At 43.6% G+C, this 65,153-nt stretch overlaps 1 protein-coding gene across 5 annotated transcripts; it reads left to right on the top strand.

The window, feature by feature from the left end:
• The first annotated feature begins 29,388 nt into the window (after nt 1–29,388).
• LOC133884614 (probable calcium-binding protein CML18) lies at nt 29,389–60,429 on the top strand. 5 transcript variants are annotated; one of them, XM_062324083.1, is made up of 3 exons: nt 29,389–30,411; nt 44,120–44,241; nt 44,321–44,888. In XM_062324083.1, the coding sequence occupies exons 1-2, from the start codon at nt 29,882–29,884 to the stop codon at nt 44,220–44,222; spliced, it is 633 nt and encodes a 210-aa protein (XP_062180067.1). In that variant the 5' UTR covers nt 29,389–29,881; the 3' UTR covers nt 44,223–44,241; nt 44,321–44,888. The 5 variants fall into 5 exon arrangements, with proteins under 5 accessions (XP_062180067.1, XP_062180068.1, XP_062180069.1 ...); XM_062324084.1 differs by having other exon boundaries at nt 29,397–30,411; nt 44,141–44,241; XM_062324085.1 differs by lacking the exons at nt 44,120–44,241; nt 44,321–44,888 and adding an exon at nt 32,022–32,688 and having other exon boundaries at nt 29,400–30,411.
• Nucleotides 60,430–65,153: the final 4,724 nt, after the last annotated feature.

Below are 65,153 nucleotides of genomic sequence, written 5' to 3'. Positions count from 1 at the left end.
GGCTTGCTTATAATGCCAAAGTCTCTAAAAAAATTTTGGTAGTAGCCTACAAGACCCTAGAAGCTTCGGAGCTCTTTGACATTATTAGGTTGGGGCCAACTTAACACATCCTTGATCTTCTCCCGAGGAGATATTCCTTCTATTGAGATCGTATGCCCTAAATAAGATATTTTTTACGGGGAAGAAGTGCACTTGGCCAAGTTAATCTTCAATCCATGGTTCTTTAGAAGTGTGAACACTTGCTATAATACTTGTGTGTGATCTTCCAAGGTGTTGTTGTAGATGAGAATGTCATATATGAAAACCAAAACCCCTTTTTCATAACAAAGGTGCCAAAATCTCATTCATTGGATTTTCAAAAGTAGATGGAGCATTGCAAAGGCCATAAGGCATAACCATTAATTTAAAGTGCCCATGATGGGTCTGAAATGATGATTTGGCATTGTCTTTTTCACACAATTTGAATTGATGATAGATGGTTCTTAAATCCAATTTGGAAAACCAAGAAGCCCCACTCAATTCATCAAGTAACTCATCGATGGCTGGTAACAAATACTTATTTTTTACTGTTATGGTATTTAGATGTCAAAAATCAATGCAAATATGCCATATTCCCTCTTTCTTTCTGACCAGTAAGACAGTGAAGAAAAAGGACTAGTGGTTGGTTGTATTAGGCCAGCCTTCAGCAACTCAAACACTTGGCATTCTATGTCAACTTTTTGCTCTAGTGTATATCTATAGATCCTTATGCTTACTGGGCTAGTGCCAGGCATGAGATGAATATGGTGATCCCAAGGTCAGTCAGGGGGTAGTGTCTTAGGTTCTTCAAAGATGTCTTGAAAGTGCTAAAGCATGTCTTGCATTGTAGGTGGTATGGAAAGTTTCTCACAACTAGAGACTATTTTTGATAAGAAGACTTGTCGATGATTTGTGAACCACCAATCTAACAAACTTATTTAAGAAATAAGGGATGTTTTTAGTAGACAAATTGCAAGGGAATACACATGGGTTTTTATACAGGTTCGGGCTTCGAGAGGACAATAACCTTACATCCTATTTGACTTGTATTGATTGAGCTTGTTACAAGAGGGTATGTGGCTACCCTAGATGAATCTAAACCTAGTCAGTGACTTCCTTGCTTAGCTTTTGTTGGCTTTATTAGGCTTCTAATGACTTGTGTCTCCTTCTCCTCCGCAGCCCCCTGGCTCCGTATTTATATGGCGGTGTCGTACCTTCTCTGGAGTCCTCCTTTCTAAGTTGGAGATAAACCTTCCCGATTACGGGATGCTTTGGGTACCTACGGGTAGTTTTCTTTCATCCAGAGATCCCCTTCTTGGAGATAAAGACATGCTCCAAGAGTTGCAGGAAACCTTAGGGTGCCTGAATATGGTAACTATTTACTATTCATCATCAAGCCCCCCATCAGTATGTGAAATAAGGCTTTGATGGATTAAGTATATGGCCACAAAAAATAAGCTTTTTGTCTGATCACATCATCGAGTAGGACCCAGGTCCCCGATTAGGGTGAAGCATCTAATAGTCCTCTAGAGAGTCTTTGAGAATGTGCTCCATGGCTTTTGGTTTGTTTCACCTTTTTGAAGGAAAAAAGTTTGTCATTGGTTGATTTTGAAAGTTGAAACATTGCAGCAAAGATTTCAGGTAGTGGTGAGAATCTTTTCATGCCAGAGTATCATGATTACGGTAGCAGCGTGAGGAGCTGAACTCCTCGGGGAATGGCACCAACTGCCCTGCATGCACCAAGAATTAAATGCGATTTGACAATAAAGCGAGAGATCTTGGCCTGGAGTCATGTCACATCATCAACCGGAACGCTATTTTCGGGAGCCTCCGCTCTGCATAAAGGCACAGGGAGTGCCCACTTAAATGTCCATTCTTCCATCATTGATTGCTTTCCGTCACACTGGTCGTTCTCCTTACGCCCTTGCCCCCAAAACCCCCCAAAAATCCTCTTGCCTTAATGTCTCCATCGCTGTGGGAAAGAAGAAGATAGAGAAAGAGAGTTCCTCTGCCGATGAGATGACGAGCGCGATCCTGGGGTGGCAAGAATCCGATATCACGGAGGAGGCTCTGGAGAAGGCCAAGATCGAAGAGGTGATTCCTCCTCAGGTTCTGATCCCCTGCACTCTGGCAATGGGGCAGACGATACTGAGCCTGGATACTCACAGCGCGGTGGTTTTCCTTGACTTCTTCTGTTGCGGCTTCGACTTCCCTCCTTCAAGTTTCTTCCTCGAGGTGCTGGCTTTCTATGGCATGGAACTCATCCACCTCAATCCCAACTCTATCACCATGCTGATCATCTTCGTACATTTGGACAAGGCCTTTGTTGGTTTTCGCCCGTCCCTCGGCCTCTTCCGATACTTCTATGTCTTGAAGAGGCTTCAGAACAAGGTTGCTGGCGGCGCTAAATTTCGGCTCCGGGAAGGCTAGTTAGCGGAGTACATCGACTTTGTCATCAAGTCTTCCTAGTCAGGTTGGCACAACAAGTGGTTCTACTACCAACCCGATCCGTAAGGGCTTCCTTACTGGGGCTTGCCACCATTGTTGAGGCTCGCCTGGGCGGAAGAGCTGATGATGACCATCCTTCATCAGGTGCCGCCTTAGTCCTTTGAAGTCGAGGATTACCGGCGCTTGGCAATTTCTAGCCGGATTGGATCCGACCTGAGAAGGTGAGATAGTTACTTCTCGATCCCGAGCAGCCATATTAAGGGATTTGCAAGATAAATTCTCATGGTCTGTTGCTTCTTCTCGTAGTGTTTCCACCAGAGGCTGCTGACAAGAGGATCAAGGCTCTTTTCAAGGTTATCCCCTCTCTCGTCCGCAAGAATGTCCTAATTCCAATCATGGAGATGGACTCTGAAGCTCGGACGAGAATCATGTTGATAAGTGCCTCAGACCTTCTCGGTTTTTGTTTTCTTTTCGAGTAGTCGTACCTGTTGTGATGGCTATGATGGGCTTGGACAGCTTCCCAGAGACAGGGGGCCCGATCCAGAGGTTGAGAATATGAGGCCCCTAGCTGCAGACTTGGATGATGTTCTTATCACGAGCAGTGCTGGCCCAAGCGAGACCAGAGGCGACGGCGCATCAACGTGAGCCCCATCCTCTACTAGTGGAGTAGAACTGGAGGGGGTGACAATGCAGGAGCCGATTCATTGATGGGCGGTCCTAGGCCACCGATTCCAACAGCTCTAGCTCCCCTTGCCCTTGCTGACTCGGTGCCAGCTCCGCCAGTTGGGGGCCCAATTGCAACACAAGCACTAAGAGGGGCGGCCTTGACTTTGGTATGGTTAGCATTTACTTAGAACCTCTACAGCTGACTTACTCTTGACTTTGGATGTGTCTTAGCCTTCTACGCAGGAGCACAGGAAGGTGGTCATCCCGGTGAGTTTGTCGGACGACGCTCCCTTAGCCCTGATAGTGTTGGGGAGCAAAGGAGGCGCCCTCGAGAGGACATTCAAGAGAGCAACGCCCCTCCTAATCCCGGTGAAGCCTTTGCTGACCAAGAAATGACTCATGTATGCTGAGGATTATTTCATATGCATTTTGGAATGTGTTGTTTGAATTCGTCTTTCCCGTAGGTTAACCGGAATGGTGCCGACAGCCCCCAAGCACCAACATCCCCAACCTCCAACCCCTACTGTAGCAAGCATGGCCCTTTTAGGGCACGTATGTGATTTTGGTGATTAATGACAACATAATCAATGGAACTAACATGTTTCTCAAGTATATACTTTAGTAGGTCTCATGGATGCAACATGTGAAGAAACCACTGAAGTGGGACAAAGATTGGATTGAATTGGACAAGTCCCAGGAAAAATATACACGTCAAATAGTCTAGCGCTGAAGGGCTTGTACACGCCGGAGTGTTTTGTCACAAGTGGGAATTTGAAGTTGTACACACCGAATGATCTGGCGATGAAATGTTGAACATGCCGGAGTGTTTCTCAAAGGAAGATTTATAGTTGTATACATCGAATGGTCCAGCGTATACACCAGAGGCTTCGCCGGAGCAATGTCCAGAGGGATTTCCTTCGGTTCAGTGAAAGAATGGGGTATACATGTTGGATGGTCCAATGCTTGCATCGGAGGAATAGCCAGAGAATTCATAGAGCTGCAATGGCTAGTTAACAGCTAGTGACAGCTGGCAACGGAGGCTGTGAGTAGAGGATACACACCGGATGGTCCAGTGTCTAGAAGTGGTGCATGCTGGAACATTCGATGTTCACAAAAAATGACCGTTGGGGCAACATCTACTTCGCAGGTTTGAGACACTAAATACCCCCCTACGTGAGGCCTAAGTGGCTCAAGGCTCGTGACTGGGTGACGTCCGGGAGCAATAACCTAGATGGTTGCTCCAACGTGGACTAGGGGTGGTGTTTGTGCCATCGGTACCACAGGTTAAAACCCTTTATGTCGAGTTTACTCTCCCTACCTTATTTATGTTTTTCGCATTTACATACTTGCAAGTTACCTTTGCATGTTTACTTTCCTAGAGTAGTTTGCTAGAATTGACTATATGTTGCAAACCCTTTTGAGTGGTAGAGTAGACACACTAGATAAACCTAGAGCACATTTAGATAGAAATTGATATAGGTTTATTTTGTGAAGTTTTTGGAGCCGATAAGTTTTAAGTTCACCCCTAACATCATCGATCTCTTTCAATTGGTATCAGAGTCAGGGCTCACCTTTCACAAGGATACGTCAATCCAAGTGGCATTTGAGACCATGGCTAGGCTTTTAATTGGTTAATCACATCTGTTTTTGATCGGTTAGGCTTCACCGCCTATTGAGTTGTGACATCCGGGGTAGGGATAGATATTGGTAGTGCTCCATATTTTGACGACACTCACTTTCCCCAGTGAAAAATTCTAATGACTTTTTTCTTCAAGAAAAAGTTTTAGATGTTTGGAGAGTCACCGAGAAAGGGATGGAGGAACATCCCACAAACAAGGAGATGCCATTTGATGCCTTGGCGAAGAGTATCATTTTATCTTCTCTATCCATCAATGCATTCAATCAAGTATATTCTCCCATTAATGCACATGATATTTAGAATAACCTCATTAAAATACATGAAGGCACAAATGATGCGCGCAATAAGAAATACCATGTGCTAGTCTCTAAGCTCATTAGCATTAAACAACTTGCCCATGAAAGTGCTAATGACATGTACTCATATTTGAATATTTGAGATCAATGTGCTAGGTTTGACATCAATTGGAGATGATCAAGTGGTGAGAAGAATATTTCAAACTCTCTTTCCAAAATACAAATTAATTGTCTCCATTATCTACAACAGTAATGACATTGGCAAGATGACTCCAAGCTAAGTACTCAGTAAGATTACCGTCCATGATATGACCCTGAACATGGGGGTTGAAGCTTCTTCCTCATCCGACACAAAGAACCTTACCCACACAAGCAATCAAGCTCATTGCCCACACATGAAAGAGAAGATGAGAAGGCAAGAGCAAGAGTCAAGCTCACGCAAAGATGATGGTGATGAAGATGAAGAAAGCGATAAAGAAGATGAGAAAAACAACTCAAGTGATGAAGAAATTGATCCTAAGATCACCAAGATTGGAGAAGGACATCAAGAGGATCAATGCCAAGATTGATCATCTAATCTCCATTAAAGACTTGGTCAATACAATTGATCATACCAAGAAGGGGAAGAAGACCAAGAACAAGATGGAGGCAAGGGGAAGAGCCAAAGCATTTGCAAGCATAGAAAGTTGGGTGTGAAAAGATGATTGAAGCTCAAGTGATGAGAGCTTCACCATCCACTCCTCAAACACAAGTTCCTTATCAAGGTCATCATCACGCAAGTCATCATCACGCAAGTGCCTTATGGCCAAAGGTACGAAAAACGATGTAAGTGATGATGAATCCGACGATGATTCACCCTCTCAAGAAAAACTTCTTGAATTGATCAATGAGCAATAAAGGGCCTTAAAAAACAAGTTAAAGAACTTAAAAAATTCAATACCCTTAATGACATTCATGCTACCTTTGTTTCTAATTATAAACAATTATTAAACGAATTTGAATTGCTAAATAAGGAGCGTGAAGAGATTACGGTAAAACTTGAAGAAATTGAATCTCAACCTAAGACCCCTTTGAAACAATATACCTCTCTCTCTCTCTAATTTAATTCCTCAGTTAGATGCTTATACTCCTTGTGATGATTTGATTGATTTATCCAGCTCATCCCTTTGTAATAAGATATATGTTAAGAATGTTGTTGTAGAATTATGTAATAATCTCATTGCACAAGAGAATAATGAACTCAAGAAAGAAATTGAGAAGCTAATGAAGGACTTAGCAAGATTGAAGGGTAAGAATTTTGTCCAACCTCCTTAAGATAACCATGACAACATGGTGAATATGCTTGCGGAGGGGTACACTGTGACATGCTTCTAGTGTCATTAAAAAGGCCACATGTCCTTCCAATGCAAGCAAGTCAATTAGGAGACTAAGGAGTAGAAGAAGACAATGAACCTCTCAAACAAGACATCCAATATCTACACCAAGCCCAATTACAAGATTAAGACTAAAAGTAACCACTACAAGCTCAAGAAGAAGGGCAATGATAAAGTGATTGCACACATGGTTGGACGAAAGGACCGGAGGTAGAACCAACCTATTTGGGTGCCCAAGAAAGTCATCATCAATATAAAGGGGCCCCAATCGGTCTGGGTTCCAAAGAAGACTTGAAGTTCACGGGTCATCTCGTGAATTTGGAGACTTGACGTACAAGATTGGGCGTATTGATGAAGATCTTGATCATCATATACTCAAATCCTCCATCCAAAAGTAAAAGAGATCATGGTAGTTAGATTTTTGTTTATGCATTTTGTTTTGTATCTAGTGCATTTGCATTGTCTAGGATTGCATGTGCATAGTTCATTTCCTTGTAATGCCTAGTATAGGTTTTTCATATGGTAGGTTGTTTGTGTTTCTCTCTAACCCATGAGCAACCTACATGGTTTATTAGTTGTAGGTTCTTTTTCATGGCACTTATTTTCAAGTTGTTTTCTTTATGTGCCATGAGTTAATCTATAGGATAATTTCTCTATTGTTATCAATAATAAGTTCATGTCTCACAAATATTCGATACTTGTATGCACATATTTAGGGGAGCATATCCTATGGGTTGTGATTTTGAGACTAAAATGTGTTGCAAGTGGTATCTTTTATAATCTCATGAAGTAATCTACAAGTCCCTTGAGGTATGTAATGCTTATTCATCAATTGATATTATTGTCAATTTATTTGTTCATTTAAGCTACCTCCATGCATAATATGCCTTTAACTTTCTATCTCTACATATTATTTAGTTGTGTATATATTGTTACACACCTACAAGTGGTTCATCACAAATGGGTCTCAACAAATGTATGCACACATATAGGGAAGTTTAGACCATATTATGTAATTTTCATAAATTGTGATCCATGTTTTTATTTCAAATGGTATCCACATAAACCTTTCGTTTGGATTCCTACAAGTGGTATTATCTTATTAGATCAAGGTTCATGAAGATCTATCCGTGTGTTCTAAAGTTTTCATCAGAGGAATCGCTAGAGGATTCATAGAGTTGAAATGGCTAGTTAACGCCTAGTGACAGCTGGCAATGGATGCTGTGAGTGGAGGATACACACCGGATGGTCCAGTGTCTAGAAGTGGTGCACGCCAAAAATTCCATCGTTCATGAAAAATGTGACCGTTGTGGCAATAGCTAGTTCGTGAGTTTGATGCTATAAATACCCCCACTTGGTCATTTGAGTATGCTGGAGTCCAGAGAAGCTCACATATACTTGAGAAGACATTCAAGCCACTAAAGTGCTAAAAGTTATCATCCAAAACAATTAGCATAAGATTAGAGAGTGATTACTGCAATTAGGCCTAGAGAGAGTTGTTGCAAGGTATTGCTGCCTAGAGAGGAGATCAAGGAGTGATCCTATCTTGTACCAAGTAGTACATCGGTGCCTTGGAGTCTTGGTGACTCATCGGCGTCATGAGCGTTGATGGTTCAAGCTTGTCAACCTCCCAACTTGGTGTGGAGCAGCAGCAAGAGGCTTATACAGGGACGCGTAGACCCTTACCTTGGTGGCTCAAGCTCCGAAGTGAAAACGGCGATAAGTGACCGGAAGAGAGGCTTGTGGTGAGCCTTGCCTTAGTGGCTTGGTGGCTCAACCTACTTAAGGCCTAGGTGGCTCAAGGGCCGTGATCAGGTGCTGTCTGGGAGTAATAGCCTAGGTGGTTGCTCCAACGTGCATTAGGGTTAACGTTTATGCTATCAATACACATGATAAAAATCCTTTGTGTCATGTTTGTTCTCTCTACCTTATTTGCGTTTCCGCATTTACATATTTGCAAGTTATCTTTGCACGTTTACCTTCCTGGAGTACTTTGCTAGGATTGGTTATAGGTTACAAACCCTATTGAGTGGTAGAGTAGACCCACTAGATAAACATACAGCATATTTAGATAGAAATTGATATATGCTTATCTTGTGAAGTTTTTGGATATGATAAATTTTAAGTGTCTTAATTCACCTCCCTCTTAAGACGTCACTGATCCCTTTCACCTACCTCCTCTAATGGAGATGGAAGCAAGCTTGGTGAGCCCCCAACATCTAGTGGCCACTAGTCAGGAATTGGAGGTAACCAGCCCTGTTGGTCACCACAACCCCTCCACAGCAGAGCTATTGGATCTCATTGAATGCAACATGGGGGGAAATGTTTGAAGGGAGGGTAGGCCATCAACTGGACTCGGTATTCAATGTCTTCTTCATGTTTAAAGTCTACTTGCAAGTTAGCAATCTAATCAGTGGAATAAGTGGTACTGACCTTGATGTTCTTTGTAGTTTGTCGTGCATCGCTTGAATAAGACCCGATGCGATGCCGAGAAGGCCACCATCTGAGTAGCTGAGCTCGAGGAGCAGGCTATTGAGATACACCACCAGCTCTCTCAAGTGACGGCTAAGAAGGAGGAGGCGGACACCGTGTTAGAGGACTAGATCAAGGGTAAGATTCTAGTATCTTGACAGGCTGCTCATTCATGTTGTCTTCTGAACATGTTGCCCTACAGAACTCCTCGCGTCCCGAGAAGCTATTGCCTAGGAAGGGGCCCAGATATCAGCCTCTCGCCAACAACTTGTCACAGGGCTCAATGTCTTCTAGGAGGTGCTTGTCGGGGTTGGGATCCATGCAGAGGCTCCCGGCGGAGAGGATGCTCTAGGGCTCGCTATCCAAGCCACCAAGCTTGTCGAGACGTTCGGTGGGTTTTGAAGGACGGTCACCGAATACCTTTCAAGTCGGTCCTAGTGGAGTACAGATATGGCACTCACCTTTGTGCTAGCCGTCCTGAAGACCCACCAACCGGAGCTCAATACAAGGGTCCTCCTGGAAGGCTTTGGGAATGAGCCGAAAGAGTCATCGACAAAGAAGGTTGAGGAGGCGATTGGGATAGCCAAGGCCTTCATGGACGAGATGGAATTCTTGCCCTCATCGTAGTTTTTCCTTTTTACCCTGTAGTTTGTAAAAAACACTTGGTAGATTTTGTTAGTTTTAGTTGGGAACTTAAATGTTTTTCATGCTTGATGAGAGTACTTCGTGCTGGACTCTTTTGATAGCATATCGTGGTTTTTTATTGCCTTTTTCCTTCGATTAATTTAGGACATGTTGATCACTAGTCGAAGTACTTATTATGACCAGCCTTCGGTCCGCTTGAGTTGGAAGCGTCGTAACCCACAGTCACCCGTGGAATGCGATAAGAAGCCTTTTGGCAACCCCGAGTTCACAACACAATCGTCCTTCTCTTCTCGTTGGAATATTCTTCCAGAGGGTACACCATATGTTGATTTCGCTTTTTAGCACCTAGTACTTATTATGCCCCTGACTGTCTACTCAAAAATAGGGGTTCCGAGTAGGCAGTCTAAATAGTAAAAATATAATAAAGTAAAGGAAACTCATATTGCCCTTGGGTAGATACAAGCTTTTTGCCTCCCCGCGTGCACGTTTGGGATGAAGGACCCGAGAAGCGACTTACCCTGTTTGTTGGGCATGAGGATGTGCGAAAAGACAAGTAAGAAAAAAAGAGAAAATCGATTGATTTCCTAGGTAATATGATCTTTATTATTACAAGAAAGTAATCTTAGGACTTACACTTAGAACTTGCAGAAACTCTTGACGAACCAAGAGCTATTTTATACCTATTATCTTAAACCTAAACGACACGACTAGATTAAGCCAATAAGCAGTGACCACTATTGCCTCCGGGGTTGCGTGAGTGCTATTTCATGGGCTCTGAACTAGTCGTGAAGTCGAGCCCCTGGGTTTCTAGGTTTGCGTCTTGAGGCACTGTGATGGCGGTCACGATTGAGGCCTCTTATCCACCTTGATCCTTGAATTCTTGGGTTCCTCGCTTTGTTGGTGTTGAACTGTCATGTTGAGACTCCGCTTGTCATAACGGAGACCTACCTTAAGACAACCCCGGACGGTGATGACCCCCTTGGGTCCCAGGATCTTCACGCATTGATAAGCATAATGCGTGGCTACCATGAATTTGGCGAGAGTAGGTCTTCCCAAGATGACATTATATGTCGTCTCAAAGTTGACCAAGTCAAATAGAATTTTTTTTGTTCGGATGTTGTCGTGCTTCCCAAATGTAACGGGTAGCGATATTTGGCCAATGGGAGTGATCGAAGATCTATGTACTATACCGTGTAAAGCTTGAGTAACTGGCTTGATACCAGATCAGGAAATCTACATCCCTTCGAGTGCATTTGCATAAAGGATGTTTAGGGAACTCCCTCCATCGATAAGAACTAGGGTAACCCCACAGTTATTTATCGTAGGCTCGACCACTATTAGGAAGCGGCCTAGCCATACAAAGTTATCAGGGAAATCTTCTTGGTCGAAGGAGATACCATTTGACCACTTAACGACCTGATGACCCTTGGGGATGGTAGCTAGGACTTCTCGGGCCACCGTTTTGTACTATTGTTTGGATTCATAGGATGCGAAACCACCAAACATGTGGTTGATCGTCCTCTCATCTGGCTGGAAAGATATCGGGTCCATATCGTCTTCACTGCCATCGAAGTCGGAGTCTCTGCTTTGGGCTGCAACCTATGTCTTCTTTCCCTTGGCCACTTTCTTGACCTTCGCTTTGACCATCTTTTTCTAGAGGTGGGACTCGTGGAGGCTGTGATTATTAGTCTAGTGGAGGTCGCACCAAGGTTTCTCGTCGCGTTCGCTAGAGCCTGGTGTAGATTTCTTGCCCCAGGAGGAATTGGGACGCTTGTCGGGATGGGTGTCAGGTAGATCTACAAAAACTTCATCATAATTATTTTTCTTGCCCTTGGTTCCCTTGGCATTCTTCTTGCACTTAGCCTTTGCCTTATCGCCCCCATGCTGGGGATGAGGGCGGTTGATGCTTTGAGTCTTCTCCGTGATGAAGAGAATTGTGTCTTTTGCCTTAGTGGACTTATCAACAATCTTCATGAGCTCCTTAACCGTCTCGGGCTCTTAGATGAAGATATCTTCAATGCATCTCCGGCTCCTAACCCCCCGGGTGAATGCTTGTATGACGTCATAGTCGCTAACCTTAGGGATGTTGTTCCAGATATTGCTAAAACGACACACAAACTCATGCAAGGTTTCACTCCCCGTTTTCTTGCAATGGTAGAGATTGTTTTTTGCGCCAGGGCGAACATATATACCCTGGAAGTTGGCTTGGAATACATCACAAAGATGCTCCCATGTGTAGATTGTTCTTGACGGTAAATTAGTGAACCATGTCCTAGCTACCCCTTCATGGGCGTTAAGGAGGTAAGTAGCCATTACCTTCATGTCCCCACCAGCCGCTTGTATGGTCGTGGTATAGATCTGGAGAAACTCAATAGGATTTGTACCTCCATTGTATTTCTCGATCGTCCCGGGATGAAACCTTGCTGGCTAGCTTACATTCCGCAGATCTAGAGATAAGGACAGACATCCGTTGATGGTTCCTTTCTTGGTTCCAGCATCCCCGAGAGTCTTTCCCACAGAGATCGGAGATTGGTCACGATTTGATTGATGTTGGGATGTTTCCTGATTAGATCGATGAGGGGGTAGATGAAGCCTCTTCAGAAGCTCCCGGTGCTTTCGTCGGTCATTGATGACCTCACACAAGTCATTGATAGGATGACCTTTGGTTGGTGAGGTCCGGCGGCGGTTGTTCGCCCGATTGTCATCCCAGAAAGCTTTGTTCTTGGGGTTGCACCTCTTCGAGTCCGATGTGTCTTGCGATGGGGGATTGCCTGGTCTGTCCCAATTAGCACTGCTTTCAGCTAGGGCCAGATGAGAGTTCTTGGCTTGAATGATGATCTCCTTTATCAAGTTGACCACTGAGTTCATCTAATCCGTACCAGTTGGGGTAGCCAGATCTATGGTCGGAGGGCGGATGAGGGCATCTTGTAGAAGAAGGATCCTCTTAGCAATTGCAAATTTAAAGCGGTCAGCCCCCTTTGATGTTCGGGAAATGATAAGATCGAGGCTCTATTAAGGACCGGGTGTAGTGTGCTCATCTGTAGCTGACCATTGCCTACATCTAGAGCTGAAGGACACTGTCTTTGTAGGATTGTCATCATGATTACCTAGATCATCACCCCTATCTCCGATAGCGAAAACTTATCGGGGGTAACCTCCGTTGGAGGAGGTGTCCAGGTCCATCATGGATACTTCATCGGATTGCTCCGGGTTGGTGTCTTGATAATCCATGTTGTTAGAAGCTGCGGAGATTGATCCCAACTTGCTGTGAATCAGACATTCACAGTTGTCTTGGCAGCCGAGTGATTTGAACTTGATGCCATAAATCTTAGCTCATTGATTCATAAATCAACTTACCTCAACAATTGAATCATCGCCAGAAAGTTTGTTGTCGAAATTCACCCGATCGATCATCGGCTCGCTAGGAAGAGGGATAAAGTTGTCGTAGAAACCCTCATCTGAAAAACCGGTTCTCGGCAAAGCTTTAGGCGATGTCGATGGCATCTTCTGCGTAGTTTCTTCAACACCTTTTGTCATGATCCCCACGGATGGTGCCAGCTGTCGACGATTGTAAACCGCCGATCTAACAAAATTATTGAAGAAATAGGGAATACTTTGAGTAGACGGATCGCGAGGGAATACACAAAGGGTTTTATACATGTTTAGGCCTCTGATTAGATAATAACCCTATATCATATTTGATTTGTATTGATTGAGCTTGTTATAAGGGGCTATGTGGCTAGCCTAGGTGAATCTAAACCTAGTCGGTGACTTCCTTGCTCGGCTTTTATTGGATTGATTGGGCTTATAATGACTTGTGTCTCCTTCTCCACCGCAGGGCCCCCAGCTCCGTATTTATATGGGGTTATCGTACATCCTCTGAAGTTCTCCTTCCTATTCTTGGATATAATCCTTCCCAGTTACAGGACGCTTGGGTACCTATGGGTATGTTCCTTTCATCTAAGGATTCCCTTCCTAGAGATAAAGATATGTCTCGAGAATTGCAAGAAACCCTACGGATGCCTTGATATGGTAACTATCCATTATTCATCGTCAAGACTATATGTTTCATCAAATTACTTTGTAGTAATCGATCTAATTGAATGGATGATAAAGGTCTGCAGTAGTCTAATTGGGGCATAATTCCTTGCAGGATCACCCTCTTTCCCTTATGTTGAAATGTCCATTCATTTTAGATCACACTGATTTACCATAGCACTATGTGTTTCGAGTCAATCCATGTTCAATATGATGTCATAACAAACGAGTGGAAGAATTCTTAGGTTAGTGTTGAAAGAATGCCTTTGAACCCATCATTCACACTGAGATAGCCCACTGTTATAGTACATATATCCTCCGTCAGCTATTTTCACCTTCAGTTTAGGTATGTGTGTAATGGGCTTGTGATGCTTGGCTACTATGTTGGAGTTGATGAAGTTGTTGGAGCTACTGAATCAACCAATATAAGTATCTCTTGGTCATCGATCATTCCCACTAACCTAGCAATGTGAGCTCCATTGATTCCTGTCACTGCTACTTTCGAGATGGTCATGAGAATCTCATTGTCGGAATTGTCACCTTGTTTAGGAATGTCAGTCACTTCACCCACTTGGAGCAGGCTCAGCAGTTCTTCAACCACATGGAGTTGTATAGTTGGTGCGCATTGGTGTTGGTGACTCCACTTTTCTCCACACTTAAAACAAAGACCACACTCCGGGCGATAAGCCCTTAATGCAGTGAGGTGATCTTCATTTGGGCGACGGTCACTCGCTCGAGCACTGTCCATTCCCCGGTGATTAGTTGTTGGCCCATCGATCATCACTTGATTCTATGGGACTGATACTATAGGTGGTCAGACATTCCCGCGAGCACTTGATCTGCCATCACCCCCTCTATCAACACGGTGCTGAGATGATGTTCAAATGCTTTCCTGCAATGAAGCCAAAGCATGTGCAATATCCAAGTCTTTGGGGCGATGTAAGATGATCATGGCTCGAATATCTTCACGAAGGCCATCGACTAACCTGTTGGTGAAGAAGACCAGATCGAAGGCCAGGTTATGCGCAAGGATCTGATGCATGACAGATTCAAATATGGTCTTGTATTCTTCCACAGTTGTGAGTTGCTTCATATCGAATAACTGTTGAATTAGTTCCTGACACTGCTCGCGGCCGAACCGGTCACATAACTTGGAAAAGAAACCTTCCCAATTGCCGATGAACTTCTAAGCCTGCAACCACACCATCGCATTGCCTGTGAAATGGTAGGACGCTACGCGCACCCACATGTCCGAGGGCACCGCGTAAACCTCAAAGTAGTCTTTGCCTCTCTTCTTCCCCAATTGAGGCTTCCCGCCGTCAAAGGAAGGAAACTCAAGCTTAAAGTGAGCGTCGATATGAGACATAGAGCTTTCATACGAGCAGGAACGGTGGAATCGCTCTGGAGGAAGAGGGTGTAGAGAATAGTGTGGGGAGCGTGTTGTGCACCTGTGACCGGGGTTAGCGTGAGAGCAGTGGCACTCCCAAACACCAATTCCCAGTAATCACGAGACTCGCCATGGCCTTGTTGCCCGGGACGTGCTTCAAGTGGGAAGGCTCCTAGTACTGAATCTGAGTGCTGATGCATAGTGTTGCCAGCCTCAAGGGATGTCAGAGAAGATGTGATCGCTGGATGCTTCTTGATCAGCTCGACATGAAAACGTAAGTCATCGAGTGCATGATGTAGATTTGCCACCTTCATCTCCAATCCCAGCCGCCAATCGTCAAAAGACTTTTGCAGTGCTTCCATGCACTCTTCAGTGTAGGATTTGAGGAATGCGATGAACTGCTGTTCCATAACGTGTGTCTGTTGTTGCTGACACAAATGATACCGATGTTTTAGATAGGCGTTCTCTACGGCGATGAACTGGGTGGGCGGGTGGGTGAAATGGTGATTTGGTGTTGGCTCTTGTAACCAATGTCCAACATTGGTACCGACACTACTGTAACCATCGGCGCCCTCATCCACAACACCATCAATGGTGTACCAAGCCCCATCAAAGAGATCTACTACTATGCTGCCTACAAGAGGTAATATCCTGTGTCGGTAGAGGTCGATACAAATGACATCGAGTTGTCCATACATGGTGACACGGGGTGGCACATAATGTCAGTGGATAAAAGGAAAAACGAGAAAGATAACCACGATGTGATTTATCTACTGCCCTGAGCCCCTGGCCACCTCCAAGAACAAGTATTACCTGTGGGTACACTCGGTTCAGAAATAGATGGAGTTGAAACCATGGCCTGATCCACAGCCGAGTCAGTGCAGCGGAGGTGTGATGGTGGAGTGTTTGCAACAATCGCCATCACCACCAGAACATGCAGTTGAGTTTTTGCTACTCTATAAACAGCCAAAGGCCCCATGGGCACGACCTCTAGCGTTGTTTGCAGTGAGAACAGAATTCTTTCTGTCAATTGATGCTGTGTTATGGTGCTTTTCTGGTGAGTTCATTGCTAATGGAAAATCCTGTAATCAGTTGCAATCTATACGGTTTATTGGCCACCATCACAAGAAAGTTTGTGTAATCCAAGGCATTCTTATGCTGCAATAGTAGTCAAAATACTGCCATCTGATCAAAGAATTTATGCAACAACTATGCTAGTAGACTGGGAATATTGGCCTAAAAGTTGCAGGAAAAGTGCAGTCGAATTGCTACCGCCATGGCCACCACCTGCACAAGGGCATCTCATCAAGAGCTAGTAGTCGAGAGTTCTATTTCCTTGCAAAGGCTGCGCTGGCGGTAGCAAATCCAGGTACACTGACTGAAGATTTGTCCTACACATTCTCAATTCAGGCCATGTTGAAACTTATCTACAAGAAAAATGAGAACATGGAGCTCCAGTTGGTGGATTCAATACAAAATAATTTGTGTGCTGTACATCATGTACATCGTGAGTTAATACTAGTTGTTGTTATGTATACGGATGAATAATCACCGAGTGTGAACATGGAGACAAGTCATTTCTTGTGCAAGCATTCTCATATAATGGTCATAGTTTGTCACGGCAAATGCAAGCTATTTGTGCCTGGTAAGGAAGCTGATGTACCATGTTTCATGATGGCAAGGGCTTGTGTACAGAGAGTGAAAAGACCATGGGATCCTGGCGGTTCTATGGATACTATATATTGTTTCATGTCATCAGACGGAAACACTGACTGCAAGCTCCAAGGCATCGGCTTGCGAACAAGCCAAATTTCAACGGGGAGGAAATGTCATGGATGTTGGTCGCTTTTAGTGGGCTGCCAGACTGGATTTGTGCCCATGCAGCTGTGAAGGTCGGACTACAAAGAAGCTATGCATCAGCTGCACAAGCCGTCAAAGAACTACAAACACAACGCCACAACGTCAGCTCTCCTCCTCCCATGTGCCACCTCTCCTACAAACCCGATCCTCTGATCCCGGTCTCTTGCTTCTTCCCAGTCTCGTTGCTATTCTCAGTCCATGATTCATTTTCTCTACCAATTGTATCCCTGAAACACTTGTATCCCGTGTAGTTTCGGTAATACATTTTTTCTTGTTGGGTATGAATAGGTGTTTGATTGATCGAGTTCATGACGCTATACAAGCTAGTATTCATAAGTAGTTGTGGCTACCGCATGACACATTTCTATAGCTGTATTTCAATAGACAATCCTTTAACCGATATTTCATTTGCATTCCATTTGAACACATGCACCCTATATGGTGGGGAATCAACTTTTAGTGTTCGTTTGTTTGAGCTTCTGTTTTTGAGTTTTTTTTGAAAAAGATATGCTTTTGGCTTATCTGAAAAGCTGTTTTTGGCTTCTACAATAAATATTTGGCTCAGCACATAGCTTCTCAGAAAAGCGTATCTCAGCGAGTTTCTCAGCTTTAGTTTATTTTCCTCAGAACCAGGCTTCTGGCTTCTCCAGAAGCCACTTCTCCAGAACCCCGTTTATTCTGACTTCTAACTTCTGACTTCTGCCAGTAGCAGAAGTAGAACCAGAAGCAGAAAACAAACATGACCTTAGTGTGGTGGTAGAAGCGTGAGGTTACCACTTTATTCACCAAGGTTCAATCCTAGTATCTAGGATTTACACACATACAAGTATTTTTAGCGGTTTTATTTATAGGCTTGTAATAGGAGATATACTTATGGGTGTGTGAGTGATACTTGCAAGAGCATAAGATCACTTGTATCAAGTCATCCTCTGGAGTATTGAGGTTATCAAATCCCAAATAAGTGAAAGGGAAGATGGTCATTTCGGGAAACAACTATGCCATTATCACTAGTATAGCTGCGAGTTTTTTTGAAAGCAAATAAACTTCATTAGTTCATGGCTCTAAACAAATCACTAGCCACCAAAGTTTGAACAAAAGCCGGAACCTCATCATCGATGAAATCCGAACTAGCACAACCAAACGCTGCGAGAGCGTGAGCAACAGCATTACAATCCCTAGGGCAGTAAGACATCTTACATGAGGAGAAATTTAATGATAATATAACCTTGAGCTCACACACAATATTACTAGCAGCCGAAAGATTGTACGCATTGGTCCCCAATGCATGCTTAACATTAATAGCGTCAGTCTCTAGGATAATGTTTGTCATACCCTTCACAATGGCCTCTTATGCAGCTCTTTTCATAGTTATCAGCTCAGCATGAAAGGCATTCATAGCCACATCAATCCTCCCAAATCCAACCAACACCACATGGCTGTGATGGTCTCTTGCACAGAAACCCCAACCACCCGATTTGTTTAATTCAACAAAGGATGCATCTGTGTTTATTTTGATCACATCAGTCTCTGATCTCATCCAATGTTGTCACAGATGATTAGTCTTCTCCTTGTGCTTCAGAAAAGCGTGGGTGTAGTCATTTGTTATCTTCCGCACTATATAGCAAAGTGTTGCTGAATCCTTACTCAGCTCTCCTTCTCTGATGTCGTTCGTTTCATTCCACCATGTCCAGAGAAGCATCACAACCTGTAGCCTTCTCTGGCTTTAGTCCAATAATGAGCTTTAGGACATCAAGAGCTGATTGACACGATACAAATTTCATTCTTTCTTCTTCCATAAGAAGTCCCTACCATAAAGCCTTTACATACTTACACTTGAAGAATAGATGACCTCCATCTTCATCAACCCAGCGGCAAACTAAGCACCTCAAGTCGACATCCATTCCTCTCCTTATTAGGTTTGTACACAGGGCAAGAGTATTATGAGCTAACCTCCAAAGGAAATTCTTGATTTTCCTTGGACATTGCAACTTTCACAGCTTGTGCCAATGATCATCAAGAGCTCGCACAGCATAATTGGAACCTGAACTCAAACCCCTAGCTCGGTTAGTTGCATCATCACAAAAAACATGGTAAGCTGATTTCACTGTGAATATCCCACGGCTGTCAAAGTGCCATGCTGGCCAATCATCAATCTCTATATTCACAGGGATGCAAAGTATTCTTTCGACATCTTGGGCCCAGAAAGTGTCTCTTACCAATTGATGATCCCATATTTCTATGATTGGGTTGATAAGATCATAAACTTTTGATATAAGGCTATTTCTTCTTGGTGTAGCTGGTTTCCTTAACCCTCCATCGGGTAACCAAGGATCAGTCCAAACATTCACTGAGCTTCCATCACCAATGCGCCAAACAATACCTTTCTTTAAAAGGTTGACTCCTTTTAGGATGCTTCTCCACATATATGACATGCCCTGCATCGAAACCGCTTTTAGGGAGAGATATCCCATTGAAGTATTTTGCCTTTAGAACTTGTGCACACAAGGAGTTTGGTTGCTGTAAAAGGCGCCACCCTTGTTTGCCAACATAGCAATGTTAAAGGCATGGATGTCCCGGAAGCCCAAACCACCATTTTTCTTCAATTTCATCAGTTTTTCCCAACTCAACCAACGCACTTTGTTCTCCTTTTCTTGTTGACTCCACCAGTATCTACAGATCATGCGGTTGATTTGGTCACATAGCTCTTTAGTAAGATCAAAACATGCCATAGCATGGTGGGTATCGCCTGGGCGACCGCCTTGATTAAAATTTCTTTACCCGTCCTTGATCAGAGTTTCTCCTTCCATCCTTGGATCCATTGCCAAATTCTATCCTTTATATATGCAGAAGTTTTAACCTTCAATTTATCCACATGTGCTGTCAAACCAAGATATTTTTCATTGAGGGTATCCTTTGCAATCCGTGGAAGATGTTTTCACCCATTGACGACTAGGTTCATTCACATTAGTGTTGAACATGATAGCTGACTTATCCTTATTTATCGTTTGACCCGAGCACTCCTTATAAATATTTAAGATCCGATGTAGTTGTTGTGCATCCCCCTTGTTTGCACGAATCAGAATTAATGAATCATCGGCAAACAACAAATGAGACACACTCAGAGCACTCTGGCAAACCTTGATCCATGTAATTAATCCTTCTGATTCAGCTTTCATCAAAAGGGATGAGAACCCCTCTGCACATATCAAGAATAAATATGGTGAAAGAGGATCCGCTTAACATAAACCCCTCTCCAAGATGATGGTTTTAGTGTACTCTCCATTGACTTTAATTATATACGCCACCGTTGACACACATTTCATGATAAGCTGAACCCATACCTTATGAAAACCTAGCTTTAACATGATCTCCCTTAGAAAACTCCACTCGACTCAATCATAAGCCTTGCTCATGTCTAATTTTATTGCAACATAGCCTATAGCTCCTCTTCTCTTGTTTCTCATGAAATGGGTCATCTCATAGGCCAACGGAATGTTATCCGAAATAAATCTTTCAGGGACAAAAGCACTTTGTGATGGAGAGATAATATCCGGCAAAATTTTCTTTAACCGATTAGCTAGCACCTTGGACATAATTTTATACACCACATTGCATAAATCGATAGGGCACAAGTCTTTGATAGCCTCTAGAGATCTAACCTTCGGTATAAGGACTATAGTTGTGTCATTCCATCCCTGCGGTATGTTGCCACTATTCAGTACTTCTAATACTTCTTCAATCACTTTGCTCCCAACAATATCCCAGCATTGTTTGTAGAACACTGAGGGCGTACCATCTGGTCCCGGTGCCTTTAGATCACCAATGGCTTGGAGGGCGTCCTTTACTTCATCTGTTGTGAACTTCGCAAGAAGCTATTCATTCATGTGCGACATCACTTTGGGTGCAACAACCGCAAGCAAACGTGTGGAATCACCCGTTGTGTTTGACTTGAAAAGTTGATGAAAATAGTTAGCAATAAGCCTCCTCTTAGCTCCATCCTCTTCCACCCAACTCCCACCCTCCCGTCTTAGTTTTTTAATTCTGTTTTTCCTTCTTCTCTCTGATGCGGCGGCATGGAAAAAAGCAATGTTTTGATCACCTTGCTCCAGCCAATGAGAGTGAGCTCGTTGCCTCCAATAAACATCTAGTTGCTCCTCTAGCCTATCAAGTTTGTACCTCAACACCGCTTCCCTAGCTACCCTAGCTTCGCTAATACTCCCCCTCCTACACTCCTCTATCTCCTTCTTAACTCGTTTAATTCTTTTCTCTTAATCTCCCAAAACATTCATATTCCACTCTAACAAATTAGAGGAGACTACTCTCAAAGCATCCAACACTGCCATAGCTCCACCCTCCATAGCTTTGCTCCAAGCATCCAGCACAACTTTTTTGCACTCCTCCTCTACTAGCCATTTTGCCTCAAATTTGAAATCACCAACATCATTTCCAAAATGCCTCTCACGCAGAGAACACTCAGTACATATAATCACTAGACAGTGATCCGAGTGACGGGGGTCTCTGTTAATCACTCGCAAAATGGAAAACCTTTCTCTCCATCCATCATTCGCTACTGCTCTGTCAAGGCACTCCCGGATATAATATGAGGCGTGGTGACTATGATTACGCCAAGTAAAAACATCCCCTTCAAAACCCAAGTTGTGAAGCTCACAAACTTCTAAAGTTTCTTTAAGCATGTCCATGCACATATGAGATCTAGGCATGCCCCCCTCCTTTTCATATGAGAACAATATCTCATTAAAATTGCTGGCACATAACCATGGCATGTTATACTATTTCAAGTCCTTCATCATTCTCCAGGTCTCTCCGTTCCTATCAGTTTGTGACTCCCCATATATCCCTGTGAAATGCCACAAAACCCCATCATCCTCTAATATATCCATATCAATGTGCAGCCTCGAAAGATTTCGCAATGAAACATTGACCCCCTTCCTCCACAACACTGCAATGCCCCTCCCTCCTTGACCTTCGCAGTCCTTGACAAGCATGTTTGTCATTCCCAGCATCCAACGAAGTCGCTGCATTCGCCTTTCATCAAGTTTTGTTTTGGACAAAAAAGAATATCCGGCACCTCCACCTTAACAAGGCTTCGGAGCCCACAAACTGTCGGGCGATTGCCCAACCCCCGACAGTTCCAAGCCACTATCTTCATTGGTGCTCGTAGGGCTAGATGGCCAGCCCTGCTTCCTTGTTTTGTGGTCCTACATACCTCTCTGTACTAGCCACCAACATAGCTTTCTTACGTTCTTTTCCTTTATTAAAATTGCAGAAGTGTTGTTCTCCTTTCCATCGGTAGACCAAGCTATACGCCTGAAATAGCCCTTCTTCCTTTCCTTCACATCCTTCATCACATCATCAGCTTGGCCAGTAGGTTCCTCTTCAGCCACTCCCGCCTCTATGTGCATAGGTTGAATGCCATTGTGGACAATCTCACCTTCCACTCTTGTATCAGACTTTTCACCTCCATCTAACCCATTCCTGTTATCTCTCATTTTTTTTACCTTCTTCCTCAATCTTTCCTCCCTCACCCTTCCCTTCCTAAGCCTTACCTGTGTCTGCATCAACTTTCTTTTCCGTCTCACCTAGTTCTAGCTCCTTCCTGCTTTCAACAATAGGAATACTACTCTTCTCATCAGGTAACCTAGAAGGATTGTTGTGCCAAGAAGATACTTCCCCCCGCCACCCATCATTTGCATTTGTTCGCTCTAGGGACAAGGGAATGCAACCCTTGACTCCCTCTGAGTTCTTCTTCTTTGTCGGCAGCACCCTCAGATCAAGATCATAAGGCCTTTCTTTACTCCTCCAATTCCCCATCAGGCACTTCCTATCAATATGACCTATTATCCCGCAAAGATAACAAAACTCAGGGAGGAATTCATACTCAATTGGACACCAATGCTCATGATCATGCTCATCCACCTCCACCATCACCCCACGGAGAATCGGCGTACGAATATCAATACAAATTTTGATTCGCAGATACGGTCCACTAGCAGATTCATCCACCTCCAAACACTTATCAACTTTGTCACCAATTTGGACGCCCACCTTACGATTCATGAGCCCCATTGGAAGCTTTGTGACTCTGATCCATATCGGAATAAAGTTAAAGTCAACCTCATAAATCAACCTGTTCTCTTCATATGCCACAACCACCATTAGGTCATGGCCATGCCCAACGAACCAAGACCCGTTATTCATCACTCGAGACTGTCCTTCTGGATCGTTGAAATGAATGAGGAATCTATTTCCCCCATCTCCTTACAGATTATTCCCCTGGACGGGCACCAGATGCGACCTAGAGGTTGTGTGATCGCAATTGGATGCACATATTTATCAACGAACACCTTTGCAACTGCATGCCACTTGATCCCGCCTGCACCTCTGTCATTCCTATTTCTGAGCTTGATACCAAATCTCTCAGCATCCGTCAGCTTCGATCCCCTCATCAGCCCGTCAAATTTAGCGTCTCGATTGCCCATTTTCAACTCTGTCACCTAAGACAGCCTCACCTCATACATCGGACGACAGAATTGTATATGCTAGGAAGCAGGATGCCAATGATTGGTTGTGGAGTGTTGCGACCAGTTGGAGAGCTGACTGCTTTTTTGAAGAAACGAGCGTCGTCGAACTTCCCTCTATCCAGCTAGTTGCCTGTTTAGTGTGGATCTAGTTCCCTCGAAGGTTCCTTCTCTGTTTTGGCCCGGAGCTGTATGCACACATGTCCACTTCGGTGGTCTCGTGGAGACATGGGGACGCGTCCTAACGATTCGCGAGACAAACCTCGTGACTAAAAACTGGGCACCGCCTCAACAACGGTTTTTTTTTGTTTTTTCTCTTTTTTCTTTTTTTTTCCTTTTTTTTTCTTTTTGAAGCAAGGAGAGCTTTTGTTACTATTTACCAATCTAGTAATTTAGAGATAAAATACAGATTTTTTATAAAATACTTCAGGAATTTTGCCTAAACAAAAGAAATACATGGGGTTTTATTCGTTCTTTGAGAAAAAGATAAAGATAAGATAGATTCAAACCATAATTGCAAATGTAATAACTACTATACCGACCCAAATCATGAGTTTTACCAACTTAGATTTGGTTCTCTTATGAAAATCGCAAGTTAAAGAGATGAGAACTATAAAAAGTAAGATCCCGAATAAATAAATAGAAACCGAGAAAACCATAAGACTGAAGACCGGTAGAGTCTGTCTTTTGTTATTCTTTGCTCTTGTTCACTCAATGATTCATTCAATTTCCCAACCAAAAATTCTTAGCCGCAGCGGCGCGCAAGGGGGAAGTCGCGCCGCAGCGTCGGCGGCCGGGAAGAGCTGGCCGCAGCTGCGCTCGTGGACGGAGCAGCAGCAGCGACGCCGGCGCTCGGGTCTGAGCAGCAGGGGTGGCGGCGGCAGCACCTGGGGACAGAGCTACAGCAGCAACGGCGGCGCGAGGGCCTGAAACGCAGCAACGCCTACAAGCAGGAGGAGGAACTTGGAGACGACAAGAGCAATTTGACTCGTGGGCGGCGTCGACCGAGGACGAGCTCCGACTAGCGGAGACGGAATAGCTCCGAGTCGCCGGGAGGCGCCGGACACGGAAACCTCCGACAAGCAGAAACCCTCTTTTTTGAATGAGCTCATCATTGTGTATAGCTGCGAGTTTGGAGAACGAGATTGTAGTTTGCCCCAACTGGCGCCCCTCCTCCCAGCCTTATCCTTATCCCTATCCCCCTCCCTCCCGATCTCTCCATTTCTTCCCTCACTCACTGCCTTCCTCTCCACCGCTACTCTCTCTCTCTCTCGTCTGCAAGAACAGAGCAGTTCTCTGTACAGCATCGCCCAGAGCCCAAATCCCACAAAGCCGAGCCCAAATCTGCCCAACTGAGCCTCCAGTCGTGCAGTGGGAGGTTGTGCGAAGCTTTTCCCTCCTTTCCTGCATGAATCCTCCATTCTCCAGGCTGAATCGAGCATTTGCGCCGTCTCCTTCTCCAACTCTGGCAACTCCTTCCGACCGCACCGTCGAGCCACCGCAACAGTGCTTTTCCCGGCCAACAAGGGCCACGGTGAGCTTCCTGGGACCCTCCTCAATCCTTTGCGTGCACCATTTTGGCCTCGGCCCATCGTTGGCACAGCCGTTCGCACGAGCCGGGCACCACCACGCCGCCGCGCTCGTCGCCGGCGGTGCTCCAGCCAGGCCCTTCGGCTGGCTATGCCTCAAATGGATTCGCCTTTGCGCGCTGGTACTGCTGCTGTCCGTTCCCGGCCGAGCCTCTGTGCCGCTCGCCGCCAGCAAGTTTGCCCAGCACCGGCCATGAAGTTTGCCTGTATAGCCTCTGTACAGGTTCTGTGTAAGACCTTGACCCCACTGTTAGTCCCTGATGCTACCTGGCCGTTGGTGAAAAATGTTTAGAGATTTCAACAATTCGGATAATGCCAGGAAAATGCAAAATCGGTTTTGTGTTGAACTATTAATCGACTAGTAATTGTAAAATGCACAGTAAAAAATGTAGCTCCAAAAATTATAAAACCAATTATTCTTGCTTAGTATTGACATGTTTTACAGGATAAAAATACTAACAACCATGAAATGCTTACTGAAGTACCTGTAATTAGTTAAATGTGCTTAAACATCAATAATTCATATTTAAATCATGACATGTTCCAGATTAGTGAAACCCATTTTGTTGATCTTATCAGGAATCGCACTATCTAGGACCATTACCTAATCACATGATAATATTGTAAATTGTGAAGCAGTCTTGTTAATGTTGGCTAAATGTCGTGTCTTTTTAGTAATGCTATGTACAGGGGGTTTTCGGTGCAGAAAGCATGTACTTGTTTTACGTGTGTTTGAAAACCACAATCCAGTGCCTTCTTGTCCTTTGAAGCTCAAGTCTTGGCACTAAAGTGGGCTTATTCAGGTAGTAGTACCTTAGATCATGCTTAGGCGAGTTTTTTTCATGGTCTTCGGTAAAAAAAGCAAATAACGTAGGGGTGAGACTAATGCTATGTTTGTATTAATGTCTTAGATCCTTTCTTTTAATTAAAATGGAGTACACCCTATTAAGAGTGATAACCTGGTTTATCTTCGTACTCATATTGGGTACTACTCGGTGATTGATAATCTATTTAGGTTCCTCGTTTGGTTGGTGTTGAATTACCATGTTGAGATTCTAATTGTCATAATGAAGACCTGTTTTGGTGCAACCCTAGACGGTGATGATCCTCTCTGGTCCTGTGATCTTCACGTGCTGATATGTGTAATACGTGTTTGCCATGAATTTGGTGAAAGTGGGTCTTTCTAAGATAGTATTGTATGCCATCTCGAAGTCGACCTCGTTGAACAGAATTTTTTCTGTTTCAAAAGTTATAATGCTTCCCGAAGGTAACAGGTAGTGATATCTAGCTGATGGGAGTGGCCAAAGATTCATGTACTATACCGAGAAATGCTTGAGCAACTGACTTAATAGCAGACTGGAAGATCTACATCTCTTCGAATGCGTTAGCGAAGAGGATGTTCAGGGTACTCCCTCTATCGATAAGGACTCAAGTAACCCTACAGTTAGTTATCGTAGGCTTGACCACAATCAGGAAATGGTCTGGCCGTATGAAGTTATTAAGGCAGTCTTCTTCGCCGAAGGAGATTTTTGTGTTCGACCACTTAACAACATGTTGACCCTTGAGGATGGCTTCTAGGACTTCTTGAGACACTGTCTTGTACCGCCATTTGGACTTGTAGGGTGCAAAAATACCGAACATGTGGTCAATCATCCTCTCGTCCGGCTGGAAAGACATCAGGTCCATATCATCCACACTGCCATCCGATTTGGAGTCTCTGCTTTGGACCGTGATTTGGATCTTCTTTCCCTTGGCCGCTTTCTCGACCTTCGCTGTGATCATCTTCTTCCAGAGGTGGCACTCGTTGATGCTATGGTTGTCGGTCTAGTGGAAGTCACACCAGGGCATGTCGTCGCGTTCGCCGGAGTCTGGTGTAGAGCTCTTTCCCTGGGAGGAACCAAGACACTTGTCGGGATGTGTGTCCGGTAGATCTGCAAAACCTTCCTCATAATTATTTTTCTTTCCTTTACATCCCTTGGTGTTCTTCTTGTGCTTGGCCACCTTGTCACCCTAAAGCCCAGGTTGAGGGTGCTTGATGCCCTAAGTCTTCTCCTTGGCGTAGAGAAGCGCGTCTTTAGTCTTAGCAGACTCATCGACAATCTTCATGAGCTCCTTGACCGTCTCAGTCTCTTGGATGGTAATATCTTCCATGCATCATCGGCTCATGACCCTTCGGATGAATGCTTGTATGACGTCATAGTCGTTGACCTTAGGGATGTTATTCTGAATATTGCTGCAATAGTGTACGAACTTGCGTAAGGTTTCACTCCCCGTCTGCTCGCAATGGTACATATCATTTTTCATGCCGAGTGAACGTATGTATCCTAGAAATTGGCTCAAAATACATCGTAAAGTTGCTCCCATGAGTATATTGTTCCTAGGGGTAAATTGGTCAACCATGTCATCGCTGCCCCTTCAAGAGCGGTAGGGAGGTAATTGGCCATTACCTTTTTATCCCCACTAGCCACTTAGATGGCCGTGGTTTAGATCTGGAGAAACTCAACAAGATTTGTACTTCCATTGTATTTCGAGAGAGAAAGCCAGACATCTGCTGATGGCGTCTTGCCTAGTTCCACCATTCTCGAGAGTCTTTCCCACGAAGATTGAAGATTGATCCCGATTCAATCTATGTCTAGATGTTCCTCGATTATATCGATGTGGGGTAGACGACGCCTCTTCAGAAGCCCCCAAGCACCTATGTAAGTCATTGATACGATGATCTTTGATTGACGAGGTCTGGCGGTGATTGTTTGCTCGATTGTCATCTCAGGAAGCTTTTTTCATGGGATTATACCTCTCCGAGTCCAATGTGTCTCGCAATAGGGGATTGTCTGGTCTGCCCTGATTATCATTGTTTCCAACTAAGTCCTGATGATGGTTCTTGTTCTAGATGATGATCTCCTTTGTTGAGTCGACCATCGAGTTCATCCAATCCTTACTAGCTGAGGTAGCCAGATTTGTGGTCAGAGGACGCATGAGGGCCTCTTGTAGAAGGAGGATCTTCTTAGCAGTTGTGGATTTAGAGCGGTCAGCCCCCCGCTGATGTTTAGGAGATGGTAAGATCGGGGCTCCGTTAAGGACTAGGGGTGGTGTGCCCGCATAGGGCTGACCATTGCCTGCCGTTGAAGCCAGAGGATCCTGTTCATTTGTAGGATCATCGTCCTAATGACCTAAATCGTCACTTCCGTCTCCCATAGTGAAAACTTTTCAGGGGTAATATTCGCTAAAGGAAGTGTCCAGATCAATCATGGATGTTTTATTTGGATTGCTCCGGGTTGGTATCTCGATAATCCTTGTTGTCAGAAGCTAGGTAAACTTATCGTAGAACCCTTCATTTGAAAAACCGGTTCTCGGTGAACCTTTGGGCGATGTCGACGGCATCTCGCATGTAGATTCTTCAACGCTTTTTTATGATCCCCACGAATGACACCAGCTGTCAAGATTGATGAACCGACGATCTAAAGAACTTGCTGAAGAAATAGAGGATGCTTGAAGTGGATAAATAACAAGGGAACACACATGGGTTTTTAGACAAGTTCGGATCTCCTTGAGGATAATAACACTATATCCTATTTATCTTGTATTGAATTGGGCTCCAAAAGAAATATGGCAGGCTATAGGGACATGGAGACTTCGTGTACTCATTCTGGTGGTCTCCTTGTGGACACCAGCTTGGATACGGGTGGGTTGGCATGGTGGCCTTCGTTGTCGCAAGTGTGCCAGACGAGGAGCATATAGGAGCGGCGAGAGGAGGATAGTGATGGTTGGCTGGGCTATCGCGTTGTGTAGGAAGTGGGCTGGCTCGGTGATGTCATGGCCCAGAGAACAAAAGGGAGAGTTGGGAAGAGAGGAGAGCGGGCGGACTAATACATATGTATACGTACATATTATTTAGCAATCACTACAAATCAAACAATCATTATAACAACTAATTGGCAATCAAGATTTAGGAAACTTTTTAATATTTATATATGTTTGTTTATTATATTTATTTGATTCCTTTTTGTATTTATTAATTTTTAAATGCTCCAAAATTTGGGATGTTACATGGCTCATTCATGTGCCAAGAATTATTGTGGTCCAATCATTCCTTCTGGTTAATGAAAAGAATTGCTTTTTTTTTTTTGCAAATCATGAAAAAAATGCTTGAGAAAGAACTAGTTGCATGTTTGTTTCGGATTATGAATTATGAATTGTGTTCCATGATCTAGATTGTGCAAATAAATGATCAAATTATAAAATTGAATTCTTACCATCTAGGTCTGTATTATGAGACAATTCACAATTCATCTAGGAGTTTCTAGGAGCTAGAAACCAAAATCTAGATTCTTTCCCTAGCAACTGAGTGGTACCACCCTGCTGTTTGCTGAACCGCCATGCGCAGCGGATCCCCACGCGGTTAGGAGACCGCGTGAAGCGAACAGCTCAATCGCGCTCATGGCAACGCCCACCAATCGACGCAACCACGCAACGGACAATGCGGTCGGCGCACACCTTTCGTATCCCCCGGCGGAAACCAACCACGCACTTCAGGTTGGGGCCCACTCACTGACACTCGAGCCCAAAGAGGAAATCACATGGCGGGATCCGCAGTTCAGTCACTATATGACGCCCCCACGGTACGGGCTTCCTTTTTCTCGCCTCCCTCTCTTCAGACGATTCCGTCACGAGGGGTGCGGTCCTACGCGCACCGCAAGTTCGTCCTACCAAATAAGCTTCACAGCCCCTGTCACGAGGGTCCCGCGCGTACTTTGAGTTTGTGCGGGCCCACGAGCCCGTGAGTGTACGTCGCGGATGCGTGGGGAGTCTACGTACACGTAGCTTGGCCGCGAGGACTCTTCCGGGCATTAAAAAGCCGCAGCGCGAAGACGAAGAAGCGGAGAGAGAGGACTCAAGCCTAAAATAGAAACCATGGCGAGCGGGCGCGGCGGGGGCTCGACGAAGGCAACAACGGCAGCGGCTCTGGCGGCGGGCGGAAGGGGTGTGGGGATGCCGGAGGCGGAGGTGGAGCAGGTGTTCCGGCGGTACGACGCGAACGGCGACGGCAAGATCTCGGCGGAGGAGCTGGCGTCCATGCTGCGGGCGCTGGGCGCCCCGCCGGAGCCCGGGGAGGTACGGCGCATGATGGACGAGATGGACGCCGACCACGATGGCTTCGTCGACCTCGCCGAGTTCATCGCCTTCCACTGCGGGGACGGCGCCGGCGGAGACCAGCAGGAGGACGCGACGGAGGCGGAGCTGAGGGAGGCGTTCCGGTTGTACGACGCCGACCAGAACGGGCTGATATCGGCGCGGGAGCTCCACCGCGTGCTGCGGCAGCTCGGGGACAAGTGCTCCGTCGCCGACTGCTCGCGGATGATCCGGTCCGTCGACGCCGACGGCGACGGCAGTGTCAACTTCGAAGAGTTCAAGAAGATGATGGGCACCGGCGCCGGCCGGAGGTAAGCGCTAGCTGCTCGGCAAGGGGCCGTAACTTCATGACTCCAAGGTGGTTAATTCCATGGTTTACTTAATTGCTTAGTTAAGCTTAATTTCCCATAGTCTATATGGTTAAGTGGTTAATCTGTAGTAACTGCATGGCCTTTTCGACTTTTAGCAGTACTATTAAGCATGCAAGATTTTAGAGGCCCTCTGATTTGACGGTGAAGTGATGTAAAATCGTGTAAGGTGACCTGCTAATGCTACTATGTACTCCCTACGATCCTTAATACTTATAAGTCTATGTAGATTTATTCGAAGTCAAACTTTTTTAATTTTAATCCTTAATATTTAAAAATCATAAATATTGATAATATAAGATTGATGTTACTAGATTCATTATAAAAATAATCTCATAATATATATATATCTTTCTATTTGAAATAAACTATTTTCATATAGATAGATATTGTTAGTTAAACTGTCGTATTTGAGATCATGTTCTAATAAATTTATATTTAGAATCATACCATATAAATATGTAATTTACTAATGATGAGTGCTAAGGAAAAACTTGTTAAACTAGCAAAAGACCCAAGGGTAGATACATGCTTATGAACACTTCGACACGATCTGAAAAGATACTCGGATTAGCCATTGTCGATGCATCATTTTAGATTTTTTAGTAATTTCTCAAAAATATTAATCGAAACTACATTTTTTAATTATTACCACTTTTTAGAGCAAATTCACAACCAATGTTGAGGTCACTCGTATGAATTGAAGAGACTTATGAGGTGACGTCCCCGGCTTTTCAACAGGAGGATCATATTTCTAAATAGTGTTTTAGCGCCTTTGTTACTTGATTTTTGGACCATCTGATTTGCATGCGATTCGCTCTGGGACGAGTCTTCTCCAACTCCGATGAGGGCTCTGATGAGTCTTTGATGTAATTAGGGTTAGGAATTAGGTTTTAGAGGTTTAGGCTCTGATGAGCTCCCTTCAATTCTCAAGAGATGCTCGGAGAAACAGGTAGACGTGTTGGATGTGAGGGCGAAGTGGCGAGGACATTATTGGTCACGGGAGGTAGATGACTACTAGTTGAGCAGTCTAGAGCAAAGTCGGATGAGCGTGGTGGCAAAACCGTAGAAGGCGCTGACTAATCTGGTGGTGGAGAGCCGCCAAAGATAAGAGCATGAGAGGGAGGGAGGTTATGCGGTGTAGATGTACGTTGACTAGTATATCATAGGAGGAATGTAGAAAAAAGATCAGAGGATGAAGATAATCTCTTGGTCAATGGATCTGAATCTGAGTGGAAAAAATTGAGTGCGTGGAAGGAAAAAAGTGCTAGAGTGAGTTATATGCTTATTCCATTATCACAAAACACCTTTTCCTTACTCAGTATCACTATCAATTTATAAAAACCTATAACAATAATATAATTATTATTGTTAGTTCCTAAGTTACTATTGTTATCGATTCTTAAGAGAAACCGAGTGAAACCCGGTCCGCATCCCACCAGATTGGCCCATACCCGCACCCACTCACAGCCTAAACAATATCTAAGTCCACTCCAACATCGCGTCTCTGTCATTCTCATTTATCCTCTCCCCCTCTCTCTCTCGCTCATCAGTACACTAGTGGCCAGATCTTCCACGGCGGCGGTCGGATCCTCCACGGCGGCAGCAAGATCCACCACGGCGGCGACCTCATAGCGGCGCGATGCGTCACCAGCCGAGCTTGCCACCATGGTGCATGCCGCTCGACCCCTGCTGCTCGTCCTGAAGGACCTCAAGTGGGCGGCGGAGTTCTGGGCCGGGCACATCCAAAGCGGGAGGAGAGGGTACTATTGCTACGTTGAGCATGTCGTCACCGAAGTGCACACTTTGGCTTACGCCGGCGGCGGCGAGCACACCCTCTACTGGTTTGTCGGGTTCAGGACGTACCAGGCCTACATGAAGTGCAGAGCGGGGTCGCCATCTCTGGAGAGCCTGTGGGGACTACAAACGCTCACCGTGCCCGCCGGCAGCCTCGCGCTGAGCCTCATCTGCGCCTTTGATGATCGGTAAATCCATAATGATGCCTTCATGGTGGGCGCCATCGCCTTCATGGTCACTTGGCGGATCTGTGGTTGGCGAGCTCCTCCACGGCTAGATCCACGGTGACAAGCTCCTCCACGGTTGGATCCACTGCGGCGAGCTCCTACGCTGCTCCGTGGAGTGATTTTTTTCTATACTTTTTTCCTCCGGAAAAGGCATTACTGTGGGTTAAGAATCCGTTGGTATAGTGTTTGATTATCATTATCGAGTGTTTACTATCGGTTTTAAAGTTAATAATAATGTTAATTTGAAAATAACAGTAATGACATATTCTATAGTATTACCCTTTCAATAAGGATCGGATGAGAACTCGGAGGCAGACTACAAGGGCATATATACTATTAGGGGCGGATTTAGATCCATGACAGGTTGAACTTCAGCTTAGGCTATAGATCTAAATCACTCTTTATTTACTGTAGGAATAGTAGTTTTTTTTAAGATCTAGTTCAAATTTGAATGGGCCAGCCTGGGGTTTAGCTTAGGTTGGTTTCGTCCCTGTGTACTATAGTGTAAACCTAATAAGTGTTCACAATAGGATCACTACTATAAAAATAAAGGGTAGATTCATGATTTTCTTTTTCGAAAACTCTATCTAATAAACCTCACATGTGGTTGTCGATCCCACCTCCCTCGCCATCGCCTGTGGTTGTTGACCCCACCTCCCTCACCATCTCACCTTAGGATATCTCTAACCATTCAAGCCAGCTAACTATAATAAATACCACACCAGATTTTTACCTATGTAGAGGAGAGAATAAAAAAGTTAGCTACTAACTAATAGTCAATCTACAATGCTTTTCAAGATGCATGTTGTCAAACACTGATCTCAGCTAGATTCCTCTATACCTCATGTATTAGTTTCTGAATCAATTAGCTAATACGTACAGAATTCAATAAAATAATATCAAATACACACTTCGAGCAAAATAATTACCTAAAAAGAGCGGATCATGATCTCGTAGTCTAGGTTTCACGACACACCAACCAGGTAAAGAACCTACAATGGAACAAAGCGGCACAACTCAATGCTACAAGCAACATGGGTGTGGATGTGACCTTAGAGTTCTCTTTAACTTCATCTAGATCGAGGTTGATCTTCATCTCAATAATTCGAAAGTAGCAAGATTGAGTACAGAAGGTACTCAACAAGTCATAACACTACTTTAAGAAATTGAGTAGATACATAAGAGAGGTAATCAAGGATAGAACCATAGGGCTATAGTTTGAACGTAAAGCTAGTTTTACATGCAAGGTGAATGAATGTGTAACACTTGATTTAAACCAGTCAAAAAACATGTTTGGTTGATAAGAGTTGTTGGCCACAGGAGAAAGCTATTCGTTCCCCTGCAGTTCACATCTTTTAACTGGTTAACATCTAGTCCAATCAGTTTCAACGATATACAACCGACTTTTTCCAAAACATAGACACATTGCCCGCTCACACATCAAGGGATACGCACACCAAAAAATTGACCATTGTAAATCTGCAATTTTGCATGTCTATAACCGTAGACACAACTATTCGAATAGGTTTACACTTTATAGAGGTTGTACACTATACCCACATGATATGCTCAATCTCGAACGATTGCAAACGGAGGAACAAATCATACGAAGACCATATACCCATCCAATATATAGCTGCGATAACCACCCACGGGAATTCCACAACTAGGGGCCTAAAGCTTCATTCCCCTCTAGTAAATGGCTCTAATACATCCATTCAATATCATCAGCCAGACTTCGATGTACCGCAAGTCTTTTTCCTGACTCCCGTTGCACCCGTGCTTCCAAGGTGGGTACTGAGCTCAACTAATGAGGTGTGTGATTAAATTCTTCCCATAACAAGAAGTATGGGTGCATGGGATGACTTAGCACAACGGCTCAACGATTCAGTCCTTACACGATCGAGGTAAGCATCTTCATATTAACAATCCTCCTCTAAGGACTTGCTTACCAGGAGACATCCTTCTCAAAAGAATACTCACATAAGATAGCCTCTAACTTTTAGAAGACTACCCCGCTCGCCCCCGACAAAGCGGTTTTTAGGGTTTTCTCAACATCGCACCATTTTTCACCACACACCATCAATCACCTCAACACATTTCACTCATTTGCAAAGTAAGTGATCATAATAATAAGTGATTAAGTATTCTCCGAGGACAGAGCAAGCATCTTCGAAGAGAGGAGAGCAACTAGCCCTAAGTTTACTAGTTAACAAAGTTTCATCCAACATCATTATATTAGGAATTGAGAGTATTCTAGGTTACTATTTGAATATTGTGAGTAGTGATTGTAATATGGCTCAATAAATGAGTTACTATAACTAATACCAGCAAATGAAGAGAAACTGTTATATAGCATGCATGCATAACTATCAGGTTTTAGTTCGTTATTTTATTATATTGTAAACATGGAATCAACATGATCAAGGAGTTAGGACTTGTCTTAACGAAAGTCAATTCTCGATTGGTCTTGTTCGAGTCTCTTGGTTTCTTCATCATCAAGTCTCGCCTTTAGTTCCTTCTCCGCATCCTTACTTAGATTCTTGGCTTGGATCCTACACATATTAACAATGAAAAGCATACAACGACTAAGCAAAGGAACACCAGAACAAAACCAAAGAACACCAAAACGAAAGAAGACTGACTGGAAAAACGGCTTAAGCTAGCCTAGCAGAAAGACAATCGTCAACTCTTAGCTATGCAAAACTAACGTATAGAGTCTAGCGGGATTAACTAGTGAAGCTAGGTCAAGTTATTAACCTAGTTCTTTTATTAACTTAAAAGAAAGCATAATCAAGTCATGATTAACTAGGTGAGCTTCTATTAGCTCAAATGTCAGAAAGCGACAGCTAAGGTTCTCTATATGTAGCTGAGTGCACATGTATTGGTATATGCACGTGTGATACTTACGTCTATATGCATGTGAGCATGTATATATACACACACACACACACCGCTAGGTGGTTAAAATTATATGTGGTTAAGCGTCGTGATTAAATTATTCTAAGCTATAGCACTAAACTAAGGTTATCTAGTAAAAAAACTTAATTACCTACGGATTAATCCTACACGGGAACAAGGTTATCATATGTAACTAAACTACAATTATAGTTTAGAATACGATCACTAATTTAATCTACACTTAAAGCTATTTATCGGCTAGCTAATAAGGCTATATACAAATCTAGGGTTTAAGGTACTACATCACGAATAAAGCAGAACGGTAAATTAATTAAACTTTAAAATATAAGATGTGGTATGAGATAGATTATGATTTTAGAGAAATACAAGGGAAAGAATTGTCAGAATCACAAGAGATTCGGCTCTTGAAAGATTTGTCGAGAAGGACTACTAAAAAAAGAGAAAGGGTACTGTTCTGTGAACTCGGTCTACGGAGCTTGTGGACAGAGGGTGGGCTGTGTGTGCGGTCCATGGTAGACCAGAACCATGGACCGGTGCAAGCATTGTATAACGCGGCCTATGGCCGGTGGACCGAAGGGGTGGCTCGGGTGTGTGGTCCACCGTGGACCCATAGCCGGTGGGCTCATTCGGTCAGCGGACTCACGCGTCGGTGTGAGCTAGAGAGGATAAGGCCGGTTGGCTAGTGGGTGATTTACAGAGAGAGCGAGATAGAGACCACGAGGGAGAGAGGAACCAAAGAAGGGGAAGAGAAGTGGAGCAGAGGGAGGCCGACGGGGATGGGAGCCAGCGAGGCTGGGGCGCTGTGAAGCTTTGCCGGTGGCGGCCCGAAGCTGAGCGGGATCCAGCCAGATGGCGCAAGAGGCAGGCCACGGCGGTGGGAGCAAGACTGGGGCGGTGAGATAGGGGCGTGTGGGCACCCGAGGCGCTGACCTCGCGCGCTCGTGGAGCGCTTGCGCGTGCTGGTGCATTCCAACACCGGCGCTCAGCACGGTGTGCATCGACAACGGTGGCGGAGGGACGGCTTAGCGACGGTGGCAAAAGGGAAAGCTCAATTGTGGTGCTTTGTTTTTCAGCCGAGAGATAGAAGAGCGAGGGAGAGAGGAGAGCAGGTAGAGCGAGGGAGAGAGGAGAGCAGATGCTACTGCTCTGTTCTGAAGATTGATCCAGAGTTCAATTCAAACGATGAATTTGGTAGACTGAATTTCTAAGAAATGAATCGGATTAGGATTCAATCGAATTGAACTAAGATAGGATTCATATTTGAGGGACATTTAAATTCGAATTGCCACTTAAGGATTCAAGAACACTAAGATATAAAAAATGCAATTTCTTAATTTAATGCAGGGTTTAAATTTAGAAATTGACTCTGGTGAATTTTGAAATATATAGTCCAAAGAATAATATATATGTATATATGCACATACGAATATATACATATATATTTCTTAGATTTTATGTTAGCTTAATTATTTAAGATTTTTTTAAAAGGAGTGATTTTAGCTAATTTTTAAATGCTAAAACACATAGTGTTACACATGTAGATTTTAATACACCCTATTATATGTGGGCTCTAATTAAAGTTGAAATCATACTATAGCTAGTACGTTAGAGGGGTAGTCTATTGTGTTATTTATATGTGACATGGATAACTCTTGTAGCTAGTAGTTGACTATATTAGTGAAAATTCTCTGAGAGCTCTTCACCACCTCCATTTGATTTTTCCTCCTTTCCCAACCTTTCCATTGACTCTAGTGATTCAAAAATGGTCATCACTATCGGTTTCAAAAAACGGAATATAGAAAAGGTTTGTCCAACCATTTTTTTTGCTAGAATGACTCAGAAGGTCCCAGATAGTTTGTAAGCAAATATCATGTCACACCCTCACTTTTAGAATTTATAACATTTTAAAATTTTCTAAGATTATTGAATAGCTTCACTAGTAGAATAGGTTTAAAATTTATTTTCATAAACAATCAATCAATATAGGTTATTATTTCTTGTGCATTACATGCTGAGTTTTGCTAGGAGACAGGTAAATACATTAGAGTTCTTTTTCTTTTTCTTTCTATTTTGGGTTTTGAGTGAAAATAATTTGAAAAGGTTTTTACAAAACTCAGTAGTAAATTAGTTAAGGATTTTAATGGTTGTAATTCAAAATCCTTGAATTCATCATCTATTCAGTCCTTAATTATACCTGATTCTTCTCTTGTTCAGTTCAAATCTTATCTAAATTCTTGTTTAAAGCCAATCTCTCCTCTTTCTCAAATTTTATCCAAATCTAAATTCAAATTTTTTATCTACTCCCATTCTTGTTCAACCTTATTTTTTTCGTTTATCTCAAATTCACTTCAAGCTCAATTCAAATTCAAACTTTATTCAAATTTCTCTGCAGAAGTTTCTTTTCTAAAACCCTAGATATGCCTAAGCTGTCATTGGACCAAATCCTACCCAAGCCTAAGCCCTTAGCCGGCACACAAGTCATCTAGAAGGTCCAACAAAAAGGATCCATGAAACCTGCAAATTTTCGAGAGTCCTAAACAGCCTCATCTTCCAATGAAATTTCAGAGTTCAAAACGGCATCAAATGCAAATACTTACCCATGATAGGTTCAAATCGAAGCTCTGAAATTTGCATTTGATGCCGTTTTGAACTTCAGTATTGTCAAGATTTGCATTTGATGCCGTTTTGAACTTCAGTATGATAGTTGCATAGTTGATCTTGTGCCTATCGACCGAGTCACCGTGGGAACTAGTGAACATCACCCAACTGAACAACCATAACAAGTAGGCTTCTAGGTGCCTATGTACTCTCCAATCCTCTGCGCCCAAGGCCAAGCACGTGGTGTGGAACTGCTCGAGCCAAGCCTTAGTGGGACCATGCTACCCAGTAAAGGCCAGCTTCTCTGGGTCCCCCTGCAAGACACCGTCAAATCGCTTGAGCATCTCTGCCTTCCATCTTGCCTCTACCACGACTGGGCCAACTGCTAGCCTAGATAAGGGCAACCCATGAAGCATAGAGACGTCCTGTAACATCGATGCCACCTCACCAACTACAAGGTGAAACGTGTGAGTCTCCGGCCTCCACTGGTCGACCCACACAATGATCAGTGATGCATCGATCAGGAACTGAGGAGAACCATCTCGACTTGGTGACACTAGTATCGCGAATGGTAGCAAACCGGCTATGGTCAACCTGCAGTTCAAACAATTTAGAAAGTAGTAAAACCTCAACCTTTGTTTGTACGGAATGTATGTAACATTTAATTACCTAGGTACCTAGTGTGAGTCTACGGGCCAGTAGCACTCTAGTGTCTGAAGGTGAAGAGTGGAGCAAGACACCGTCTCTCAAATGCGATCACCAAATTAATCAACATAAGCTCCGTCATACCTGCAGTAACTGTTTAACAAAAATAATAACATGAGATATGCCCAAATACAACAATACAAGTTTAAATGAATTCATAGTCCAACACGGTATAAAAGTCAGATTATCCGGTAGTCCGAATAATACCTGTTCCAAATATTACAACATGGTCTAAATATTACAACACATACTCAGGTTGTCCGAATATTGTATAATACAACAATGTGGCAATATTACAAGAGTTGGAACACATAGTCTGATGAATATTACAAACTTAGGATATCATATAATTAATAATACAACATGGAAACATGCACGCCGTGCTTCAAATATGAGTCTCATTCGAAGGGTTTTTCTTCTTCTTCGACCTGCGTACCAGGACATGCCTAACCTACTCACCTGATGCCAGAGTGTCCACCAGATACTTATCGCACTTCCCCCTCAAATGCGGACCTTCGCATACTAGGCACTCCTTGCAGCCTCGATCTCCCTCAGCTAAATCCATATCATTCCTGATACATCGAGTCTTGTGTCACTCCTTTATGTCAACCTTGCTGTTTAGATCAGGAATCCAAGACGAACCTTATTCTAGCGGATTAGTGAAGTCCTTTACCTCCCGCCACCCAAGTAACTCGCAGGCCCAAGTACTTTCTACGACTTCCTTGAGATAGTATGGGGACACAAAATACTCTGACTCTATGATACCCTTCGCACAACAAGCTAGAACATGAGAGCACGGCAAATGCATCAGTGATGGCTTGTTGCATGTGCACTCGCACTTGCCGTCTGCTGGCCAGAACCTGCATTCCATTGTAATTTCATGCCTTTTGATACCGAGTCCGCCCTTCTCACGCAACATCACCTCGAACACGTGTTGATGGTTACCAATAACATGAACCCTGTGGGATTGGCCCTTCTTGCTCTTCTCTTCCATGTAAGACATTATCTTCTCCGTGTACACCCTTTTCGGGTTATCGATATGGAGTGTGGCCTAGTTGTAATGCTCTCAGAGATACTGCTACATTCCACGAGTGACCCCTCCACAATTGCCACCAATGGCAGTGACCTAGTCCCCTTCATTACCTAATTGTAAACCTCGGCGATGTTAGTTGTCATAATTCCATAATGTGAGCCATTGATATCTGTAATGAGTACCCATTTCTCTAATGGTTCATGTCTGATCCAGCTAGAGAAACACTTAACCCTCCTTCCACCCTTCCTTCTCTTGGTCACACTTTGTGGCTCAAGTGGTAAAGGCTCTAGACTCTTGGGCTCCTCCTCCCTTGATAAAACTGGCTTCTTCAAAACTTTGTCCATGTGCCTACCAGTTAGTTTATCCAGCTCTTCCCACAGAGTATCAAACTTCCTCCTTTGGTTCTGTTTGCATAGCTTCTTAAAAAGATCCATTAACCTCTTGATCCTGAATTGTTTGTAGAAGTTTGCTCCAAGATGCCGCATGCACCAATAACTATGGAAATTTGGCCACATCAATACCCCGCCTGTACCACTCTGCATTGTGTCGATAGCGTTCAACAAGCTTGCATGACGATCATGGAGCACACACACGTTAGGCCTATTACCAACAACACCTCTTAACCCACTGCAAGAACTACAACCAACTATCCATAGACTCACGTTTGACGAATGCAAAAGCTAAAGGTACAATTTGGTTCTCACCATCTACCCTGATAGCTGTGAGTATCTGTCCCCTGTATTTGCTTGTGAGGAACATTCCATCCATGCACATCAACTGCCAACAATACTAGAATGCCTTGATCATACATCCGAATGACTAGAACGCCCGTTGAAGAACTCGATCTCCATCCTGATTGAAAAAATCATAAGTAGCAATACAGGTACCTGAGTTCCTACCCTGAATAACCTCTAGCAATGATGGTAGGTTGTGCTACAAGTTCTTATATGTGCGAAACCTCTTCTTTAACACCTTCTGTTTCGCTCTCCATGCAATGTCATACGAAATCTTGTACCTAAATCTTGTGTTGATAACATGCATAACTCTAAATGGGAACATACTAGTCTTCTTCACAATCTCTGGGTACACCACATTTGCAACATAATCAGCGTTCATGTTCCTGTGTGCACACAGTGGTCGGCTCAAGTTGCAAGTATGTGGCTCAACAATGGATGCTAACCATACAATGTCACACCTCAGCAAGAATCCACGAACTTGCCATGTGCAACCTTGTAACACCCTAGTTTTCAATTTTTTGGAAATAGTAAATAATTTTGTTGTTAGAATTAGAGGTGTTAAATTCAGTGTTGGAAAACCTTAGGAGAAAAGTTTAATTTCTAAATAAAATCAATCTAGGTTATATTGTTGTGTTGCATTCATGCTGGAATAGAAGCATTAGGTTTTTATTGTATGGAAATAATTTTTGAAAACACCGTGGAGCATCGATTAGAATTTTGGAAAAGTTTGAAAAATGTTTCACAAAAGAAAACCTCAATTTTTCTCTTTCGGGCCGACTCCCTTTCTTTTCTTTTTCTTTCCCTGATTTTCTGGCCCATCTTCATTTTCTTCTTAGGCCGAGCCCGCTCCACTTTTCCTTACACCTAGGCTATTTCTCGGCCCGTCCCTGCTTTTTTCCTGGGCCGTTCGAAGGCTAGACCCAGCAGCAGCTACTGCCTCCACCCTCTCTTGGCGCATGGCGAGAAGTCGCCTCCTTCTCCCTCTGTTGTGTGGGGCTCACGCCGTCTTCCTCCTCTGACCCGCGCCACACCGCTCGAGTCCGAGCCAATCACACCAGCTGCCGCCGCCCATCTCCGAGACGGAATCGCAACAAACCCCCTCGCATTTTTGCTCCCCTATATAAGTACGCACCTTCCCCCCCCCTGTCTGTTTCCCTGAACCAATCCACCGATCCCATCTAACCGTAGCCGCCACCGTTGCCATTGTCTTCCTCACTGGAGCTCGTCCCGTCGCCGCTCTGGAGCTTCCCTACCCACACCGACTGGTCCTTCGGCTTCACAAGCTCGTGGGCAAGTCCGCTGACCCCTCCTTGTCACCCACCAGCCGCCAGAAGACCTCCATCGCCACTCATTGAGCTTCTCCACTGTCGTACATCATCGCTAGGCCTCGATGAGTCTTCCCATTGTCCAAATCTGCCTCAAAAGAGTTCGTTGTGTGCCCCTCTCTCTTCTCCGTCGCTCACTGTTGTGATCCATGGCCAGCGACGTGTTTTTCATCGAGCTTGGGCGAAACTCCGTCGTGCTCGAGCCGCCGCAACAGCTTGGATCTTCGCCGTCGGCCGGCCAACCCTACCCCTTTTCTCTCGACCGTCCGATCTATCTTCAATGGCCTAGATTAGAAGCAAAATACCCCTTCGCTAACCTAATCCCATGATGACACGTGGCCACTTTAATCCAGTCAGTAGCCAGAGCCATGTCATCGCCCTCATCAGCTGGCCACATTAGCAATATCTACCCATGTGTCAAACCACATCAGCAAAGCCTTTATATAGTCAGCTTCTATTTGTTTTAATTCGGGAAAGTAGCCAATTTTGCAAATAAGCCCCTGAATTTTTTCTATATATAGGAGGTATGCCTGAGAATATACGAAATCTAAAGGGATCCAAATACAGTAGTTTAATACTATCCATTGTCAACTTGAGTTTTTAAGGATCTATGAAATATGGCAACCCATAAGCAGGTGATGAATAAGACGTGCAACTTAAAACCTGTGCATACTTACAATTTACTCATAATGAAGGTTGTAGCGCATGCAATGAGCTAGAACACCATCAGTTCTATACTTATGAGTGGAATTTTTACATTTTAGTTTTTTAAAAACATATTCTATCAATAGACTCTTTCGAAAAAAAATTCTAAAAAATAGATCTTTTTGCATAGCGTCATAACATTTTAGCGCCATGGTTGAATAGCACAGCGCCGTGATTGAATAGCACGTCGCAATGTCATTTGTTGTCGTGCTACCGATCTTCTGTTTTGAATTTCGAAGATCATTCGTGGTAGCTACCACATCGTCAATTATCATAGCGCTATGCTATTCAAACATGGTGCCAAATATCCTAGCACCATAAAAAGGATCTATTTTTTTTTACATTGTTTCTTCATAGATCCATACGTAGAAAAAGTTTTTAAAAAGACCCAAAATCTAAAAATTCCACTAATTATGATAACTATTATGAGAAAGACCTCTGGTATACATATCTAGGAGCACTTATGTAGCAGAACTTTTACTTTAGCACTAAAATCACATGAAAGAATTCATGTACAACTAGATTATATTCATGTAGAGGCTACATATGTAAACCAGTTTGGACATGCATCCCCTAACGGGATGCATCACTACTACAGAACAGCACATATGTAGCGTCCCATCAGTGTCAGTTCAATAGTAACCACTTTTGTTAACGTATCAATGCTGGTTCTTAAACTCCTGCACGTGAACAACCACTGAGGAGTGAAGAACTGGTACTGATAGACACCATCAGTGTCGGTTTGTGGCTGGAACCGGTACTGATAGTGTCTATCAATTTCACTTCCATATACCAACTGGAACTAATGGGGTGCAATAGCAAAAAAGTCCACCTTCGGCCCCAAGCATGACCAGAGGCACCACAAGCCTACCCAGAACAGCACCGATAGCTATTTTTGCCATCTTTACTGTTGGAGGATTCAAGATTTGGAGGAGTAAAGTGCTCTAAGATTAGTAATATGATCTATATTTCTTTTTTAGATAGGTTTACTTGGTAGATTTCTCTAGGGTTGATGGTTGGTGCTTGTTCCATGGTTATGGATTTAGAGATGCAATTGAGATATAATTTTGGAAAAGTTTGAACTTTGTCATTGTTAGATGTATAGAGATGATCTACGTTTGATTCTTAGTTGGGTTTAGTTGCTAGATTGCTCTAGATTTGAGTTTAGATGATTGTTCCTTGGTGTTGAATTTTGGAATGAGCAAGAGCTCCAATATCGATATAAATTAGAGAAAGATCGCTATTTTTTCATTGTAGATGATTTAAGGAGTAAATTAAAGTCACATGTAAATGGATTTGGGTGCGTACATTAAAATCTACGGACAATTGTAAATTTTCCACTACTTGAACCGTTATTACCATTAAAAAATTGTAAAAATACCACGAGAATTGTTATTCGAGTAGCATCCTTGCAAAGAATAAACAATCAGGGAGGTACTTGCAAATGCCCCTAAAATCTAGCTTCAATATTCTAGTATGTGGTTTGAATATATTTTTAAAGTCTTGAATTTAAATAATAATCTAATGATAATCTAATGGATTTCCTCTATTCATTAATCAATGTAGCGAATGTAACACAATTGATGGAATACTATGTTGTAGGAATGACATGTCCACCCACAGGTCGCAATCGGACACGACAACCTTTAGAAGCCGAGTCCCCCGATCTGACCCAGGTACCAGAAGGAGATGGGCCCTCAAATAGGGAGCAATCAGGATGTGAGGTAATTCAATGAATTTGTTCTAGATTTTGAATTGTTTAATGATTATAAATTGAATGTATTTAATTATAATGATTTGCAGATGGACCAGTCATGGATGTATAAAGATCGTGGGCCAGAGTTCTTTGTTAGCGTTGAGGATTTTTTGAGGGCAACCGTAGAGTATAATAAGCCAAAAAGGAAGTGTGCTTATCACTATATATATTGTCCATGTGTCAACTGCAAGAACGAGAAGCAGTTTTCAAACATAGAGCAGATCCGTGCACACTTGATTCGCAGGGGTTTCAAGGCTGACTATACCCATTGGACTGAGCATGGTGAACTTGAAGATGTTGGGTGTGAAGGGAAACCAAAAGTCAAAGAAGACATAGGCAGCGATATGATGACTAACGAAGACTTCAATATGTCAGCATTTGAAGATACTTTTGTCGAGAACGATGGAGGTAATAATTTTGTTGGCAACAATGAAGAATGCTTAGAGCAAATGTTGCTCGATGATGAGGGGGACTTCACTAGTGAAAGACAACATCAAAAGTTCCAACGTATGGTAGAAAACTCTAAAACACCAGTTTATCCGAACTATAAAGATGAGCACAACAAGTTGCATGTGGTGCTGACATTGATGAAAATGAAGGCTAGCAATGGTTGAGCTGATAAGGGCTTCAATGAATTGTTAGAATTCTTGAGGGAATTGCTTCCAAGGCGGAACATGTTTCCCGAAAATACGTATCATGCCAAGCAGGTTGTCTGCCCGTTGGGATTGGAAGGAGAGAAAATACTATGCATGTGGAAATGACTGCATGTTGTTTTACGACGAGGATGTAGACTTCGAAGCATGTCGCATTTGCAATGCACCACGGTACAAACAGAACATTGATGATATTCAGAACAATGGCATGAGGTTGAAGAGAAAGAAGAAAAGACCCCTTGTTAAGGTGGTTTGTTATTTCCCTATAATCCCCCGTTTGAAACGATTGTTTCCTAATAAAGCGAATACCGAGTTGATGCGATTGCATGACAAACAGTGCAAGAAAGATGGAATACTTAGACACCCTACTGATGGCATGCAATGGAGGAGATTCGATTCAAAATACAAGGAATTCAGAGATCAAGTGAGGAATATAAAGTTCGTGTTGAGTACGGATGGGATGAATCCCTTCGGCAACACAAGAAGTACTCATAGCACTTGGTCCATTACTCTCTGTATCTACAACCTTCCACCTTGGATGTGCATAAAGCGGAAGTACCTTATGATACCTTTGGTGATTAATGGGTGGAATCAACCACGCAACGATATCAATGTACCTCAAACCATTGGTTGAAGATCTTTTTGTACTGTGGAAAGATGGTGTAAGGGTATGGGATGAGTACAGATATGAAAATTTCACCCTACGCATAATGCTGTTCATAACAATCTCAAGTTAGCTTGCTCTTGGTAACGTATTAGGGTAGACTGTAAAAGGGTACAATGGATGTGTTCAGTGCTTGTAGGAAACGGGGGAGGGGGCTGATGAATACTACGTGAAAAATAGACAAAGGAGACACAAAATTAGTGACGGGTCGTAATATGACCTGTCACTTATGTTAAAAGTGACGGATCGTAGTTGTGACTCGTCACTTATGAATCATCATCAGTAACGGGTTATCTTAGGCTATTCATAAGTGATGGGTCAAATTGTGACTTGTCACTAATGACTAACTAAACAGTGATGGGTCATCCTAGAGAGTCATTAGTGACCGGTCAAGTATTGATGTGTCACTAATGACTAGTTTGATGAAACATAATAGAGTACAGAATCTTAATTAGTCAATCATTAGATGTATTAGTCAATAAGTTTGATGAAACATTAGAGCCCATCAACTCTTCAATTTTTTTACGTAGTTGTGACATATCTAATATATTCTTCATAATATATCAATTATAAATCTAGCTGCTATATTGATTAAAAATAATAACTATATTATAGTTGTCGAACAATGTATATTTCCTATATCCAACAGAAAAATTTACATTTATTTGTAAACCATAAAATGTGTAGTGAAATGGTAAAAACAAATATCATTTCTAAAGAAATTTGATTTACAGTAGTGTATTCACATTTTTTTTATTTTTGTCTTATTTTCTCACCTTAGAAACACTAGAATAGGAACCATTGTATATTTCTTCTCAAGTTTGATGTAAGGGGAGCCTTCTATAGACACAAATGCGTGTTTTGAAAACATGCATAAACTTCTAGGTGTGAGAACTCAATCTTACAAGCCACTTTTGGCCTCGAAAAATTCACCGAAGTTGACAATGTTGGGGAGAAATGGATGCAACTTTTTCTATAGATATCCGTAGAGTCAAAAAACATCAAAATCGAAGTCCATATACAAAAGTTATACCCATTTAACCAAGGCACTCCGGGTCAACTGTTTTGTGTATCTATTTTACAATGAACATTAGTGACGGGTCATAAATATGACCATCACTTATTACAAATTGTAAGTGACGTGTCACAGTTAGAACCCATCACTTATGACCTTCATGAAAAAGGTTAAAAGGATAAAATATCCTGCTCCCTTCAGAACGCATGCGAGAGTGAGGTGGTAAGGCCGCTACGCTCGCGAGGGTATGTCGCGTGTTTGATTCCCATAGAACGCACACTATAAAAACAGCTTGAAAAATAGCAAGGGACATGTGGCCAATGGTGATAGCCTTGAATTCGGTTGGCTTAGGTGAAAAAACATATATTTTTAAATTTTTTCGTGTCCTAAAAGCGTGAAAACCTTTCATCAGTCATAAGTGGCGGGTCATAACTGTGACCCATCACTTATGACTTGTAATAAGTGAGGGTCACAGTTATGAACCGTCACTTATTACATTCATTAGTGACAGGCTAAGTTTTGACCCATCACCAATGACCTTATTGGTGATGGGTGCTTACCCGTCACTTATAATTGGTCATCAGTGACAAATTCAGGGTGACTGGTACATGACCTGTCACCCATGGCGATTATGACCCGTTACTTTTGAGCTTTTTTTATGTAGTGGAACAGTCAAAAAATGATCTTCATGGGTCATTAGAGGTTCCTTCATCCAGATCACCCATACCGCAAGAATAAAAGAGCTTTTGATAGGACAATGGAGCATCATCAAGCTCCAAAGTTTCGTATTGGAGAATAGGTATTTAAGATGGTAAAGATACTTAGAGTTGTACTTAGAAATGGGCCAGGCAGTACAAAAATTCCGGCTGGGTAACATGCTCCTATGTGGAAAAAGATATCAATATTTTGCTTGCTGCCATTTTGGAAGTATCTTATGGTCTGACACACAATCAACATCATGCATATGAAGAAGAATGTGTTTGATAGCTTGATTGGTACCTAATAGCTTGATTGGTACCTAAGACATATTCGTTAAAACAAAAGATACACTAAATGCACGACTGGACCTGGAAGAACTGAACCTCAAGAAGGACCTACACTACATACAATTAGATAACGGCAAAAAGAAACTTTCCATAGCTTGCTACACTATGAGCAGGGAAGAGAAGATCCGCTTGTGTGGTTGCTTATGTGATGTCGAACTTCTGAATGGTTACTCTTCCAACATCAGGAGCTTGGTAAACATGAAAGATAAGAAGTTAGTTGGCATGAAGTCTCATGATTGTCATGTGATGATGACGCAGATGCTTCCAGTTGCAATTAGAGGTATTCCGCCGATAAGGTCCGAGACCTAATCATAAAGTTGTGTTTGTTCTTCAACGCAATTTCATAGAACATCATTGATTCGAATAAACTAGCAAAACTGTAGGAAGATGTGGTCCATACTATATATCAGTTTGAGACTATTTTCCTCCGATATTTTTTTGATATAATGCCTATCTAATTGTTCACATTGTGGGTGAGATAAGGAGCCTTAGCCCCGTATTTCTGCATTAGCTATATCCCTTTGAAAGGTTCATGGGGGTTCTGAAGAAATATGTTCGTAACCTAGGTCGCTTGGATGGTTGCATTGCCCAAAGGTGGAGTACGGAGGAGGTCATTGAGTTTTGCATTGACTACATAAAATTGAATACGATTGGTATGCCTATATCTCTCTATGAGGGAGGATAAAGGGGAAAGGGATGATAAGTAATACTTCAATCCATATCAAACATTGTGTTTCATTCACTCAAACATACTTTGCAGTTCTGCAACAACCACTTGTGGTGAGCCCATATGTCAATATGGACATGAGCATGCTACGCTCCACAAATCCAACGAAGTCAGATGATTGGATTGCAAGAGAGCACAAAGATAATTTTGGTAATTGGTTACGTCAACACATAATGGGTAGGGATATTGATGATGCTTTGTTGGAACTACTGACTAATGGCCTGTCAACTATGATTCGCACATTCCAAACATACGAGGTTAACGACTATACATTTTATATGAGAGCACAAGACAACAAGAGCACTAACCAAAATAGCTATGTCCGTATTGATGCCTATGACTGCGCTGGTAACAGGGAGACCTACTATGGATTCATAGAGGAGATTTAGGAGCTTGAATATGGCGAGTTGATGGTCCCTCTGTTTCGGTGCCAATAGGTCAGGCTCCCAAGGGGAGTCAAGGTCGATAAATACGGTATGACTACCGTGGACCTCAAACTCGTTAGATACAGAGAACAACCATTCATGCTTGAAAAGGATGTTGCACACGTCTTCTATGTACAGAACCTAGACCCGGCTATCAAGGAGGAGCATCACATGGTTCTTCAAGGAAAAAAAAAGATTATTGGTGTTGAGAATGTTCTCAGCGAAGAAGACTGCGACAAATTTTATGACCTATCTCCTTTTGGAGAGAATAACGAACTTCCTCACATTGATGACAATAAGGAAGCTACCTACATACGCCACAACCATAATGAAGCATTAATCGTTTATTGGAAGTAGCTTTCATATATTTAGTGAAATTTGTAGAAATTTAGAATAAGGTTTAATTTGTATTGAGGACATGTATGGTGAAGAGTAACTTTTTGACAGTTCGGATCTGAGTGCCGCACCATGCAATCAAACTTATGTGAATTGGATAGAATTCAAATTGGATTAAAAGGAGAAAATCAAATGAAGAGCTAAATCACAAAGTTAACCAAAAATCAGTTGTTAACGTTAATTTTCATGTAAAAAGTATGAAAAATTAAGTTTAACATAATTGATTTCACATGTTTTTTTGATATGGATATTTCATAATTTCATTACAAAATTAACAAATTATAGACTTATTAATGAAATAAAGATAATTCAATGCACATTTCATGTATGCAAGTATTTTTTTCATGTAGGCGATAGTAATACAAACTCAAAAAAAATTTGGTTTCATATTTTTCTTAACTCTAATCATTTTTCTATGAATTTTTCAAGTTTTCAGCCGAATTTAACAATAGAGGAATATTTCCAGGTTAAAAATATTTATCAGTGTCAGTTCTAGGTAGTAACCGGCATTGATACTCCACATATCAATGTCGGTTAGTAAATAGAACCGACACTGATATGTTTATCAGTGTCGGTTAGCAACTAGAATCGACACTGATACGTGTAGTAGTGTCGGTTAGCAACTAGAACCGACACTGATGCTTTTGCTACATATATATCCAATACTTAGCTGCTCTCCTCGTTCACTCCATTCAGCATTTCAGCCTGCCACCGCTCCTCTGTGCTCTACCGAAGCATCGCTACTCCTCCCAACACACCGCGCCTCCTCCAAACACGTCGCTCCTCCTCCTCCTGATGTGCTGACTCCTCCCCGACGCGCCACCGCTCCTCCTCCCGACGCGTCCACTCCTCCACGACGCGCTGCCGCTCCTCCTCACGACATGCCGACTCCTCCTTGACACGCTACCCCACAATCGGACGCTGAAAGCACTCCCTCCCCGTAGTCATCGCCGTCCCCTTCCCCCTCCACCGCCTCTACTGGTGTTGGGTGGGTCAGCGTGGAGTGGGGATCTGTTTGGACTTGGCACCGATTTCCCGTGGAGGTAAGGAACCCTAGCTTGACTAGAACAGGGGATTGCCATATAGGCTTGCATGTCTGACCTGTGGATGCATATTGGTAGATGCTATTACTTCAGATGCTGATTTTACAGCAAGGTTTAAGAATTTTGCACTAATAGTGGAATACCACAAGAAATGCTTGTCATTGTGCTTTCCCACATATGTATCTAGTGCTTAAATCTGTAGGTGATTTCTTTTAAGCAGATAGGCACAATGTTGTTGGTCAATAATAGGATTCAGTTTCTCAAACCTTTACTAGTGCTTTGGTTGAAATCAAAGTTATGGCTAATGGACTGATATTCTGCATGCATTTTCAGTGTGCAACTAAGAAATTTAGAGTATGTAAGTAGTGAATATATAATGTTTTATCCTTAACTTCTGTACATCCTACTCCTTTCTATCTTTGGTAATGTCACAATGGTTATGCATGCAATAGAATAAAAACATCGCACCTTTTGTTTTAAGTGAATTTAAAAAGACCTCTATTGGTAGAACTTATGCAGGCATGCTTTCTTGTTTAAATACATAAACAAAATAATTCGTTAATAAACATTACTTGTAGATGCAGACATGCAGTCCGGGAAGCTCAAGCGAATATGTGTGCCTACTTTAACTAAGTTGCCAAATTTATGTTAATTAAGTTTCTTTGTTATTATACTTTTAAATATTCTTGCAGAATTTTGAGCCTTCCAAGTGCATCAATGCATTCATTTTTTTTTGCTGATTTAGCATCCACTTCAATCCAAATGCAGCAGTGCATTCATTTTTTTCTGCACTGGTGAGCCAATCCATACTATACAATTTATCAAGAGTGCTAAAAATAGTTGAAATATTTTCTCTTCTATCTCTCATAGAGAAAATTTCACCATTTGATCAGGCATTAGAATGGCTATTCAGCAAAGTCTCAAGCCAACTACTTCCTGATCTTTGCATAGATACAATAACAAAAAAATTCTTAGTCCCTTTGAGGGTTCATGTCAATTTCTAATCTCTGCCGAGGTACACATGTATATGAAATTCAGCAAAGTACTAATATGTTTTTTGATGTTGGCATGTTATGAACTAAGGTTCTAGTTTCAACTTTCAACTTTTTGTACTGCATTTATTTTATCTCTTTTTGTCTTAGTTTGATCATAGGGTAGCAAGCACTTGTACTGCCCTTTGTTCCTGACATGTTACTAAGCCTATGATTACTGAGAAACAAGACAAGCATATATCTGAAACTTTCATGTGGATTAAGCCTAATCTTCTATGTGGCCCTTTGCACTGTCAATTTTCTTTTGGTCCTATGTTTTAGTTTTTATTTGCAAGGCTCATTGTGCAGTTAATCTATTTGCTCTTCATGGTTCACTCTTGTTGGAGCAAGAGTTCGTCTTGCCCCAGCAAGTACGACGGGTGTTTCTTCTAAGGAGGAGACTCAAGCTTGGAGATAAAATTTGAGAGGAAGGAACGCCACGAATGTATTGATTGTAAAGATATAGACTAGGCTAAGGGGGAGTATCACAGGAAAAACTCTACGATTATGCTCCTCTGTGCTGTGTTGAGCATGTCTTCTTTTTTTCCTCCTTCCAGGTGACCACGACCCCCTATATATAAGGTAGTACGTAGCTTAGTGTACAAGTTATCACGATGTACAAATATCTAGGACCTGGCAACTACCTTTTACCCTACATAGAAGATTAATATCTACCGTGGTAACTATATTGGTGCTTACCCCCTGAGGGGTGAGCTGGCTACCAATTACGGCCCGACACTGCTCTGTCGGGGGTGTCAAGACGACTTGCATCATGTTGGGATGTCAGGATAAGCACCACTTGCACCGGTATTTATCACCCATCACCTCGCATTAGGTCGATGGCAGAGAGGGGGGTGTCCTTTTTTCCCTGATATTATCTTCGGAGGCTGGTCATACCTTTAGGCTTTGGAAGGCCACATGGGCACCGGAGGGGTGGCCCGAAGGGGTCGCAGCCCCTGGGGATAAGACCTCCAATTGAGTTCGGAGGCTGAAGGCTCTGGGGGTACTTGATGTAGCTCCGAGTCTTTAGAAGGCCACGTATGAGCCAGAGAGGTGGTCTGAAGGGACTTGCAACCTCCGGGGATGGGCCTCCTGCCGAGTCTGGAGGCCGAAGGCTCTGGACGAACCTTTGATAGTGACCGGCAACTATTATCCTCATGCTGGTCTATTTCCCCCCAACAGTACACCCTCATTCTCTGGCCTCGATGTTTGGATGGGTGAGCGGATGTAGAGGAAAACCAACTCTACCTTGGGTTTGTAAAAAGAATGTTCGAAGGCCATTCCCTATCTCTGAGGAGTTTTTCGGCGGGAACTGCAGGCGTTGTTGGTGAAGCTCAATGCTGATGGTGCATTGGTGATGGTGGCACACCTTGGGTTTATGTTGAGGTCAGAGGTGCAGCCGACGTCGAAGTCAGAGTGGAAGACTGAAGACGTCCAGTAGAGGAGGTACATTCCAGAGCTTGTTAGAGTTGGAGTATATGGTATTGGGACTCGGGGTTGGAGAGACATCGATGGAGGTGATGTGCTCTGAGGTCCGTGCCGAGGCCGATTTAGATTCTTTGGGCTATTTTGGTGATGAGTCTTCCTGTCATTTGAATTTGTCAATGTGGGGGATCACGTGTGTGGGATCAGGGGATCCCCACATTTGCCCTTTTGAGGACGGTAGGATGAGATGTGTCATTGGTGCGTTTCTGACTAAATAATGCGTGGGTTAGTCTAGGGTCTTGTGCCCACGCCCCTGGCAGGCACCGAAAGGGGTTTAGGTCATTAATGTGACAAGACATTAGTGCGAGAAAACGAGGCATTGCCGTGGGATGTTGCCATGTGTCGGTGTAGGATGACTGGCATATGGCCACGGGCCTCTAGAGATTAATAAGGGACACCACGGAGCAACGCCGAGTTGGTTCCACTTCTCTTCCTGGGCGGACGTGGCCGGTCAGCCCGGGTATAAAGTGGGGGTCATCCGGCTGGATCTATCACTGCCCCACGAGCGAACACTTAACTTATCTCTGAATATGGCATCATCTTCCTCCTCATCGTGTTTGGAAACATCGATGATCTTGACTTCTTCTACTGGGGATAGGCCGTTTCGGCCATCGGTGGTGACACTGGTGGCCGTCCAGCTTTCGTCACTACAGGGCGGACAGCTGCCTGTTGCCCATGCTCAACCCCCGATTCGAGAGACCATGCCTATCGAGATCATCGATATTTCTGACGATGATGCGGGGATCAACTGGGATCTCCTGCGGAAGGAGAGTGACGAGGAGGAGCGGACTTCGATGGTGAGGGCTGGGAAGAAGCGGGAGGAGGACCCAACAGTGGCTCCTTCGGTTTCTTCCTCGTCTTCTGACAGCTCGGGGGTCAGCTATTGCATCAGCTTCTTTGGCAATAGGCTGAAGATGAGGTGTATATGCCGCTCGATGCGTGGCCCCTGCCGGGATCTGTAGGAGGCGAACGTGGCTTTCGGGGGTGCTTCGCGGGCAGCCCTGTTCTGTCGTCCGACTATGGCCCTGCCGCGGGTCATAGTTGTCTTTGCCCACCTTGCACTCTTTCTCCCCCTGGTTTGCTCTCTTGGAGTTTGCCTCCCCTGCAGCGGCCTTTGTATTGTTTGCTTCTTTGTACACGTCCTCCGAATGCATGATTTGTTTAATAATATAATTTGGACCCTTGGGGGCGATTATATCTCTTTTTGGGCCGAAGTGTGAGGGGGTCCTTCGAGCAGGGGACCGCGTGTCTGTATGCTTTTGTGCCTTTGAGTCGCTTCTCTTTGTCCCCTTCATAAGCGATGGCTAGTTTTTTGGACGATCGATGTGCCGAACCTGCGCGTAGACCATCACCAGTTTCATTCCTTCCAGAGGATAGGTGGCTTCGGGAATCTGGCGGTGGTAGATACGTAGGGTAACTAAGGAGGTCCAGGTGAAGCAGTGGCGACCTCATTGTTTTTGGTTACTGCGTGCTCCTCGGGTTTGGTGCTGGTAGGTCTTTCTTCCAAATTTGTTCTAGATTTCCGATCTAGCGAAGCCCATCTGGGACCTTGGGAGACACGATCCGAAGCTGGTATTCGACCCTTTTAGCTGCTGGATGGCTCTAAAGGTAATTCCCCCGAGGCCTGGAGATGGCGTGTTGGAGGCGAAGTTGAACGCCAGTCGGGAGAGGTGGTCATCGACCCCCTCGGCCCTTAGCTACTGCCCGGCTCTGGACGTAATCCGCCCAGAGCTTGGTGACAGTGCGTCAGAGGCGAAGCCGAAGGCCTGACAGGAGAGGTGATCCTCGAACCCCTCGGCCCTTAGCCGCAGCCTGGCTTTGGAGGTAATCCGTTGAGAGCCTGACGAAGGCGTGTCAGAAGCGAAGTTGAAGGCTAGATGGGAGAGGTGGTCCTCTACCCCCTTGGCCCTTAGCCGCAACCCGGCTCTGGAGGTAATCCGCTGGGAGTCTGGTGACAATATGTTGGACACGAAAGCGAAGGCCAGTCGGGAGAGGTGATGCTCGACCCCCTCGACCCTTAGCCGTGACCCAGCTCTAGAGGTAATCTTCCCGGAGCTTGACGATAGCGTGTCGGAGGCGAAGCCGAAGGCCAGACTGGAGAGGTGGTCCTCGACCCCCTCGGCCCTTAGCCGCGGCCTAGCTCTGGAGGTAATCCGCCTGGAGCTTGGGGACGGTGTGTTGGAGGCGACAGCGAAGGCCAGTCGGGAGAGGTGGTCCTCGACCCCCTCAGCCCTTAGCTGCTGCCTGGCTCGGAGGTAATCCGTCCGGAGTCTGGCGATGGCATGTCTAAGGAAAAGCTGAAGTCCAGACGAGAGAGGTGGTCCTCGACCCCCTCGGCCCTTAGCTGTGGCCCAGCACCGGAGGTAATCTGCCCGGAGCCTGGCGATGGCGTGTTGGAGGCGACAACGAAGGCCAGTCGGGAGAGGTGGTCCTCGACCCCCTCGGCCCTTAGCCACTGCTCAACTCCGGAGGTAATCCGCCTGGAGCCTGGCGATGGCGTGTCAGAGGCTAAGCTAAAGGCCAGACGGGAGATGTGGTCCTTGACCCCCTCGGCCCTTAGCCACGGCCCGGCTCCGGAGGTATTCCGCTCGGAACCTGGTGACGGTGTGTTGGAGGCGACGACGAAGGCCAGTCGGGAGATGTAGTCCTCGACCCCCTCAACCCTTAGCCGCTGCCCGGCTCCTACAAGAACCGGTGGGGGATACATACTGTTACCATATGTGTCTGAGTCATGCGGGCCATACCTCTTCGGTCTATTGGTTGTGCCTGTCGGGGGCTAGTGGGCTTCGCATCCTTCCGATAAGGAGCCGTTTGCCTTCAAGATGCCATGGGGTTTTGTCCGATAGGTTTTTTGGAGCCTCTCCATCTAGTGGAGATTTTGTGAGACTATTTGGTGGAGATTTTTGTAAGACACTCCACCTCACGGAGGTTTTCGGAAGTCTCTCCGTCTTTTTTGGAGCTTTTGCAAGACTGTTTGGTGGAGGTTTTTGTAAGACACTTCGCCTCGCGGAGGTTTTTGGAAGTCTCTCCGTTTTTGCTGGAGCTTTTGCAAGACTGTTTGGTGGAAGTTTTTGTAAGATGCTCCGCCTCGTGGAGATTTTTGGAAGTCTCTCCGTTTTTACTAGAGCTTTTGCAAGACTGTTTGGCGAAGGTTTTTGTAAGACGCTCCGCCTTGTGGAGGTTTTTGGAAGTCTTGTAAAGGGCTCTCCATTTTTGCTGAGGGTTTGGTAGGACTCTCCGCTTTTGTTGAAGGTTTGGTATGAGTGTCCATTTTTGCCGAAGATTTTGTAAGGAGCTCTTCGTTTTTGTTGGAGGTTTTGTAATCCTTTGTAAGACTCTCCGTTTTTGCTGGAGGTTTGTATCCTTTTTCAAGACTCTCCGTTTTTGCCGGAGGTTTTGTATCCTTTTGTAAGACTCTCCAGTTTTTGCTGGAGGTTTTGTATCCTTTTGTAAGACTCTCCATTTTCGCTGGAGGTTTTGTATCCTTTTGTAAAACTCTCCGTTTTCACCGGAGGTTTTGTATCATTTTTTAAGACTCTCCGTTTTTACTAGAGGTTTTGTATCCTTTTGTAAGACTCTCCATTTTTGCCAGATGTTTTGTATCCTTTTGTAAGACTCTCCGTTTCTGGCGGAGGTTTTGTATCCCCTTCGGCATGTATTAACACCGAAGGCTCTACACACTATCAGGGTTACACAATACCTTCTAGGAAACCTAGACATGTTACGCCCACGGTGTGTAGGCTCGTCGTACTCCCGAGGAAACACCCCGGTTGCATCGCAACACTGTCCACCAAGGGTGTGCCCTGGCGCGTGGCATTTATATGACCGAAGCTGTGCAATGCCTTCCAGGAAACCTAGGCTTGATGCCCTCGCGGTGACCTATGCCCGCTGCGCTTGTGGTATATAAGCATGTCGTGCAACGAGGATTCCTTGCAATAGTATTCCTCAGAGCACCGCATCCTCACATCAAGGTAATCCCTTGATATGCGGCGTCCACACTACCGAGGCTGTGCAATGCCTTCCAGGATACCCTGGCATAATCTGCCCTCTGGGTGGCCTAGGCATGCTGTGCTGCTGCAGGTGTGTGGGCTCCACTGCCTACCATGGCAAAGCCTACCCTCCGGGAAACCTTTTCAAGTGACTTTAGGTTTAGGCAAGCAATACCTAGAGGTGCGTGGGTGTGTCACGCCTCCCGAAGAAATCTGTCGGGGGCGCCGCAACTATATTACCAAGGAAGTCTCTTGATAATTGGCATCTACACACTATCGAGGCTATACAACGCCTTCCAGGAAACCTAGGCTTGATGCTTTCACAGTGACCTAGGCCTGCTGTGCCCACGGTGTGCAGGCATGTCATGCAATGAGGATTCCTTGTGATAGCATTCCTTAGAGCACCGCATCACCGCCCCGGGGACATCCCCCGGGGCGTGGCTTCGACACTATCGAGGCTATGCAATTCCTTTCAGGACACCCTGGCAAAATCTGTCCTCTGGGTGATCTAGGCATGCGATGCAACTGCAGGCGTGGGTTTTGCATGGTTACGTTACTAGTTAAGTTTTGCAGTCTACTGTTGGTAGTAAGTAGCTAATTGCAGTATAAGATATAGCTAAATTGGATGCTCATAACTCATGTCAAAAGAAGATGTAACTTAAGTTCTACTGCTTAGTGCTAAACAGGGACATAATCTAGACCTACCATCCTACCTAATGGCTATCTGTTGTAAAGCTTCTAGCAGTAAGGTTGGAGGTCTCCAACATATTTTTTATCGTACTGTACTAAAGATAGACCAACTAGGTAAACCATCTATAGGTAACAATGGGCGTACCTTTGCTAGAGTAAAGCCTTTGTTATGAGGCTTGAAAGGCTCGAGGCCTACAACTAGGCCAGGAGAGATGGTCCTCGACCCCCTCGGCCCTTAGCCGCTGCTTGGCTTGGGAGGTAATCCGTTTGGAACCTGGCGATGGTGTGTCGGATACGAAGCCGATGTCCAGTCAGTAGAGGTGGTCCTTGACCCCCTTGGCCCTTACCCGCTGCCTGGCTCCGGGGGTAATCCGCCTGGAGCCTAGCGACGGCGTGCTTGACTCAGTCCTCGCCACTGGAGTTTTCCGCTGTATGACTCAGTCCTCGCCGCTGGGGTATTGCACCGTAGGTAGCGGAGTTGGTGGTGATCGAGCGGGGTCGGAGGGCCAGGGATATGCTCGGGAGTTTCCCCTAGGCTTCCGACTCTTTTGCCGTCCTTCGCTGTTTCCTTCTATAGCTAGGTATCCTGCTTGTCTTTCGAGGTACTCCTCCCGGAAGGTTGTGAGGGTACGGCAATTGTTGGCATTGTGGCCGCGCCCTGGTCTGTGTAGGATGCACCAGTATGCCTACGGGGGTACCAGAGCTTGTGGTCGACGTTGAGGTCGCTGGCGGGGGACGCGTGCTCTGGAGGCTATGGTTTCCCCACGGCCTCCTTTTCTTTGGGGAGACCGTCAGGGTCGTCTGGCAAACTGGTTTTCAGAGCTGGAGTGGCTCCAACGACGCCTTCCCGGACTAGGTGGACTTAGGGTTCCCCGCTTGCGATTAGCGTCTCGAGGGCTGCATTGGAGGCGCAATCGGGGTCTGCGCACTCCGGGGCATTGCGCCTCTTCGGAACCTTCTTCTGCTTGGGGGGGGGGGGCGGCGAGGAGGACGCTGGGTGTATAGGTTCTCCAAAGGTGTAGTCTCGGCTAGGGCGTCCCAGGTGTTTTCAAAGGAGATACCCTGGGACCAAGTCCAGGCAGGGACATTCTGGGGTTCGACCGCCCAGAACCACTAGAAGGCAGCCTGCTTGGTTGCGACCACCACTGCGACCTCTTCTGGTGCAGTGAGGTCTTCACCATGTAGAGGCTGGAAGGGCTCCATGCCATCTAGAGTTTCCGTACCGACCCAAGGTTCTGTGTTGGTCAACGCCGTAGGAGCGCCGTCCCATATGGCAGCTAGAGGGTATACGTGATGCGCATGGCTGAGACGGCCATGCGTATGGTTGCATGGTTGTAACGGTGGATATGGCGGCTAGCGCGTAGGTGGTTTTTCTTGTGGATTCCTACATCTCTTAGCACTTCTGTGTTCAATATCCCCATGGACGGCGCCACTGTTGGAGCAAGAGTTCGTCTTGCCCCAGCAAGTACGGCGAGAGTTTCTTCTAAGGAGGAGACTCAAGCTTGAAAACGAAGTTTGAGAGGAAGGAACAACTCGAATGTATTAGTTGTAAAGATACAGACTGGGCTAAGGGGGAGTATCACAGGAAAAACTCTGCGATTATGCTCCTCCATGCTATATTGAGCATGTCTTCTTTTTTTCCTCCTTCTTCCAGGTGACCACGACCCCCTATTTATAAGGCAGTACGTAGCTTAGTGTACAAGTTATCACGATATACAAATATCTAGGACCTGGCCGAATTATTAGACCTTATCCTGGATAACTACCTTTTACCCTACATAAAAGATAAATATCTACCATGGTAACTATGTTGGTGCTTGCCCCTTGAGGGGTGAGCCGGCTGCCAATTATGTCCCGGTGCAGTTCTGCTGGGGGCGTTCAGGACGACTTGCATCGTGTTGGGGTGTCAGGATAAGCACCACTTGCACTGGCGTTTATCATCCGTCACCTCGCGTCAGGTTGGTGGTAGAGAGGGGGTGTCCTTTCTTCCCCGATATTATCTCCGGAGGCCAGTCGCGCCTTTAGACTTTGGAAGGTCACATGGGCACCGGAGAGGCAGCCCGAAGGGGTCCGCAGCCCCTGGGGATAAGGCCTCCTAGTGAGTTTGGAGGCCAAAGGCTCCGAGGGTACTTGCTATAGCTCCAAGTCTTTGGAAGGCCACGTATGAGCTAGAGAGGTGGTCCGAAGGGACTTGTAGCCTCCAGGGATGGGGCCTCCTGCCGAGTCTGGAGGCTGAAGGCTCTGGAGGGACCTTTGATAGCGACCGGCAACTATTATCCTCAAACTGGTCTATTTTCCCCCAACAACTCTTGAGATGGGAGGTTGGATGATGATCGGTTGCATAGTTCAAATGATTGCATCTGTAATGTTTATGATACGTGTTTAATCCTTTCTATGCAATATCTTAACATGAAGCCATGTTTGTTCCAATATCTGTAATGGAGTATATGTTGATGCTTGTATTTGGGGTGATTGGTGATAGGAATGAGTATTTGCACATGCAAAATGCGACCAGAAATTGTATCATGATTTTTTGCTTTGCTAGATTTTTTTCCATCATATAGATCGCAAGAATTGTTTAGAACTAGGAAGCTAGCTATGTCAAATCAGATAAACCATGTGTCACACAGAATTTAAATGTGTATTTGAACTGAATTACCTACTCCCAGCTGAAGAGTTGATCCTATTGTCTGGTTAGTTGGTATGAGCTTGGGTGGGAGTGGGACGCTACCATTCTGAATTCGTTGGAGGGCTGCCAATTGCTACAAAATTGTATTGTTACATAGTCAATTTGCTTCTCAAGTTATGGAGTATGGGGTAGTACATGTTTGATGTAAAAAATGGTGCTTTTTTCATAAACACGAGCTACAAATTGTTTGTAATTGAGCTCTTTTAGGATATAAATCTAACTGTTTTTCTTTGTCAAATTCGTAGGATGATTGGATCTGATCTGTACCTTGCAAGTACATACATGTGAGATTGGTTGCATATCGATGCCAAGCGAATAGAGTGAGATATTTTTGTACGGTAGTAGCTAGCTTAATATGACCTTCGTCTCCAGGCCACGCTAGCTTAATATGGTAGTAGCTAGCTTAACACATACAAATTTTGTGGATCATCTTTTTTCCTCTCTGGTTTAGCTACAAGAAATATGTGCTCAACAGTCCCATGTATCAAGTTTGTGACAGTATATGTCTTCTTTTCATTTGTTTGCACATGTTTTTACAATCCTGGCAATGTTCTCGTGGTTTTTGCTCATATGCAAGTAGCTCTGGTCTTTCATCACTAGATTTACAGAGGAATATTGTATGATGATTTTCTTTTCATGAGCTCATTTGTTAGATATTTTGCATTTATTAATACCTATCTAATGAAGAAATACCTTGCATTTTCTTTTTCGATGAATTGCCTCTGTGATGATCCAATGATTTTTCTTTATGGCATATTGACTCTTTCTACGAGCAACTGGTCATTACCACGATTCAACAATTTTGTGTAAACGTGGTGTCAGACTTTGTTGAAGACCAACATCAGTTTAATGTTGTTCTACTAGCCAACTCTGTCATGTCGCTAACATCCACACACATGCAATCATTAGATTTTTTTCTTTTTCTTATTGGACTAGTTAGGCCGCAAATTGAACTTTGGTAATGTTTTAAGCTGCCTAGATATATTTGATTTTCTCCCGACTATCACCCCAAAGTAGTCTATGCACTTGGATTCTTTAGTAGGCACATTGATAGGAACACATTCATTTAATAATAAAATTTTTATGTAGGAATGGCATGTACAAAATCCAACCCTCGTGCACGGTGACGCCTGGTCCCCCCTCCGATACAAAGCCCTTCCTCTAATTCGGGTCTAGCCTCGGTACAAAATGAGCCTGCAAATATGGAGTTAGACCAGACAGGAGGCGGTAGCCCAAGTGAGTACCTCAATGTGGATCAAATTGAGTTGGAGACAACTGCTGATGCTGCAATCCGATCTAAAATGAACCAAGGACTATGCATTGAAGTGTATTCTAGAGGTACAATTGAAGAAATACATACTTTTCTCTATCACTTGGGTATGTGTTTCCCTCCATGAATGTTCCACTCTTTTTGAGTAATACATCGTTAGAAATTAGGACCAACTAATCTACAGTGACCTATGTATAATTATCACTGGATCCTCCTTGTCATCCAGCCAGATATTAGCAAGATCGTTATCTACGACTCGCATAATAATCCAAAAGAAACCTACCAACCTGTCATTGACTTGCTACAAAGGTAAAACCCAACTATTTTGTTATAGCTCTTGTAATATTTGATTTGATTGAATCTAAGTCTACTTACGGTAATAATCACACACATGTAGAGTGTACCTATGTTACATCAAGAAGAGTGTTAGACATTGGCCATTCACGAAAGAATAGATAGTCCAATGTGACTTTCCTTGTAGGAAGCAGGGCACGGAAAATAATTTATGTGGTTTTTATGTAATGGAGTTCATGCACAGATTTAATATAGATGCGTCATACCAGGTGGCCGATGTTGAGGTATGCGACATACATGTTGATAACTAATTTTCAGGTCTGACGTTCATAAGGATTGATTTCTTCAATTTTTGAAATTGCAGCTCCTCAAGATATCTAGAGATCGACTCTTGGCCATTAAAATCAACGCACTTCAAGAATTTGTCGGGTTCATCAATGACCAAGTCATCAGTCCAACCGGCGAGTTTCATGAATTTGGCTCCTCTCTCTTGTTATCTTCATCCAATGAGAGAAAGCAGAGTTCAGAACCTTCGATTAGCAAGAAACCTTAAACTCTTTTCAATTATTGTAATGAAACCTCACATGTATGCGATGTATATATATTGTGACGAGACTTGATGTTTTAGAAATGAAATTTATATGTGCTTGTGTATATATATATGCTACAATAAAACTTGACGTCTCGTAAATTAAATTTATAAATGTGTGCCTATAAATATATCGTATACTATTACCGGTAACGACTAATATTTGAAAATGCCACGATATTGGCGGCAACCAACACATTTTGAAAAGGGCGGGAAATACCTATCAGTATCGGTTGGTAAAAACAGACCGGCACTGATAGTATACATATCATGCTGGTTGATATTGCCAACCGATATTGATAGGTGTACTATCAGTGCCGATTGGATCTATAAACTAGCTCTAATAGTAATTTTCAGTGCCAATTCCATACTCGACACTGATAGCTAGTGACTATCATTGCCGATTAATCAGTGTCTAAAATCTGTCACTGATAACGATTTTTAATCAATACTGATGAGAGTTTCTGTAGTAATGCGTGATTGAGTACAGGGTAGATCCAGTAAGGCTAAGGGCGGTGGGGGTGGGCACATGCCCCCATTTAAATTTACTAAACAATATCAGTTGACTAATATTTAACATAGATGCCCACACAAAAATGAATTATAGGACCCCCACACAGCAAGAAATGTAAGTTAAGCCCTTGTTCAGTTTTTATTTTAGATCCGCGCCTGACTGAGGAGAGGAAGAGGAATGGAGTCGGGCACTCGTGTTGTACATTTCGACTAATAACTAAATTAGAAGGTTTTTGGAGTAAGAAATATGCAAAAGAACTAGACTAAATTGTGGTATTAGCAAATTAAAAATGATTTTTCTCCTTTTTGGTAAATGCTATATCTGTGTTAGACACGAGGTACTAGCATTGACAATTCGCTAGGTAATGGTTCAATACATGGACCATACATGAACAGGGCTTTTATTGATGACAGTTTGATAACACATCAACATTTCAATGCCCTGCTCATGTCACTTTCGGTACAGATACTCAGCGCAACAGTGCAATGAAAAATTAAATCCCCTAATTAATTTGGAATATGCACATAAAACCTCTCTTTTGCTAATTAATTAATTACTCGAGACAATAGCAAAAACAACCACATAAGGTGGGTAAGTTTTCAGAAATACTCCCTTGGCCCAAATGGTAGTTTAAGTATTGACCAAATATTTGTGAGTCAAAATGTGAACTATCTGTAACAATTAAGGGGTGAAAACGGGCTGGATTTTTCTTGTCCGCTTGATCAACTGAAATGTTTTACATGTTAGTCGGATTGAAATAAATCTCGGATATCGGATCGGATCTCAGATATTTGTATCGGACATTGGATTTGTATATAGGGAGCCAGGTATCCATCGGATATCTGATATCCAAGAATAAAATCGGATATATTCGAAGACTATCCGATAGCTATCCGAGCCTATTTTCTGAATCTTTTAACTTTTTTATACGGAGTTGAATAGAGATGATCTTTCTATAAAAATTATGGCTCTAGACGAGATCTACAAGTTTATAGTTGATACTTTTTTCATTTGAAATAATTATTATGTTCAAATAATTAATAGAATCTTTAGACACCATATTGGCTACTCGTAACTTCTCGATTTCTCTCTAACATAATTCCTTCCATGGGAGTATATTGCTAATTTGATTATTAGATCTTTCTAGTTGAGTTTTGAATACGTGGAATGGTCAAACAATCATAACATATGCGATATATCACTACTACAGAAAACACTAATCACTGCCGATATTGGAACTAGTAGTGAATAAACGATAGTGATACTCAGTAGTATCACTGCTTGTTTTGGAACCAGCAGTAATAGGGTTATCACTGTTAGGTTGTGTTATGAACCGATAATGATAGTCGGTCCTAAATCTAATATTTTTGGGATCGAATTTTTTCACTCAACAAACGAACCCCTACCGCTTATCATGGTTTTTCTTACTTGTGATGACCCCCCGCAACTTTTGATATAGTCGAACCCGCGAATATAGCAAATTACGGACCCGAGCAGTTTGTGATAGTCGAACCCGCAAAGCTTCCTTACCATCACACCATACGGTCTTATCTAGTGGCTATGGGGTAATTTCTTCTTTTAACATTTTCTACTCATATCTTTGGATGATTATTTGTGCATCAATATGAATTTAAATGAAAAAAATTATCAACTATAAAGTTATACATCTCATCGAAATCTACAATATTCATATAAAGTTTATCTCAATTCGACTTCGTACGAAAAAATTGTCTCTAATATGTGCATTATTCGGTAAAATAGTAATAACTTTTGCATATAGAGTCCGATTTTGACATTCAACCTCTACTTTCGAAGCTAATGAGGAGGCGCATCCGAAAAAATATAGGTGCTTACAATCTACCATTCTTGACCCCAAAAAGGCTCAGAAGGCCATCGACATGATCTCTAAAGTTTTTGATCGAAAATTGACATTTTTCAATTTGCTTAAAAATTTTTGGAGACAACATTATACCTGAAAGTCAATGCTACATGTAAGTTCTTTCAATTCAAGTTACCAAAATCGTGATAAAAATATTTAAAGTTATAGTTTTAAACTTTGTGGCCCTGTATGTGGCTTTTTCAATCATTACTACTAGTATTAGATCAGATCCAACAATTTACTTTGTGATCTAGTCTGTGGTTTTCCTCAATAAAAAAGGTTATCAACTAAATTGTAGATCTCATGGAGAGTTATAATTTTGATATAAAGTTTGTCTCTATACAACTTCGTATGTAAAAGTTATGAATTTTCGAAGTTGAGATATATTTTATTGTCATTGCTGGTTAATATAACGAACCAGCAGTGATAATGGAGGCATTATCACTACTAGTTCAATTAAAAAACTAGCAGGGATAAGTAT

Source organism: Phragmites australis, chromosome 11 (genome assembly GCF_958298935.1).
Source record: "Phragmites australis chromosome 11, lpPhrAust1.1, whole genome shotgun sequence".
Classification (NCBI taxonomy): domain Eukaryota; kingdom Viridiplantae; phylum Streptophyta; class Magnoliopsida; order Poales; family Poaceae; genus Phragmites; species Phragmites australis.
This window is presented reverse-complemented; position numbering and strand designations above follow the sequence as displayed.

Bases quoted from the DNA above. Each gene is read 5' to 3' on its own strand.
- LOC133884614 (XM_062324083.1), top strand. From the start codon at position 29,882: ATGGCGAGCGGGCGCGGCGGGGGCTCGACGAAGGCAACAACGGCAGCG. The intron at 30,412-44,119 runs GTAAGCGCTAGC...ACTATGTTGTAG, and splicing joins GGCACCGGCGCCGGCCGGAG to GAATGACATGTCCACCCACA.